This window comes from Quercus lobata, chromosome 2, assembly GCF_001633185.2.
Source record: "Quercus lobata isolate SW786 chromosome 2, ValleyOak3.0 Primary Assembly, whole genome shotgun sequence".
Lineage (NCBI taxonomy): Eukaryota > Viridiplantae > Streptophyta > Magnoliopsida > Fagales > Fagaceae > Quercus > Quercus lobata.
Genome location: NC_044905.1, coordinates 100,595,706 through 100,656,653, shown reverse-complemented (window position 1 = coordinate 100,656,653; position 60,948 = coordinate 100,595,706). Strand labels below are relative to the sequence as shown.

The following is a 60,948-nucleotide window of genomic DNA, read 5'->3' as shown; positions in this document are numbered from 1 at the left end:
TGGGCGAAATGGACAAATGCCCATTTTGGCCGATCTTATTATAATAAGGGTGCAAAAGGGGGATTTTAGAAAGAATTAAACATTTGCTTCTTTATCACATTATTATAATGAAATCTCTCTGGATTTGATTTTTCATAGATTTGCTCTAACATTCCCTTGTTTCATTCTCTTTGTCTTGATTATGGCTTGATAACTCAAAGTTTGTTTCACTATTCATTTTCGCTGTTAGTCAACAGTATAGTTGCAGGCCTTGCCGACCTCGGCGTTCGCCTTGGGGCTGATTTGAGTCATGATTGATGCTTCCCATGATAGTAAAATGAATTCTCAAAAGAAAACAAACGTAAGATTATGCAATAAGTATAAGGATATTATGTTTTTCACAACTATTAACATGTTATAATTAGTGTATAAAAAAAATTACTGACATGTTATAATTAGTGTATAAAAAAAATTAGTAATTAATAGACCCTAGGTTTTTTTTTTGAGAGAGAGAGAGAGAGAGAGAGAGAGGGGTCCAACTTATAACATCCGCTCCTGATGATAACTCTTTATCATCAGACCAACATATCAGTTGGTTTTTGGTGTAGACGGGGATTGAAACCCTAGATCTCCAATTGAGCTAACTTGAATTCACAAACCCTAGGTAAAAGTTTTGTTGCTCTAACTATTATAAGTTAGCAATGATGAGAAAAGTTGTGTCTATAGAATTACTCATTATAATATTGCATAAGAGTTTAAAAAGCTTTTTACCTCATAAACAAATGAAAGAAAAACTTGTCCAAATCTAAAAGGGTATATACCTTGAAAATTGTTTGTATCTTAAAACTTTTGTGAATCTGTCCAAGTTCTGTTTGAATAGATTCTTTCTATAACCATTTGAGGGGAAAAAAAATCTTTTGGGCTGTATTGTTAAATTAAAATACATATGATAAAAAAGAGAGAAAAAAACAATAATTGAGTATTTGATAAGTGATGTTTTTTTAGTGAACCCCAGCCAAAGCAAAAGGTTGGTTCAGAGAGAGACCTCATCACTTTTTTTCTCATGTAACAGTTATGGTGCTTTGGACTGATAAGTAACTTACAAAAGTGGTGTAGTACTGAGCATGGAAGTGCCCCAAAATCCAAAGGAAGAAAATAGTAAAGGGCAGCATGATTTGGAGCTTTATTTTTTTGTGTGTGATTCCAATGAGAGCTACTTGACACTGCTATATTCAAGACTAGGGAGGAGTGCTTCCATTTTTTGTGTCTGCAGTCTACGTCGCTTTGCTGAGTAGTTTGTGCACACTTTAATCAAGGGGCTAAGTACTTCATCCTTATTGCAAAGAGTGAAACACTCACTTTTCTATATTAAAGGTGTCACTTTTGGCATAGTAAATGCATGGTGAATTGGTGGTGGTAGACTGATAGTACACTTAGTTCCCATGATTAATCTCTACACTTGGTAGACTGATATATAGTACACTTATGTTTGAGTTCCCATGATTAATATCTTCACAGAAATAGGCGTTTAGGTTGAACTTTTTGTTACATTTTCTGTAACTTTTTGTTAATGTCACTTTATTCAATAATTTTTTTTTATTGAATTAATATTTGAAATTTCATTATTGGATTACATGTTGTTTATATGCTCTTAACATATATATCAAATTTTGTTTTAACTAGATGTTATTTTCTATGTAATCTATAAACCCATGTTTTGTATATAGTTTTGAAATTCAAAAAACTATTTTGTTTACAATTTTGAGTTTTAAAAAACTATAAATTTTAACATCATATAGATTAGATAGTTAGAGATTTTTTATCATCTTGATATTATTTAAGCATGTAAGTACAAGGAGATAATGTAATTCTATAGTGGAATTGTAAATACAATATCTATATGTAATAGAAAGTTATTGAGTGATGAAACATGATAAGTATTTTAAGAGAAAGTCCGTCATATAAGGCTAAAATTTGTATGTCATTTACTTCATATATTTTTGGTAGTTAAGAACATGGGTGAGAAAGTCCATCAGATAAGACTGAAATTTGTGTCATTAAATGTAGTTTTTGGTAGTTAAGAACATGGGAGAAAGAAAGTCCATAAAATTTATCAAGAGTGCCTTAAAGGTTAGAATGTGTGAGGTTCCAAGTTCTTAGGATTACCAATCTGCTCCTTAATGTGAGACAAATTAGATATCCTTAAAAGTTCACACTCTTCTTAAAAAGCCAACATTAGATTCATTCTTTAACAATGTAGAACATACCTAATACTCATTTTCAAGGCATGAGTTCCAAGCCTGTTTCAAGACTATAGAATGCTTTGAATCCATGTAAAGCTAACATCAAACGCACTCCTTAATAATGAGAGAGAATACTCACAAAGTATGTAAGTTTTTGTGTGTGTGTGTACTAACTAATTGAGTGAAGGAGGAAATGGATGAAGCCTTATTCATAATTGTGGTGGGGGCAAGCTGAAGTTGCTTTACTTAGGAACCAATTTAGGTTCCCACTTCTCTCCTCCTCTTTTTTCTTTTCCTTTTATATATAATACCCTTTCTTTTTTCAGTTTTTGGTCTTATCTTTATTAACGGGTGCATGAGAATAAGGAACATAGCCACCTTCCAAAGATGCTACCTTTGGCCTTTAAGTAAACATAAGGCAGCCATCTTTTGATTATTGAAGGAAAGCTCTTTGGGGCATTTACCAAAGGTTTTCAAACTTCAAAGGATTCAAGCGTGAATGCCTTGTATTTGTGTGGCGCCCATATATGATTTATAATGTGGGTGCCTTTCTAGCTGGGCTCCTGCTTGGCTTTCATACCTAGTCAAAGAATCATAATGTTCTTTTCATCCCCATATGGACTTCATTTGAGATATGATAATTATGTTGTCTGGTACCCTTAATTAGATTAGGGTGGCGCCCATTTATGTGAGTGCCTTTCCTTTTTTATATTTTAGTTTAGACCATTTTAATTAACGATTATTTTATATTCACAGTTTTGTCATCCTTTTACCAATATAAAACATGCAAATTGACTAGGTATATAAAGTAGCATAAGTAATTGATTTTTGATGAGTTGAATTCAACTTGTTCTTGGCCTCTTCAAGCATAGCTGAATGAATTTCAATTTTGAGTACTTTCGGCTTGATTAATTTTTAAGAGTATATTGAGGTTCTATCTCAGGTTTTCTTTTGAGAAGAAAGTTTAATTTATTGTGCCCATTAGTATTAAGTTGTTATTCGATGCAATAGATTTACCACAAGTTTTTCAAAAAAAAATAAAAAAGCAATGAGCTTTGAAATTCAAGATTTTCAGCTGAGTGCCGGTTGATTTTCCTTTTTTACTTTTCATTATACCAATGATATGGACATGATGGTAAAAGATATTAAGCTCCAATTCTATATGCAATTTATTCTATATAAAAAATCTATATGCAATTAATAAAAGAATTTTCTAAAGAATTACAAGAGTAAAATCCCGCCATAGTTCTTTGTCATTTAATCACTAAAATTAAAAGTTATTTTGCCAATAGACTTTTATATGTTTCTTCACAAATTATTGGAAGGACCAGATTTTTAGCAAGTTGCCATGTTAACCAATAAAGATAAGTTTTTGTTGTGATTTGGGACTAGTAGAACTGCAAAGTATATTCATGCAAATAAAAAATTAGAGAAAAATATTACAAGGCGATAACATTTAAGGTAGTTCGGCTAACTCCAAGCTTATGTCAATGAAAAATACCAACCAAAATCTACTATCAATGATATGGATTACAAATGTAGCTAATCAAACCTCACAAAAAAATTTACACACTTACATAAACATCAATAAAGAAAGAAAGTATGGAACACTGATGTTATAAAGAAAGAAAGTCTAAAACACCGATGTGATGTGTAGCCACCGATACTCTGAAACCCTCTTTAGGGAATGAATGAAATCGCTAAAGTTTGTTCCTTTTCCTGCTAACCTTTTTTTAAGGTTGTAATGCCCATTACTTTATCAAGTCCGGTACGGGAAGCTACATTGATAAGTGCTTATTAATGGTTTGTAATCGTTGGCATTTGACCTAGATGTTATGCATTAATTACTTGCTTAACTGACGATGGACACATGGGTGTGTTATTTATTTGTTGAGTACTTGTGTTATATAGCTCAAACAACAACCCAAACTCTCAAAGGATTCATAACTATGGGTTCTAAAAGTCATCTTGCAAGCATCATAATTTAGGTGCTCTTTGGCAGTTCTTTTGAAAGCTAACTACTAAGCACCAAAGCTAATGCAACAAAAATACTACCAAACAATATACCCCAAGTTGTATTTGTAGTGACAAAATGCTACAAATAATTGTCACATAGAAGATCCATTTGTCTCCAATATGTAGTCAGAGAATCTCCATAGGCACAATGAAGAGTTTGGACCCCGCTGACTTGTATAGTTGTAATGCACATCCTTCACTATGAATTGAGCGTCGCCCCCACGCGCCATGCATTTCTCATGCATGTGTGGTATTTTATGTTTAGAGCTTATGATATTTATCATTTTGTAAGTGGAAACTTCTTGAATGGATAGTATAGTACAAAAAAAGACTGGCTGACAATCTTGTACCACATGCATATATATATATATATATATATGAAAGTTCAAAAATGTGTACAAAACACCTTTGAACGTTTAGACCCCCAAATTACAACTTAACCAATTCAAGCAATATGTCAAACAACTAGTGTGCGGAAACTTAACATATGCTATAATATGAAATTGGTTAAAAACTATCTAAGCCATAACAAAATAAAACCACAGCAGATAATGAAAAGGCAAAGATAGAGAGGAAGGAAGATGCAAACACAAAGACAACACGCGATGTGTTATCGAAGAGGAAACCGAAGCCCTCGGCGTAAAACCTCTCCGCCGCGCTCCAAGCGGTAAACAATCCACTAGAAAATACAGTTGGAATACAAGGACAACAATAGACCCTCCAAGCCTAATCTACCCAGTGCACTTAAGCCCTCCAAGCTTCTTGCTCCAACGAGGTTGCGCCGAACCTTTTTCTTTTCTAGCTTCCCAGATTCCGCTACTAGACCGTAGCATCAACCAATGAAGATTGGTTCCTTCCTAACTGCTTCCCAGAAATCCAAACAGCAGTCTCACAATGATGATGATGGTGAGAACCTGGTTTGGTATAATGCCTCTCAAGGATTTGACAATGGAAAGGAAGAAAGTTGAGGAATTTGAAGAGTCTCTAAGGTATAGATTGTGTGTGAATCAATTTTGTTTTTCTTTAGGGTTTCTCTCTCAAAATTCTCTCTGGAAGCTCTCTTTCAATCGTGGGTAATAGGGGTATTTATACTGGAGTGGGAGAGGAATGTGAAATGTCAGGTTTTACAAAACAGGTGTGGCTCGCGGCTTGACCTCGCGGCTTGACTAAGTCGTGAGATCCAGTCGCGAGATAACCGTATGGCCAGTTGTCCTGTTTTGTCCTGTAGTGCTCCAGTTAGCATAACTGTTCATCTTCTAGCATGCTTGGCACGTGTGCTGCTTCTGGCGGCTTGCAGCCGCGAGTCACCCGCGAGTCCCAACTGCGAGTCTCTGTTTTCTTGCACACTCTTGAGCAAACTTCACTCTATCTCACTCACTACCCTTACATCAAACCCACCTAAATACAGGGTTACTAAATGTGAATTACAAGCAAATTTGGCACGGAATAAAGCCAATTAGATGGTTGAATAAATTCAACCTTACAATCTCCCCCTTTGGCTATTCCGTGACAAAACCCTAAAACAGACTCTAGACTTAACATGTGAGTTGGGAACAGTTGAACAAAACTCACTCACACCTAACTCTAGAAGCTGTGAAGCACTTGAATCATATGAACACAATACTCCTGAAACACAACAATACACCATGATCATTGTAAGCAGAAAATTATAAATGCATATGAAACAGGCAATATGTGATCAAGCAAAGATGGAGTTAAGAAACAAACCATGGCTTGATCAACCAAGTGAACACCACAAGGTAGTGATCACAGTGCTCATTCACACTTGGAATGAACACAAGGACATACAAGTTAACAAGCACAAGGCAAGACACTTGTATGCTCAACACTCAACCAATGCATATCACACAAGGCATATGCATCTAGGAACAATCCTACAAGGGCACAAGAGTGACAGTACATAAACCAAAATGCATAACATTTAGATTAAAGTACTGATTTTAACATAGCATAAAGGCTGCACTAAGCAAGGTACAAACCATAAAGCCTACAAACTATGCATAAAACATTAACCCTAAAAGCTTACAAAAGCACATGGGTACGAATCACAAAACATCCTGAATAACATCATCAAAATATATTAAAGTTTAAACCAAGAGTATAAGTTAAGAGTTAGAAACAATACACATAGTGTATCAAACCCATAAAAACACTAAGAGTACTCAAAACATAAATATATATAAACAAAGTCTTAGAGTTTGACATGACTCCCCCTCAACACATTACTCCCCCTTAAGAGCTGCTTTTCTGCTTCTCAATCAATCATCAATGTCATTATCAACAGAAACATCTCCCCCTTTTTGACAGGAATGGCCAAAGGGTCAGTGTTCAGGCTGAGTGGTGAAGCTGTCAAGTTTTGCAGACAAAACATCAATCTGATCCTACATAGCTCTCATCCTCTCAGAGTGCTCAGTCTGGACTTCTCTGATCCCATCAAGTCTTTCCAGAATGATTTGGAAAGCATCTGGAGGTGTATCTGAAGAAGTTGATGCTCTGGGTCTTTTGCCACTCAACCTGGGTGTTGAGGTTGATGCATGCCCTGCTGCCTCTGCTTCAGTCTCCATTGGGACACCTTCTCCTTCATCACCTTCATCTTCTTCTCCTGGAAGCCTAACACTTATCCTTTTGCAGGTAAGCTTGTTAATTGCAGAAGGTGTGGACATGGGACTGATGTCTTGTGGGATAGGAACACCCTTCCTTCTAAAAATCCTCATTAGCAAACTGGGAAAGATCAATTTTGGCCTAGAGGTTGTTTTTGTCTCATCCACAATGGTGTCATATATGTGGGAACTTATGTCTATGAAGTTCTTTTCTTTGAGATCCATCAGAAAGATTGCTCTAGCACAATTGATTGTCGTCAACTTCTTAATGGGATAGAGGTTAAACATCATGATGATTGTTAGACACCTCATGTCCACTGGAAAGGCAGTGGTATTCAAACATTTTCCTTCTCTCTGCCCACCTATCCTTTGTTGAACTGTTTCAATAGAGACACTCCTATCCTTGTAGTTGATAAATTCCTCATCTTCTAATCCTTCAAGTCCTAATGCATCATCTATGACATGAGCATCCAAAATGAATTCTTTACCTATAACCCAGCAACTTAACTCATTCTCCTTTATCACAGCATTTGAGTAAAATTCCCTAATCAGAGGTTCACACACTACAGGGAAATCACTCAGAAGTTTTTCCCATCCTCTTCCTTCAAAACAGCTGGGGATAAAGGTTTGTCTCAAATCCTCCAAATCTACAAATCTTTCTTGAATAATTCCTGCACTCATGAAGTTATCCCTGTATCTCTCAAAATGATGAACTGACCTAAATAGTTTAGAATCCATTTTCAATCTTTTGTCAGCCTTCTTTGCAGGAGTTTTCTTCTTAGGAGGTGAGGGAGCCATCTGTGAACAATCAGAAGAGGCCACAACAGTATAGAGCAATATATGTGTAGAACTAGTCAGTCCCATGTAATTAACAAAGAGATTTCATCCATACAAATGAACTTGGAACATTTAAACACAAGCTATTTAGATCAATCACATGGATAAACAAGGCTAAGATAGGAAACACATATAAAAGCATCAGATATAGAAACTATCCCAAAGGCAGTTATAAGTCAATGAGACAGATAATGGAAAATGATATGTCTCATAAACAGCATTGTGAGGCTCACATATGCTCCCAAAAGATTTACACAATAGAGCATGCATATTTAGCACAGTAAAACACACAGCCTCAAAAGGAACAATTTGAAACAACTCAACAGCTCAAAGTTCAGATAAAATCAAAGAATCTCTTAGCTAAGCACAGGATGAAGAACAATAAGGGAACAACTAAGATCAAATCATATTCTAGCAGCAGCAATCGCAAGTGAGGCATGAACAAGGAGCAAAAAAAAAACCGAAACACAAACCCATTTCTAAATCACAAGCATATGCGAAAAATCAAAGGGAAAAGCACAAAATCAAGTAGAAAATAGTGCAAAACTGAAAACCCATACCTGTGATTTGAAGATTTTGAGCTACAAGTATGCAACAATGGAGATTGAAGATGAGAGCACAGAGTGTATGGGAGGGAGATAGTTTAGAGAGAAGATGAACAGTCACAAATATTCGAGGGAAAATTGAAAAAGATTTAAAAACTGCTCTTATTTCTGTAAAACACGCGTTTTTCGCGACTTGATTAAGTCGCCACACAGTCGCTAGCTCTAGCCGCCAAAGCACTCAAGAACAAAAATTTGAAAAATTTTCTAAGTGGTTTTCGCGACTGGAAGGTCTACCCGCGAGTGAGTTGCGAGCTGAGCCGCGAAAATCTCTGAGTGAACCTCGCGACTGGACCTTCCACTCGCGAACAAGTCGCCAAAAATGACCAGTGAAGATGCGACTGAGGCTCGCGACTTGACATACCCGCGACTGAGCCGCCAAAACAGGGCAAAATAGGATTTTTGAAATTTTCAGATTTTTCAAACAAAATACTTTCCAAAAACACCTAAAATACTCAAAAATCTTTTTGTGCTTGAATTAACACAGATTGAGCATGTGAAAACATATTTCATCAAGTACAATCACACAAATGAATATGGCATTTATTGAACATAAACTTGTGTGTTGTGTGTGGATATCAACAATGAGATAGTCCTTCGTCTAATGTGAAGCTTCAATGATCAATTCAACCAAGGCATACACAATTAGCACTAGATCATGTGACCCATCTCAATTATAGAAATATGTATATATGACTTCCCACAAAACTTGATAACATGATTTGGAGCTTTACATTTGACTCCACTTTCAATCATAACATTTGATATTTTTGATCTTTTGAGTCAATCACCTCTCATTGTGAGAGTGATATTTGACATTTCACTTTAATGAACAAGCCTTTGACTTTTTGAATAAACATTTTCTTTAATATAAAGTCGCTTACCCTTTTTCCTAGTCAAATACTAGAATGTGCGATAGGCTTTTGCAGCTCAATATCTCTTTTCATTTGGAGATTTACATTTGGTGAGCTCTTTTTAGCAAAACAAAAATAAAGAGTGGGAAGATATATAGACACAAGTCTATGCAAGTCTCAAGATCAACATAACCATTCACTAATCATTCATGACAAGTTTGAAGATCTATTTACAACAATCACATAGATTTCAAGATTTTTCCCACAGTGATATAAGTGCATGAAAACAAGCAATGCTCAAAAATGCACAAAGCCATTAGCACAAAGGTACAAGGCAAAACAAGTTTTGAGACAAAAAACTCAACAAAGTCAATCAAGCTTTTTGATTTTCTAATTTTTTTATGTGATTTTTGGATTTTTGACACAAGAAACAAAAAGATTGATAAGACAAAATAAAGATATGTACAAGTAGACAAACAAACAACCAACATCAAAAACAGCAAGCAAACCAAACAAACATTGTCACAAAGCATAGGAAGTATTAATGCATGGACATGTTTTAATGCTTATGCATGAGTACCCTTATTCACCCATATGTCACTTGCGTTTGGGGTGATTTCCTTATAGGATTGGGTACGGGAGTTAGGGCTTTCAAACCTTCGTGAGAAGCTTTCCAAGCAGTTGGTGAATACACCAATCATCTTCATCACGTTCATCATTCCGGGATCACCATTTTGATCTCCAGATTGATCTCCAGCCCAAATTCTTCTATCATTTCTAGGTCCTCCTGACCTTTGAGGAGTTGCACTATTCTTTGCTCTCAGCTTTTGGCAATTTGGTCGAGTATGCCCTTGAAGTCCGCAATAGTGGCACACATAAGTTCCTCTAGGACCTCTTTGTGGTCGTGGACGTGACTTGGCACGAGATTCAAACCTGCCCACAGACTGATTACGAGGATTTAACATCCGTTGGTTCACCAAATTCTTCTTCTCCTCCACCTCGAGCTTCTCACCAGTAAGGTTAGCTACAACTGGATCTTTGGCCTTTACAAACTTCACTTCTTTAGTGACATTTCCAGATGAACTACCTCCTCCGGTATATCCCAATCCGGATTTGTCTGAAAAGCTCTTTTGAGATGAGATAACATCATCTAGCTTCTTGGTGGTGACCCTCTCTACTTTAGCATTTGCTTGCACAACCTCACTCTCAAGAAATCTTACTTTTGTGTAAGTTTCGGACAACTCACCATTCAGTGTTTCTATCTCACATTTGGCCTCCCTATATCGGATTAGGAGACTTTTGTAGTCCTCCTCAGCCTTCTTCATTTTTCTCACAGCAGCCTTGACCACCCTTGTGTAGTCCCCCGACTTCTCCAAGAGTGAGTTATAATTCTCCTGAAGATTTGCTGTGCTTCCATCTTCTTCAGCATCCGATTCTTCAACAATTCCTAGTGATTCATCATCACTATGTTCTCCAAGGTCTCGTACAAGTAGATTCAACTCATCTGAAGACTCAACATGAGCAATAGTCATAAAAGCCGAATAGTTCCCCTTTCCATCACAGCTCTCTTCAGATTCTAAGTCAGACGAATCCGAGTCACTCAAGGTCGTGGCATACACTTTACCTTTTGATTTCAAATAATTCGGACATTCCTTCTTAAAGTGTCCATGCCCGTTACATTCGAAACAAGTGACACTTTGTGTAGGTTGGGATTCTTTTCCATCTTTCCTTTTGAATTCCCTTTTCTCCCTTCCAGAACTTTGGAATTTTCTTTTATCATCAAATTTGCCATTATTTTTGAATTTCAAAAACTTTTTGAAATTTTTGACAAGGTATGCAACATCTTTGTCAACCACATCTTCTCCCGATGAGTCTTGATCTTCCACCTTCTCATTAATGGTCTTTAGAGCAAGAGATTTACTCTTCCGTTGATTGGGCAGCGACATCTCATAAGTCTGCAGAGAACCAACCAGCTCCTGCACTTTGATGTCATCGAGGTCCTTGCTCTCTTCAATTGCTGTCACTTTAGCTCGAAAACTTTCCGGCAATGATCGAAGGATCTTCCTTACAATCTTTGAGTCCTCCGTTTTCTCCCCCAAGTTGAACTTGCTGACAACCACTTCATTTAACTTCCCATAGAAAGAGTCAAAAGACTCATCCTCACTCATTTTGAGCTCCTCAAACCGAGTGGTCAGCATTTGTAACTTGGTGTCTTTCACTTTCTTCGTGCCTTCATAGGTAGTTTCCAAAATCTCCCATGCTTCTTTGGCCACGGTAATATGAGAAATCCTGTGAAATTCATCTGGAGACACACCACAGAAAATAGCATTGAGTGCTTTACTGTTAGCATTAGATGCAGCAAGTGCTGCCTTATCCCATGTGGATTTGGCTGCCTCTGGTTTGGTCCAACCAATCTCAACAGCATCCCAAACGGATTCATCAATAGAACACAGAAAAGCTCTCATGCGAACCTTCCAAAAAGCATAATTACTACCATCAAAATATGGAAGTGCATTTAGGGATTGAGACCTATCCATCTCAAAAGGGAGTCAAGGATCACACAATGGTAATGAAACCAATAGCAGTGTACCCGCTCTGATACCAATTGAAAGTTCAAAAACGTGTACAAAACACCTTTGAACGTTTAGACCCCCAAATTACAACTTAACCAATTCAAGCAATATGTCAAACAACTAGTGTGCGGAAACTTAACATATGCTATAATATGAAATTGGTTAAAAACTATCTAAGCCATAACAAAATAAAACCACATCAGATAATGAAAAGGCAAAGATAGAAAGGAAGGAAGATGCAAACACAAAGACAACACGCGATGTGTTATCGAAGAGGAAACCGAAGCCCTCGGCGTAAAACCTCTCCGCCGTCCTCCAAGCGGTAAACAATCCACTAGAAAATACAGTTGGGATACAAGGACAGCAATAGACCCTCCAAGCCTAATCTACCCAGTGCACCTAAGCCCTCCAAGCTTCTTGCTCCAATGGGGTTGCGCCGAACCTTTTTCTTTTCTAGCTTCCCGGATTTCGCTACTAGACCGTAGCATCAACCAATGAAGATTGGTTCCTTCCTAGCTGCTTCCCAGAAATCCAAACAGCAGTCTCACAATGATGATGATGGTGAGAACCTGGTTTGGTATAATGCCTCTCAAGGATTTGACAATGGAGAGGAAGAGAGTTGAGGAATTTGAAGAGTCTCTAAGGTATAAATTGTGTGTGAATCAATCTTGTTTTTCTTTAGGGTTTCTCTCTCAAAATTCTCTCTGGAAGCTCTCTTTCAATCGTGGGTAATAGGGGTATTTATACTGGAGTGGGAGAGGAATGTGAAACGTCAGGTTTTACAAAACAGGGGTGGCTCGCGGCTTGACCTCGCGGTTTGACTAAGTCGCGAGATCCAGTCGCGAGATAACCGTATAGCCAGTTGTCCTGTTTTGTCCTATAGTGCTCCAGCTAGCACACTCTTGAGCAAACTTCACTCTATCTCACTCACTACCCTTACATCAAACCCACTTAAATACAGGGTTACTAAATGCTGAATTACAAGCAAATTTGGCACGGAACAAAGCCAATTAGATGGTTGAATAAATTCAACCTTACAATATATATATATATATATCCATCTGATGAAAGGGCAAATCTTATTCAGTAAACTTTTATTTACTTCTATGTCTTTGAAGATGACAGTAGCAGCTCTTTTCTGGCCACATTTCGTTAAGTATAATACAGTGGGCTTAGAGAGCTTATTAGATTTGTACACTAACATATTGGTTAGTTCAATTTCAGTAATGTTAGGGACAATAATTTTTAACAATCTTTTTCACAACTGTTGATGTGACAATTGTAATTGGAGTAATGCTATCCCTTTATTAGCATCAATCATAAATATCACAACCTTAGCTGTTGAGAACAAAATTGTGAAGATTGTTGTGTGAATAGACTAATTGTTTAAAAAAACATAAGTAGTCTTTCTATACTTTTCCAATGGCAAGTATACTGCCTGGCTCCCATGCAGTCAAATCAATTTCACCATGTTAGCATATAACTATTATGGGAAATTTATTAAACTTTGAACAAAAATAGGAAGCTGGGAAAAAGGAAAAGGTTAGACTTAATTATATTTAGTATACTTTGATTACTTTCACCAAATATTCGGCGGAAATGGTTGAATTCCCTGCTTTTTAAATCGAAAAAGGTGTAATCTTGATTTAATAGTTCTGAAGTCAGAAAAATGGGAAGAGGAAATGTATATTCTTTCACCTTTGATCAATAATACCATGTCAAGGAAAGAATGGCACAGCTTGTGCATGACATTGACATCCAAAGCTGCTTTAACAATTTAATTCCTCAAGAAAGAAAGATAATGAATCTGGTTCTCTCTTTTTGCACACTATGGTGTTAGTGCAATAGAAAGTCAGCAATTGTTCTTCTTCTTCTTCTTTTTAATTTTTTACATAATTTCTTCCCCACCATCCTTGTATAATCTTCTTAATTGGATAATATGATCTTTTGATCTGGAATCAAAGGGGGTGGTTGCTTTGATGGAAGTCAATTTAGATACCAAGTGCTGCTTTCACAGAGCACAGGCTATTTTGGTTACTTTCCTATTTCAATAATTAATGCAGAATATTTCAGACCATTTAAGTTCTTAATAGTTTTTCTCAGTATTCCCAAGTTTTCAATGACTATAATTACTGACTTTCTTATCATGATTTTTTTGAATTGCAAAGCTCTTCGAATTGGGGTTAAAGATTGCTTACTAATCACTTCTCTTTGGCCTCGCAAAAATGGAACTTTTGTGCACTAGATATGACCTTTAAAAGCTATTTGGATTATCTATCATAAAGCCTTTCTTACCTTGCATCAGGCTTTGAAATTTCAGAATGGAAACTCAGCAAAAAGAAAATTTATTTGAAAGGATAAATAAATATAATAAAAAAACCTCCTAGCAGATATACACTATTGTTTACAATATATTATCTCTATTTCTTTGGCCAGAATTAAAAGTATATCTAATACCATATTTTCACCACAATATGATGCTAGCAATATGACAATGGACCCGTGGTTTTTTGGATTATTATGCAGTCAGCACTTTTTTAACAAAAACCAACAAAATGCAAGACGTTTGTGACAACAATGTATGTCTTTTCTTTTCATATGCAAATCTTAGGATTACCAATCAATGCACCCTCTTTTTGAGCTTACTTATCCTTGATATTTTAAATAAAAGTTTAATAATACATTACTACAAAGTAGTGTAAGGTGACTTGGTCTGATGGGGCATGAAAGATTTAGACAAAAGTGAAATTGAGATGTTCCCTCTTGGATTTTACCTGTAACGTACATATGACTCCCTAGTATGGCATTACTGAGCTAAACATAATGTGATCACATTTAGGGGTTTTCAGCGCATGATAAAGCCAAGCCAATAGACAGTGACCCTTCATAAGGGCAGGCCTGCTCATCAATATCACAGATAGAGACACCTCAAAAGAGCACCCCTAGCCTAAATCACTTGCCATGAGAGCATCGAAAATATGTGGAGCCAACCATTATTCTATGACAAAGCCCACTTGAGAGAGAGACGGGTGTTCAAGTTAATGCAAGAGCACTCTTTCCTATGAAGAAGGTATAGATTTTTCTTTTGAGTGAGAGAGAGAGGTTATGAATGAATTCAAGTTAATACAAGAGCACTCTTTTCCATGTGAGGAAGAGGGGTCATGGATTTTTCTTTTGCTTTTCTTTTAAAGTGGAAGATCAAAAGCAAATTATCTCTGCTTTTACTTTTCAGCCCTCCCTTTAAGACTATTCCATCTTCTAATAAAGCTCTCAAATATCACATTACATAGAGACTTGGTCCCATCACTGTAGGGCAAGGAAGGAGAAGGAATAAAGTTCAAGAAAGAAAGCTTCCACTAGTTCCTTCTTCCATGCAACCTATTCATCCAACATAATTATTTATTGGTTTTTGAACAACATGGTAATGATATATTAATAATCATCATCTTTTACTTCTTACAACATCTGTTTGTTGCAGGCACATGTTTCCAACTCAGTATTTGTTTAAAATAACCCTTCTTATGATCTTTTGGTTTCTTAGTATGGAAAAATTTACATGTGAATATGAACTATATACCTCAAAATCAATAAGTCTAATGACACAATAAATTTTACAACTTTTTCATAAGGATTGAGGTGGCATATTCTGATTGGTGTACAATAAAAAGTGATATATGTGGTGGTTCTATGCAAAAGTGATATTGCACTAATCACAATTTATCAATTCACTAAGTTATAAAAACTTGTGAAATTTGTTGTGTTTGTAGTGTTGTTGCATCAAAATACAAAATCGTATGTCTTCAAATAAACTGACTAGTTGATGAACGACACGTATGATTCAAATAGTGTGTCATGACCACAGACGATAGTCATAAAGCTTTTTATGGGTCCACCAGGTCCACCATGCATAATCAAGGTGCTCATATGCTTTTCATGCATATTAGAGTTTTTTAATGTCATGGCAAAGAGTACATATGTTAGCTGTTCTGTTACTTATGCAAAATCTTCTCTTCAATATGACGTGTAATTATTCTACTAAAGTTATCTAATCAATTTACCATGATTCTTAAGTTCTCTTGGATGATAATGTATACGCAGAGTGGGAAATATAACAAGCAAGCCATCTTGCAAACTCTATTTCAGACTATAAGAAGAATAATTCTCTTGTCATTGAAACCATGCTCTGCTTCAAATTCATTGTCTCAAATATAAAGTGGGTACTGTAGCTTCTGTATTAGCAGAAGAATACAAGAGAAGAGTTGCAAGCATGCTTTATATTGATAAGATTTTGCCATGATAGAGAAAACAACTCTATTGGTTAAGGTGTCCAATTTTTTGCACCATACATTTAGCAGAAAAAAGGCTTCCACACATAAATTTTCAACAAGAGAACCAATACCCAATATAAAATTTGAGATTTGAGTCACATTCTAGAGCAATAAACATAACTACATTATAATAGTGGCAACATTGATTGCTTTTATTTCTCTTTCTCAATTCTGCATCATTTATTGATTGGAAAATAAGGATTGTATGATAGTCATTCCACCAAAGCACCAGGACAATTGAGCCATTTTGAATGATTGAAAGGTGCAATTTCATTACCTCTCTCATTCAAAGCAATAAAGAGCATCCTTTTATTAAAGCTAAAGGGCATTTTTGTCATATGAATAAAGAAAGACAGCATCAAGCTTTACTTTTTCTCCCTCTAATCTAAACTTTAAATTTCTGTTATCCAACGGCTTTTTTATTTTATTCTTTTTTTATTTCAAAAGAAATTTTCAACAAACCTTCTCTCCCTTTCTTTTTCTTTAGCTTTGCCTAAAGAAGCTTAACAAAGAGAAATACAGATAACAAGCACATACCATTTCTAGCAGAATTTCAATCTTCTTCTCTCAAAGAAAGGTAAAGGAAAAGAAAAGAGAAGAAAGAAAAGGAGAGGCTTAGCTTCTTCCTTGTATTTGAAGACTCTTTCTGTGAAGATGTTTGATTCCTTAAGCCCATGCTCACTTGAAGCTTCTCAGATTCCTCTCTCTTTCCCTTCCTTTTCAATAAAATCCATTATTGCCCAAGTGCTTAAAACCTCTCCTCTTTGCTTCAAATACTTCCAAACTCAATTTTCTTGAACATATTCTCAGAAAACAAACATGGTCCCTTTCATTGTTTTGACACTTTTCTCTCTTCTTAGTATCTCTTCTTCTTCTTCTTCTGCTTCTTCTTTAGTTAGTGATTTCCATGTCTTAGTCAAACTTAGAAAGGGTTTTGAATTCTCTGACTCCATTCTAAGTACTTGGAATTCTTCAAGTCCTAGCTCAGTTTGTTCTTGGGCTGGAATTCAATGCTCAAGTGGACGTGTTGTCTCAGTGGACTTAACAGATTTGAATCTGTATGGTTTTGTGTCACCTCAAATTTCCAAACTTGACAGGCTTACCAACCTCTCTCTTGCTGGAAATAACTTCACAGGTATCATTGAGATTGCAAATTTGAGCAATCTTCAATGGCTAAACATCTCAAACAACCGTTTCAGTGGTGACTTGCATTGGAACTACTTGAGCATCGCCAACTTGGAAGTGTTGGATGCCTATAACAACAACTTCACTGCCTTTCTTCCACTTGGGATTTTGAGCTTGAAGAAGCTCAGATACTTGGATCTTGGTGGCAATTATTTCTATGGTAAAATCCCAGAAAGCTATGGAAATCTAGTCAGCTTGGAGTATCTTTCTCTAGCTGGAAATGAACTTCATGGAAAAATCCCTGGTCAGTTGGGCAATCTCACTAACTTGAGAGAGATTTACTTGGGCTATTACAATGTTTTTGAAGGTGGCATTCCTGTGGAGTTTGGAAAGTTGGTAAATCTAGTTCACATGGATATTTCTAACTGTGAATTAGATGGACCAATTCCAAGTGATTTGGGGAACTTGAAGGCTCTTGACACTCTCTACTTGTATGGCAATCTGCTTTTGGGTTCAATTCCAAAGCAATTAGGCAACTTGACAAACCTGGTGAACCTTGATCTTTCCAACAATGCACTCACTGGTGAAATCCCATCTGAGTTCATCAATCTCAAACAGCTCAAGCTCTTGAACCTCTTCATGAACAACTTACACGGCTCTATACCGGACTACATTGCTGACTTTCCCAATTTGGAAACTCTTTGCTTGTGGAGGAACAACTTCACTGGTGTGATTCCCGAGAATCTTGGCCAAAATGGAAAGCTTCAAGAGCTGGATTTGTCCACAAATAAGCTCACTGGTACAATCCCTTGGAACCTTTGTTTGTCAAATCAACTTACAATACTAATTCTCTTGCAAAACTTCCTCTTTGGTCCTATTCCTCAAGGATTTGGAACATGTTCAAGTCTTATTAGAGTTAGGTTGGCACACAATTACTTGAATGGTAGCATCCCAAATGGCTTCCTATACTTGCCTCAACTAAACTTAGTAGAGTTGCAAAACAATTACCTATCAGGAACATTGTCAGAGAATACCAATACTTCTTCAAAACCAATCAAGTTAGGCCAACTTGATTTATCAAACAATCTCCTATCTGGTCCTTTACCTTGTTCATTTTCAAATTTCTCTTCCATCCAAATCCTTTCCCTTAGTGGCAACCAATTCTCTGGTCCAATCCCTCCTTCTATAGGAGAACTCACTCAAGTAGTAAAACTTGATTTGAGTCAAAATTCACTCTCCGGTCCAATCCCACCCGTAATTGGAAACTGTTACCATTTGACATACCTTGACATGAGCCAGAACAACCTCTCTGCCTCAATCCCACCAGAAATTTCCAATATGCCTATACTCAATTACTTGAACTTATCCAGAAACCACTTGAACCAAACAATTCCAAGATTCATTGGAACCATGAAAAGCCTCACAAATGCCGATTTCTCCTTCAATGATTTCTCCGGTAAGCTACCTGAATCTGGTCAATTTGCTTTCTTTAATGCCTCATCTTTCGCGGGTAATCCTCAACTTTGTGGTCCTCTACTTAACAATCCTTGCAATTTCACCACAATCACAACCACACCCAGAAAATCCTCTGCATATTTCAAGCTAGTCTTCGCTCTTGGCCTTTTGATTTGTTCTCTAATGTTTGCTGTTGCTGCCATAATCAAGGCCAAGTCATTCAAAAGAAATGGCCCAGATTCATGGAAAATGACCGCTTTCCAAAAGCTTGAGTTCAAGGTCTTTGACATCCTTGAATGTGTGAAAGATGGCAATGTTATTGGAAGAGGTGGAGCTGGTGTTGTTTACCATGGAAAAATGCCAAATGGGGTTGAAATTGCGGTCAAAAAGCTTCTTCGATTTGGCACAAATAGCCATGACCGTGGCTTTCGAGCTGAAATTCAAACATTGGGCAACATTAGGCATCGAAACATTGTGAGGCTGCTCGCATTCTGTTCTAATAAGGAGACCAATCTCCTCGTTTATGAGTACATGAGAAATGGTAGCCTTGGCGAAGCACTGCACGGGAAAAAGGGTGCATTCTTGAGTTGGAATTTGAGGTACAAAATTGCCATTGAATCAGCTAAAGGCCTATGCTACCTTCACCATGATTGTTCACCACTGATTCTTCACCGAGATGTGAAATCCAACAACATCTTGTTGGATTCCAATTTTGAAGCACATGTTGCTGATTTTGGGCTAGCCAAGTTCTTGGTTGACGGTGGTGTATCAGAATGCATGTCAACAATTGCAGGGTCTTATGGCTACATTGCTCCTGGTATGTGCCCTCTACTTTGTTAAAACATGTTCTGTTTTTGTGTAGTATTGTAGTACTATAGAGTTTGGTTGGTAGTTTCTTTGTTAGTTAAGTTAGTTAAATGGCCATGTTATTAGTCACTGCCATTGGGTTGTCCTGGTATGGTCATTCACAGCCATCTATTGTTGAAGACTGTAGATTGTAGGTTACTAGTACTCTCACTGGCTTATAAATTTCCTGATGTTAGAGCTAGCACATGGTACTAGGGTATCCCTGGAATATGCACATAGGCAGAGTTGTATAAAAAACTATTTTTGTACATGTTTTCCTTTTTCTTTCCCACCTCCCCCCCCGCCCCCTTTTGTTTGGGCCTCACCAGTCATCATGATTGTGGACAATAATGTCGATGTAATCATGGCATTCTGTGTAGAGCTTAGTGAGATCTAAAGTTTTCATTTAACTAAACTTTGCCTCAATTTTCGTTTTCTGTGTTTTTTTTTTTATTTTTTTATTTTTTTTTTATTTTATTTTTTTAAGAAAAAAGAGTTATTGCTCTTGTTACCTAATTTAGACCAATACTTATCTTATTTATCTTATGCATCGAATATATTCATTCTTCTTTTTGTAAAACGAGAGTTTCATAATCACATACAGTAAGAAAAAATACATATTTAATGCGTGAAATACTTTCTCATTTTAAACACAGTCATAGTATTCTGATTTCCTTACTTAAGAATAAATTTTATAACATACTTGACCTATAGCCACAAAACTTGGAAATAGCATTATGTCTTGCATGAGATCAAAATTGCTGCTAAGCAAAACAAAATCTTATAGGAGTAATAATAACAACTAGGTACACAACCTACAAAGAGTTTATAGTTTATAGTTTCTAACTCTAATGATGTTTTGTATGACATTCCCAGTATCAAATGATCCCCTACATCCAACGGTCTTCTTGAATCCTTAGAAAACCAATGGTGAATGGTGATAAAGCCAATCTAGACTCTAGCTTTATGATCTAGGCTAAAGTAACAGGTCAAAAACTTAAACAACCCGAGTTTTAAGCTACAAAGAGAGACAATCAAGGAAGATTCATAGAATTTTTTCGGTAACCACAATTTTCAACAACACACTCACTGTGCCCCTTTTACTTTTAGACTGTACAAACAAGAGAGGATTGTGGAGGCCCACATAGTTTTCTGTGTCGATATCTGAATTCGGACATATCAATCTCTGACACAAAAACACATACACACACATTCAAAAACACACACCCCAACGACAACAACAATTTGAGAGGAGTGGCAGCGGCTGCTGTGTTGAGTTTCTGACAGTGATGTTTAACGTAACAGGGCGTTGAGTGGCGTGAAAGCTAACCGACATCATGCACGTTTATTTTTACACGCCTAGCCCACACACACATATTTACACGCATATATAATAAACAATTTTTTTTTTTTTTTTTTAGATTTTGTAGTAAGCAAAGTGGTTTTGGTGCTTTTGGACCTTTTGGTCTCTTTTGCTTCTCTTTGAACAAGTTGAATCTCTTTTTGTCTTAACCTAATCTTTTTTATTTATTACCATTCACAATTGCGATATTCTTTGTCTTGTATGTTTATTTTGTATGTAATTAAAATTTATATGGTTTGTATTGTATAATGCAGAGTATGCATACACATTGAGAGTTGACGAGAAGAGTGATGTTTATAGTTTTGGAGTTGTTCTCCTCGAACTTCTCACGGGCCGTCGTCCGGTTGGTGATTTTGGAGAAGGTGTGGATATAGTACAATGGGCCAGAAGGGTAACCAACTGTCGCAAGGAAGAGGTTGTGTGCATTGTTGATCCTAGGCTAACAATGGTGCCCAAAGATGAGGCAATGCACTTGTTCTTCATTGCAATGCTATGTATCCAAGAAAAAAGTGTTGAACGCCCAACAATGAGAGAAGTAGTTCAAATGCTCTCAGAGTTCCCTCGCCACTCACCAGATTACCAATCATCATCATCTTCAATTGTTCAACAACAACAAACAAAGAATCTTGAAAAAGAGTGGAGTTGCCCTAAATTGAAGCAAGATCTTTTGGTTTAAGTGACTTTTTTTTTTCTTTTTTCTTTTTGAGGTTTAATGGTGCCTTAAATTGGTTTTTATTTTGTTATAGCCTTACTATCAGCAAAGTGAATCTTTTTTTTTTTTTTCCTTAGATTTAGGCATAGGGATTTGGTGGCCGCAAATAGAGTTAGGAATAACTAATGGGTGCACTTTTAGGTAGATAGCGTGCTATGTTAAGAGGATCATGCACGCTCTTTGTAGGTTTTTTTTTTTTTTTTTTTTTTTTTTTTTTTTTTTTTTTTTTTTTTTGGGAACTCTTTGTAGTTTGTATCATACTATCTCATATTATATATATACATCTTATATTCGATTGCTGAAGAATTTTTCTGTACCTAGTTTTTTTTTTTTAATCTTATACCTATATACCATATTTATCTAACTTTTTTACGTTCATTTATTTAATATGATTATATATTAAATAAGACTATTGTTTATTGACTGGTTAAGATTATGTAAATACTCAGCGACCAATATATATTTGACGTCACTTCAATTATGCCATATATATATATATATATATATATATATGAGTGTGTTTGTGCTTGTATGAAGGAAAGAAAAGAGAAGAGAAAGAGAGGGGTGTGATTGTGTGACTAGCCAAGAGAGGGGGAGAACGATATTTGTGATTATGTGGTGGGGATCACGTGGGTCTAAAAATATGACTTTTTTAAAAAGAAAAAAAAGGGTTGGGGCGTTACTGTCACTATATATCTCTCATATTGCTTTAGGTAACGAAAATAGGTTTCGTAACTATACGTGCTCCTAGTAGCAATCTATGGTAACGAAATTAGATTTCGTCATTATATATGTTTGTGGGGTCATGGGCCCAAATCATACAATTGGGTTTTGGGCTTTGGCCGAGAGCGTGAGAAGTCCGAATCCGAGGAGGAATATCTCATCGGATAAGCTAAACGCAGATTGGGTATAGATCCTAATGATCAAAGTGACTTTCCAAGAAGCTCTAGTGATGGGACGTGTACCATAAACGTACAAGAAAGATGGGAACCCAAAAATATCTAGGGGAAAATTGTTACCATAGCATTGAATGCTCTGTAATTAATTCTCTAACCGCATTAATAAGGAAGTGACCTCTGAACAGTACTTTTCTAGCCTTATAACCATCCTCCAAAGACTTCTAGAGGAGGCTGATGGGACAAGTATCAGCCTAAGCCATCAACTATCCACATGTAGGGTAAAGGTGAAGGAAGAGATGTAGTATAAACGAGAATAGAGACCTTAGAGAAAAGGGATCGGAAAACAGAGAAAGAACACTATAGCAATCACAATTGCACTTGTACTCTGTTTACTTGATTTATATGAGCACTTGCCTCCTCGGACATTAACACTTGCCTCCTCGAACAAGGAGTTCATCCATATTAGCCATTGTCCAATTCACTAAAGCCTAGTTCTTTGACCTACTCTCTACAAATTTATTGTACTGGGCTCACTAGGTCAAGATCCCATACATTTTGGGCTTGGGCTGCAAATCGTGTCCCTACAATGTTTATTTTAAATGTTTAGCGGCATCAAATTTTTCCTTTTGCGCTCAACATTTTGGATTGCCATTTTACTTTTTTGGGATTTATAGGTGACGAAAAAGCATTTCATCACCAATGATAATAAATATTTTATATTGGGTGACGAAATTAGTGTTTCATCACCTATTGTTAATATTTGGTGACGAATATTTTTGTCACCCTAGGTCCCACTTTGCTTGTTGAAATATTTTGTCACCATAGACATTTGCCCCTAAAAATTTCATTGGTGCTAGCGTTTTCCACGACCTGTAGTAACAAAAGGAAGTTTTGTCACCAATTGTAATATTTTCAATGATGAAAACATGATTTCATCACCATTTTTATGTATTTTTTTAAATTTGGTGACGAATATTTTATTTTCTCACTAAATGTTGCTATTTGGTGACAAAATTTGTTTTCCTTACTAAATTTCGTCACCATAGGCCAAATTTTTGTAGTGATATAATATTGTACCTAATACTACTATACTTTTTTTTTTTTTTGGTATTAGCACTTGATGTTATAAATTTATTTTGGTGTAGTGAAGAAAAAACAAAGTAAAAAGGGAAAATTGAGGCAGTTGCATTATTTTTCACGTGTAAAACTTAACAAAGGCATTGTAGGGAAGTTTAATGAACCACAAAACCTCTAGTTAGAGGGAAATTTTGATATAGGAGTAGTGGTTGAGAAATCGCTAATGTGTGAGAACTATGCATAGTCAAAACAGAAGATAAGCCATCACTCCACATTTTGTTGAAGAAATATTGGAACTCTTAAGAGATAGTAAAGTTCGAAGAATTGGACTTTGGGAAATGGAAATAATCAAGAAAACAACAGTAATGCAAAACTTAAATAACAATGTAAATGTTGCTAAAATGTTTGATATTGTCATATGGGTCTATCCATGTTGTAAAGTGGTGGGCTGTGCTAATAGTGTTGGGCTGCTTTCTGATGAACTAGGGCGAAGTTTTCTAGATAAGGGAGTTGGGACCGGTCCAGTGCAAAGTGGTGGGCTGTGCTAGTAGTGTTGGGCTGCTTCCTGCAACACTAGGCCCAAGTTTTCTGGATAAGGGAGTTGGGACCGGTCCAACTGCAATTCAATTTGGTCTGGCTTGTGCGCAAACTAAGCCTAGTTTGCCAGAAACGTGCTTGCGGCAAGCAGAGCTGTCTCAGACAAGTTGTGGCAGATAGACATAATAATAAATAAATAATTAAAATATCTAGCTACTTAGTAGGAAATGACCAAATGAACCCCAAACACAATCACAGTAATAATAATCACTTTTACAGAAAGAAAAGAACAGAACGAAAGGGAACAGATAGTAATATGTATGGGTCAATCAAAAGATGAAGAAATCAACTAAAATTTGGTCCGTAGGAACAAAACCAGAGAGGAAAGAACGTTCCTTCTCAACGCAATTAATCTCTCAGGAAAAATCCTACCATGGAGATTAACTGCCCTGAATGATTGATGCACAAAGGCCTCTTTTGGTTTTAACAGAGAGCAGGATTTCATGAGCAAGAGAGGGAATCAATCTACTAGTGCATGTCTGCCGTTCTAATTCTCACTTTACTTTCTTTCTGGTTGTTTTCCTTCTTTCCCTCCCACTCGTTTCTTTTCTATTTTCTGGTCTCTGTTTTTGAATTCCTATTTCTTAGTTATGATTTCTGTTCTTGCTCTTTATTTTTCTGTTCATGGCTAGGTTCTCTTTTTATAGTGCCCGTTGAGACTGGATTTTACTATTTTAGCCCTTAACCTCTTTTGTCTGGTTTGGGTGTATTGGCCAACCACCATTGGTCCGTCTGTGGACCACCCCCTCATCACCAGACAAAGAAGGGTATTTCGTTTGTTTATCTGCCGTGGCACCCTTTCTTGTTACGGCCTGGGTTCTTTCTCTCTCCCTATCTTTCATGGCATGCACCTAATGGTTCCAACTCAACTTGCTTCTTTTGGGTAGTAAGTCATCCCAGCAGGACACTTCCTCGAAAAAACCTGAGCCGGAACCTCAAAAATAGATTTTTCTCCTCTCCCCACCACCAAACCATGCCCTCTAAATCTCTAACCCTCGACCTCACCATGCCCTGTAATGGCTGGGTACAGGCTGGTGGTGCCTGGGCCTTGCGTATGCCTTCCTTCCATATGTATCCAAAATCTGTCTGCTGCTCATTCATATGCCGTGGTCTGGAGACTTGCCTGTATAGCCTACCGTTCGTTTTCTTTAACCTTTTATGTGGGCTGCTTTTCGATTTCCTGCTCCTCTTAGGAGATAGGCCTTATTTGATAATGGGCCTTTATATTTCTTTGGCCCACTTCTTGATTACCCTCATTTTCTACCATATTATTCTGTTATTCCTGCTGTAATGACTCAATCCTACTGGGCCTCTTTAGGCCAGCCGTTTACTCTTTCCCCCAGTGGCTTGGTATGACCATTAGGTTTTCCTACTTATGGGCTCTTGTGTCCCTTTTGTCTTTCTCTTGGGCATCCTTGGCCCACTTACTTTCTTTGGGCTTTCTTGACTCTTTTACTAACTCTGCATTCCCATGTGCTTTTAATAACTTCATTGTGCTTCCTTGGCCCAATTACCTTATTCTCATCCTTAGGCTTCATGGGCCTGCCATTAACCCCTTACTTTCTTTCTTTGTATTACTTTGGGCCTGCAGCGGCCCTTTCTCACTTTTCTACATTATATACTACCCATGGGTATGTTATTTATCTCTTTCCGGGCTTCTTTAAGCCCACTTGCCTCATCAAGACCAATTTGTTTATTTCATTGGCCTGTGATTCATTATTCCTGCCGCTTAGGCCTAATGATTTTGCCATCTACTTGCCAAATCTTTGCTACCTTTGTTGTTGGGCTTTTCTTCTTTCTATTTGGATTCTCACAAATGACCCTTAACATCCAGCTATAACTCAATTTGGTTCGGCTTGTGCGCAAACTATGCTTGGTTTGCCAGGAACGTGCTTGCGACAGACAGAACTATTTCAGACAAGTTGTGGCAAACATAATAATAATAATAATAATAATAATAATAATAATAATAATAATAATAATAATAATAATAATAATAATAATAATATATCTGGCTACTTAGTAGGAAATGACCAAATGATCCCTAAGCACAATCACAGTAATAATAATCACTTTTACAGAAAGAAAAGAACAGAACAAAAGGGAGCAAATAGTAATATGTATGGGTTACTCAGAAGATGAAGAAATCAACTTAAATCTGGTCTGCAGGAGCAAAACCAAAGAGGAAAAAATGTTCCTTCTCAACGCAATTAATCTCTTAGGAAAAGTCCTACCATGGAGATTAACTACCCTGAGGGAAACGAACCTGAACGGTTGATGCATAGAGGCCCCTTTTGGTTTTAACAGAGAGCAGGATTTCGTGAGGGAGAGAGGGAATCAATCTACTGGTGCATGCCTGTCGTTCTAATTCTCACTTTATTTTTCTTTCTGGTTGTTTTCTTTCTTTTCCTCCCACTCGTTTCTTTTCTATTTTCTGGTCTCTCTTTTCGAATTCCTATTTCTTAGTTATGGTTCCCATTATTACTCTGTTTTTTGATCAAGGCAAGGTTCTCTTTTTATAGTGCCTGCCGTGACCAGATTTTACTGTTTTATCCCTTAACCTCCTTTGTCTAGTCTGGGTGTACTAGCCGACCACCACTGGTCTGTCTGTGTGCCACCCCCTCATCACCAAACAAAAAAGGGTATTTTGTTTGTTTGTTTGCCGTGGCACCCTTTTCTGCTATGGTCTAGGTTCTTTCTCTCTCCCTATCCCTCATGGCATGCACCTAGTGGTTCCAACTCAGCTTACTTCTTTTGGGTAGTAAGTCATCCCAGCAGGACACTTCCCCGAAAGAACCTGAGCCGGAACCTCAAAAATAAATTTTTCCCCTCTCCCTACCACCAAATCATGCCCTCTAAATCTCTGACCCACAACCTCACCATGCATTGTATTGGCTGGGTACAGGCTGGTGGTATTTGGGCCTTGCGCGTGCCTTCCTTCCATATGTGTCCAAAATCTGCCTGTTGCTCATTTGTCTGCCGTGGTCTGGAGGCTTACCTGCATAGCCTGCCATCCGTTTTCTTTGACCTTTTATGTGGGCTGCTTTTCGATTTCTTGCTCCTCTTAGGAGCTGGGCCTTATTTGATAATGGGCTTTATATTTCTTTGGTCCACTTCTTGATTGCCCTCATTTCCTACCATATTACTCTGTTATTCCTGCTGGGCCTCTTTAGGCCAGCTGTTTACTCTTTCCCCCAGTCGCTTGGTATGGCCATTGGTTTTCCTTCTTATGGGCTCCTGTGTCCCTTTTGTCTTTCTCTTAAGCATCCTTGGCCCACTTGCTTTCTTTGGGCTTCCTTGGCCCTTTTACTAACTCTGCATTCTCATGGGTTTTTACTAACTTTGTTGGGCTTCCCTGACCCAATTACCTTATTCTCATCCTTGGGGTTCATGGGTTTACCATTAACCCCTTACTTTCTTTGTTTGCATTACTTTGGGCCCGCGGTGGCCCTTTCTCACTTTTCTACATCATATACTGCCCATGAGTATGCTATGTCTCTTTTTCCGAGCTTCTTTAAGCCCACTTGCCTTTTCAAGGCCCAATTGTTTATTTCATGGGCCTGTGATCTATTATTCTTGCCATTTGGATCTAATGGTTTTGCCATCTATTTGCCAATTCTTTGCTGCCCTTGTCATTGGGTTTTCTTCTTTCTACTTGGATTCTCACAAATGACCCTCAACATTTATCCCCCTGAACATATGAAGCGTTCCTGCAGTTCATATGTGAATAAAAGACCTTTCTGTCCTTTCTTCCTCTCTTCTTTCTTTTCCTTCGCAGGCCTTTTTAAATAGTGGACTATTTTTTTTTCCTACCACGAATAGTGTTGTCTCTTCGAATTTCCCAGTTTGGCAATTTTTTTTAAGCATAGCCGCCATTTCATTAATTTCATCCCTTTCTGATGGCTGACATGTCGCCTTCCTTCATGCTGTTATTAATGACCTGGGTATTTAAAGAGGAGTCCCTCTGCACTTTAAACATAAACTTCTTCTTTTCCAAGAACACATTCTCTCCGTCTCCCTTTCTTCACCGTCTTTTTCTTCTCAAACACTCTTTTTCTTCTCAAACACTCACACCCATCTACTCCGATCAAGCCCTTCTACTATGGCACCGGTGAAAAGCTAAGGCTTTTCCTGCCGTAAAGGGAAAGAAGTCGCTTCCGACCCTCCCGCTGTACCTGACGTAGGCGAGGAGGCAGAGTATTCTGAGTCAGAGCACTCCTTTAGGGAAGAGACACAACGCGACCCCGATAATGAATGCGCCCCTCTAATCAATCCATGGTACGAAGTCCACCCTCATTTCCCAAAGATTCCCGGCGACTATGCTCCGCCACCGCCAGGTCGCGTGTGGCTCGCCCTTTGCCGGCGAAACCCCGATGTCTCTTGGGTCCTGTTGGCTTCCTTGATCCCCAATCTAGCCATTCGCCAGGGCATTTCACTTCCCGTGCCCATCCATTTCAAATTTAGGTCAAGTATTGCCTTGGGTTGGAGAGAATGGGTAGATAATGAGTTATCTGATGTGGGTTTCATGGGGTTGTTGCAACGAGTCGGTGTTCTGAAAGCCATCGTTTCATCTCGCTGCCTGTCCAACTTCCGAGACCTCTACAACCTTCGCCACTTGGTCTGACGGTGGTGTACCACCACCCATACTTTCTTTTTCTCCTGCGACGAACTCACCGTTACCCTTGCAGATGTGGCCAATCAGTTACTCCTACCTATCCTTGGCGATGCCGATCTTGCCATTCTAGAATTTTTTCCGGAAGAAAAGGCGATTGAGACCGAATTGAAGAAAAGGATGGCCGAGAATGCCAAACTATCATATTGGGTTAGTTCTTCTTCTAAATTTTCTGTAGCTGTCGCCGCGCGGCTTTTGTTGCGTTTTGGCTTTGTAAATTTATTTTTGGGTCCTACCCCCACTATGCCATAAATCACTTATACTTTCTTTTAGCCATCAAAATATCTACCGGGGTGAGCCTGCCGTTGGCCTCTATATTCTTGGGGCATCTATATGTCCAGTTAGACATCCTACAGAGTGACAAGAGTCAGGCGAGATCCTGTCACATAGTTACCTCCTCCGTCCACTGTACTATTCTGCAACAGTTGTTATTCAAGCATTGTGCCCAATATTTGGCAAAGTGTAAACCTGTTCGCTTTGCTAGAGAGAAGTACCACTCATGTCCGAGGGTAATTACTGATTTCTACGGTAGATTTGAGTTTGATTTTCTACTAGCTTTCGGTTGGTCTGGCTTGAAGCCTATTGGTTATTTTTTTGTTGAGTCTTTTGATGAAGGTGTTGGTTTTTCTTGGAGGGCTAATAGAAATTTGGGTGCAAATTATACATGCATAGATTCTGCCATGAGTTTGTTTGTCGATACTGTTGGGACTACTACTCCCTTGGCTGGTTTTGACGAGACAAGGATCACTTATTTGGCGGCCACTAATGCTGGATGGTTGCCTTACTTAGCTGATGAAGGCATCAGGTTCGTTCATTATCTTGCTAACCGAGTAAGAAGATAGTTTGGGTTAGATCAGGACATTCCTGATGACATTTCCTTCTTTATGAAGTCTCCTACTTCGATTCGTCCCTTTCTATGGCATATTGCCTTTGAATTCTGGAGGCAGCGTTTCAATGCAGTTGCAGTTCCTGGTTCACTAAGGGAGGGCTTTTGCACTCCTCCCATGCACGAGTATTGGCAAGCGATGATGACTTCATTCGAGAAAGAGCTGGTGGGTGGCCGCAGTTTCTCTCTTATTCCCCCTGATGGGCTCAGTATGGTTATTTCGATTAACCCTTGATTGCTCCTGCCTTCTAAGTCTGTGTTGGCATATGCCAGGAAACAGAACCGATCAGCCATCTTCGAATGGGATGAGGAGAAAGAATGGTGGTTTTGGCACGCTAGCGATTATCCTCCCGGTTGGGAGAAAAAGGTTAAAGTGATAAACATTTCTACACTAAGTAAGAAAGCTCCTGCCAAGCTTAAATCTGCCAGTAAATCCAAGTCTGCTACTCCACTGCCACCCACAGGTGCTCCCCTTACCAGCAAAACTCAAGGTAGCAAAAGGAAGACAACTCCTCATCCTACGTTTGCCGCTGAGCGGAGAGTAAGTTATCTTTAAAATACCTTTTGGCTTTCTTCTGGCTAACCTTGCTGACTCCCTTTTTTTTTTTTTTTAGTCTAAGCACAAGGAGGACTCGTCAATCACACGTCCCATTCTACTTGATGAGCCCGAGTCTGAGATACATCTTTTTTCTTCTCTTCTTTTTCTTTTCTTCACACGTGCTTCCTCTGCCACATGTCTTTTGCTTGCTTCATGTAGTTAACAGTTCCTTTGGTCTTCACATACATTTTTTTATATGTATATATATATATATATATATATTTAGGAGGAGCCTAAACCACTCTCCGTATATCGTCCTACTGCCGAGGAGATCTTTGCCTCCATGGGTGTACCTATGGAGGGCTTTTTCGATTGGGTTGATATAGCATTTACAACACCTACTACTTCTACCGCTGCGCATGAAGTTCCTGCCAAAACTCCTACCCCTCCCACCGAGCCGGTACCCAGAGAAGAGGGTACTCATACTGAGGGGGTTGGTGAGACCACACCTCTTTTTGCCAAGACACCTGCTCCTCCAGAGAGAGCCATTTCTCCTGCTGCCGTTCAGACCGAGACCGCTTCCCTTGTTCTGCCACTTGTCATTTCCACCAGTGACCCCTTCGCGGCTCTCTCCCAAGCTCCGAAGGACGGTTCTTCTCTAGTTGTTACTCCTTCCTCCTTTCCCTGTTCCACTACACGTGGTCCTGACACAGACTTATCCTCTGAAGGACCCAATGATATTCTTGAGGATCCTGATGATATTCTTGAGGATCCTAATGATATTCTTGAGGAGTGTGCTCCACCCAAGCCTGAGTTTATGGGTATGTGTCTTCCCTTCTTTTTTGCTAAGTTCACTTTTTCTTTTTTCTTTTTTTTCTTCTTATATGTATTTGCATTGCTCGTTGCTCCCTTTCATCTGTATGTCTATCTCCTCGTTTGCAGAGACTTTTGAGGGGCTAGGAATTGCAGCAGACATAGAGATGCCCACTCCTACCATACCCGTAGCATCCATTCCTGCCGTACCTTCTGCACCTATTTCTACCGTACCCACAATGCTTGTTTCTGCCGTACCTACAGCCCCCATTCCTGCTGGCCCTGGTAAGTTTCCTTTCCCCTTTACCTTCTCCTTCATTTTTCTTTATGAGTCTTTTCTTCCTAGATCATGGCTTCTCATTTTGCCTTATATTTTCTTAATAGGTCCACTTCCCACTGCCCCTTCCCAGTTTGAGGTGGGCAGCAGTTCTGCCACCATCCCAGACCCTACGAATGAAGCTACAGCCTTCTTCGCCCGCTTTGATCAGCTTGAGGTTAATGACCTTGGCCCTGCAGACTTCTGGTCTTCTGGGCCTCCTTACATGGATTTTCATGGCTTTCGAGTCTCCGAGGATTGTGTTTCCCACTTGGTGATGGTCTACAGTAGCCGTGGTGATTTTATGCAGGGATTCCGTCTTGGCCATTCTGCTAGGGAGCACTTCTTGAAGATGTTAGGGAGCGTGATGAACGACATTGAGCATAGCTTCGTTGACACCGTCTCCACTGAGAGGATCCTACAATGGAGAGCCGTGATTTAAGAGCTTATCAGTGTGGGTTTCACTATGGGGTTTGTTCTAGATCATCTTCGTGAGGTTTCCCAAGCCTTTTTTACGAGGAGAGTTCAGCCAGCTGTTGATGTTATTGATGCCTGGATCGAGATTCTGAAGAAGGAGGTGGCAGACTTGGAAGGTCGTCGCAAGCGCCTTCTTTCTAGCAGTGGTGGGCCTAGCCGTTTTGGAGATCAGACTCTCATTTCCGGACTCCATTGATGATGATGCAGTTCCTTTCTTTCTCTCTTCATTTTTTTTTTTTTTTTTTGGTTTTCCTTCTCTTATTACTTTATCTAGAACACTTATATATTTCCTATAGCACTTATTTGGCGTGTGTTTGCCATAGTTTGGGTTTCTAATTATGATACTACACTTTACTACTACTTTTTGCTATTGCTACGACATAGAGTGCTAATACTTCGTACTTTTTCATTACATATTCATGAAAGCACGTTACAATTTTGTCTTGTGACATAATCACTTGAAGGAAAGAAAAAGGTAAAGGAAACATAAAAGCAAGACAAAAGAAAAGGACAGCCACATAACTTTTTTCCTTACGCATAATAACGTTTCAGCCACTTCCCATTGATGGGATCCATTAAGTCTCTGCCATCCATTTGAGTCAGATGGTAATATCCACTTTGATGCGCTTCCCTTATCACAAGGGGTCCTTCCCACTTCGGTACAAACTTAGATGGTCCTGCCATGCCTCGCCTGACATAGTCTGCTACCTTTAATACAAGTTGTCCTTCTACGAACACTCTCTCCTTGGTCGTCCTGCCATAGGCTTCAGTCATCTTTTGTCTGTATCTGAGGCTACGCTCCTGGGATTTTTCTCTCTTTTCATCAAGTCCTTCTAAATCTTCACACCTTTCTGTCGCAAAGACTTCTCCTTCCTTTTCTTTTTCTTGCATCTGCATGACTCTCAAGGACGGAGTCATTATTTCTGCTAGGCTTACTACCTCAGTTCCGTAGACTAAGGAAAAAGGTGAAAAGCCTGTGGCTGATTTTGGTGAATTTCTATAAGCCTAAAGAGCGTCTGGCTGGTGCGTCGCCCATCCTCCCATAAATTCTTGGCTCATCTTAATGATAATCTTTATGAGAGTTTTATTTGTTACTTCTGCTTGCCCATTCCCTTTAAGGGTAATAAGGCGATTACCAGTGGTGCTTGACTTGGTAGAACTCTAGCATCTTCCTTACATCACTGTTGACAAATGATGTGCCATTGTCACTAATGATCCTGTGGGGCACCCCAAACCTTACAATTATATTTTCCTTGATGAAATTTGCTACTGCTCCTCTTGTGGCCTTACGTAGTGGCACTGCCTCTGCCTACTTAATAAAATATTCTATAGCCACTAATATCCATATGTATCCATGTGATGTTGGCTTAACCGATCCCACTAAATCTAGCCCCCAAGTGTGGAAGGGCCATGGGGTGACCATGCTATGTAAATTCTGCGGATGGGTGTGAATCAAGTTGGCTTGTACTTGACAACTATGGCACTTTTTCACAAATTCTGCCGTATTTCTTTTCATGGTAGGCCAGTAGTAGCCCATCTGTAGCAAGCATCTGTAGAGCTTTTTCTTCCCCTGGTCTTACCAGTCTTTTAGTATTTTTAATTCTACGGCATCTTCTCTCCTCATCAAGACTTCCCTTATGGGGATCCGCCAATCCCTTTCACACTGTTCCTCCCGAAACCTTTCTTTCAACACCTCAATGATGAATTCTTCCCTTTTGCTGACTTCTATCCTGGTGTTATCCCCCTCAAAAATTATTTGTGACCCCAGTATGGCTAATGCGCCCGTAAACTGGTTTTCGTTCCTTGGAGCATGCTCTATTTCAAAGGTTGAAAATTTTTCTTCCATCGTCTAGGCCATTGCTCTGTATGGGGCTAGGCTGGGCTCTTTTAAGGAGAAGCTTCCCTTGGTTTGGCAGACGACTAGGTTCGAATCTCCCAATACTCTCAAATGTTTGACTCCCATTTCGAGAGCCGTGGCTAACCTAGTTAGGTAGGCTTCGTATTCTATCGTATTGTTTGAATAGGGGAATTCTAGTTTGAACGATAGCGCCACTACCTTGTCTTCTCCATGGTACAAAACTACTCCCACCCCTCTAGACTGGGTAGTAGAAGACCCATCAAATTTCATTACCCATTGTTTTCTGACCTCTTCTGCCATGGCTACTTCCCCTGGAACTTCATCATCCAGCGGAAATTCTTCTTCTCTTGGAAATTGTGCCAATAGATCCGCTATAGCCTGGCTTTTCACTGCCCTAGGTGTCCTCATTCTCAAGTCGTACTACGACAGTTGTAACAACCACTAGCAGAATATCCCAGAGAGGATCGGTTGTTGTAACAAAGCTTTGATAGCATGGGACTTGGTCATCAACCATACTTCGTAGGCTAAGAAATAATGACGCAACCTCTGCAAAGCATACACAATGGCCAAGCATGCCCTCTCCGCCTTTGGATAACGAGTTTCTGTATCTTTTAATGCGCAGCTGATGTAGTACACTGGCTGCTCAATGCCACCTCCATCCTTTTGGGCGATTAATGTACCAATGGCATACGAGTTGGTGGTCAAGTAAAGTAGCAATGGTTTTTTGTGGATAGGGGCCTGCACTGTGGGGAGGTTCATCATTATCTGCTATAGCCTCTTGAAGGCCGTCTGCTGCGCTTCCCCTCACTCAAAACTTTACTCCTTCTTGAGCAACTTAGTGAAAGCAAAAGTGATTGATGCCAACCCAGGGATGAATCTCCGGATATATGAGACTTTTCCTAAGAAACTCTTTAACTTTTTTACCGTGATCGGAGGTCTCATAGTTGCTATAGACGTGACTTTAGCCGGGTCCACATCTATCCCCCTACTGTGAACCAGGAAACCCAAGAATTTCCTAGAGGACATCCCAAATATGCACCTGAGGGGGTTCATTCTTAACTTAAAGGCTCTGCGTCTTTCGAATACCTTTTTCAACATGTAAAAGTGCTCTTCACTCCTCTTTGATTTAACCACAATGTCATCCACATAGTCCTCTAGATCTTGGTGCATCATGTTGTGAAATATGGCCGTCATTGCTCGTTGATAAGTTGCGCCTGCATTTTTTAACCCGAAAGGTATCACAGTGTAGTAGAAATTGCCCATAGGTGTTCTGAAAGCAGTTTTCTCCGCATCTTTTGGTGCCATCCTAATCTGATTGTATCCGCTGAACCCATCCATGAACGAAAACATGGCGCTTCCTACCGCAAAATCTATTAGTAAATCCATGTTTGGCAATGGGAACTCGTCCTTTGGGCAGGCTTTGTTGAGATTTCTGAAATCTACACAACATCTTATCTGGTCGTTCTTCTTCTTTACTGGCACTATGTTGGATAGCCAGCGAGGATGTTGAATAGGCTTGATGAATCCTGCGGCTAACAATTTATGTACTTCTTTGACTATCTGCCCTTCTATTCTTGTGTGAAATATCCTGGCAGGCTGGGCCACTGGCTTGGCCTCTGGGTCTACATTTAATGTATGTGCAACTAGCCCAAGGTCTAATCTTGGCATTTCACTGTAGCCCCATGCGACAATGTCTTTGAACTCTTTCAACAGTAGTATCAGTTCTGACTTCTCATTTTCTGTCAAACTTGCACTAATTGAGAAAGACCTTGGTTCTTGTGAACCAGACCCTAGGTCAACTTCTTCCAATTCTTCTTCTGCCACAACTTGTACATCTTTTTCTACCACAACTTCCCCATCCTTTTCTTCTTCTTTTCCCAAACTTTCTTGAGCGACACAACACGCCAAACTCCTGTGCTGCCATTCTTGGGTGGGACCCGCTTGCATCTCACTTGTGGGCCCCACGCGCCTTCATAACTTATACACAATCCTGCCATCAAGGCCTTGGACCCTGATGCATTGGGGTGTGTTATCTGATTCTGCGGCAAGCGCTTCTTTTGTTTTCTTCTTTCGTGTTAGCAACTCTCTTAGATCATGTTTTGGGTCACTTTGGACGTCTTCCCACTTAGGTACGAAGGTACCTTGTGGCTTTGAAATTGAGCTTTCCCCAGATGGAGCCCATTGGTCGTAAAACATGGTTTTCACTAGGTGAGCTTCTGCTTGCTCGAATGGCGAGGGATTTACAGCTATACATATCATCCTGCCATTCAATCTCCCTTTCACACACTGGTGATAAGTAGACAGGACTAATCGATGTTTGTGTAACCAGGGTCTTCCCAAAAGCACATGATATGATACTTTCATTCTAACCACATGGAAACAAGCTAAAGAAGCTATAAGGCCTACTTTCAACCACAGCTAGATGTGGCCTGCGGTGTACTCGCCCCTTCTGCTGAATCCTATTACTTCCATTGGACATCCTTGGATCTTTCTTTCTGAAATTCCTACCGCTTGCAAGGTGCTCAACGGAATGAGGTTTACGGAAGCACCTGTATCTACCAAGGCCCTTTTGATGGGGATTTGGTTTATAGATGCTACCAAACAGAGAAGCCTCCTGTGATCTGGGTGTCCCACCTCCATATCCTTATTGCTAAAAGTGATCTCGGTTGATTCCTATAAGAGGGCTTTGTCATCTGGGATTTCTGTTGATAAACATTCTACTCCTGCCCCGAAGGTGATACTTACCAAAGCCTCTGTGGCTACCTTTCTTTCCTTTGCTGTGAGTCCCAACTAGTCAAACAAATTTTTGAATCTAGCGCTTTGCTGTAGGGTGGTAATTGCTGCAGCAAGCAAGGCTGGGTTCTCCTCCTCATCCTCCCCCGGATCTGCGCATATTACCACTACTACTACACCCTTCCCCTTGTGATTCGGGAGTGGATTTCTTTGGACCTCCTGCTGGGTTAACTCCAGTGTCCCTTCTTTAATCTTGCGGTGCACCAGTCTGTGGAGCGCCTAGCAATCTGCGGTGGGATGTTGTACACAGTTGTGCAAGCAGCAGAAGTGAGGGTCTCTTCTTTCTTCCTCCGTGGGCTCTCTGGAAACTTGGTTGGGTTTAAAGATTCTGTCTGCTATCCATTTATCTAGCAGCACATCTAGTTCCTTAGGAGTACATGGTATGGGTAGGGGTGTATCATATTCCCTTCCTTCGGTTTTCCTTCTCTGCTCTCCAGTGGACACCGCCATAGTCTGTGGGGCATTTTTTTTGTCTGAGCTTGGTTTTACGAACTGGGCCGTCTTCCTGGCTTTCTGCAACAGTTGTGCAAACTGGGAAATTTCTAAATTCTCCAAGATTGCTCTGAATTCCCAAATCATGTTAGTCATACACATTCCTATTCCTTTTCTTGGTCGCTTGCAGAGTTGCAAGCGTTACTGTTTCCTCTCCGTGGAAGTACTTAGTGCAAAATACATCCACCATGTCATCCCAAGTTGGGATGGATCCTAGTTGTTTGCGAGGGGTTCTATTTTTTCACCCCTATCTGTTTCCCAACTCCCCAGTGGAGTTGCCAATTGTAAAGCAGTGGGCTATGCTAGTAGTGTTGGGCTGCTTCCTACTGCACTAAGCCTAAGTTTTTTGGATAAGGGAATTGGGACCGGTCCAGCTGCAACTCAATTTGGTCCGGCTTGTATGCAAACTATACCTGGTTCGCCAGGAACGTGCTTGCGGCAAGCAGAGCTGTTTCAGACAAGTTGTGGCAGACAGACATAATAATAAAAAAAATAAAATAAAATAAAATAAAATATCTAGCTACTTAGTAGGAAATGACCAAATGATCCCCAAGCACAATCACAGTAATAATAATCACTTTTACAAAAAGAAAAGAACAGAACAAAAGGAAGCAAATAGTAATATGTATGGGTTAATCAGAAGATGAAAAAATCAACTTAAATCTTGTCTGCAGGAGCAAAACCAGAGAGGAAAGAACGTTCCTTCTCAACGCAATTATCTCTCAGGAAAAGTCCTACCGTGGAGATTAACTACCCTGAGGGAAACGAACCTGAATGGTTGATGCACAGAGGCCCCTTTTGGTTTTAACAGAGAGCAAGATTTCGTGAGGGAGAGAGGGAATCAATCTACCGGTGCATGTCTGCCGTTCTAATTCTCACTTTATTTTTCTTTCTGGTTGTTTTCTTTCTTTTCCTCCCACTCGTTTCTTTTCTATTCTTTGGTCTCTCTTTTCAAATTCCTATTTCTTAGTTATGGTTCCCGTTGTTACTCTGTTTTTTGTTCACAGCAAGATTCTCTTTTTATAGTGTGTGCCGTGACCGAATTTTACTGTTTTACCCCTTAACCTCCTTTGTCTGGTCTGAGTGTACTGGTCGACCACCACTGGTCCGTCTGTGTGCCACCCCCTCATCACCAGACAAAGAAGGGTATTTTGTTTGTTTGTTTGCCGTGACACCCTTTCTTACTACGGTCTGGGTTCTTTCTCTCTCCCTATCCCTCATGGCATGCACCTAGTGGTTCCAACTCAGCTTGCTTCTTTTATGTAGTAAGTCATCCCAATAGGACACTTCCCCGAAAGAACCTGAGCCGGAACCTCAAAAATAGATTTTTCCTCTCTCCCCACCACCAAACCATGTCTTCTGAATCTCTGACCCACGACCTCACCATGCCCTGTATTGGCTGGGTACAGGCTAGTGGTATCTAGGCCTTGCGAGTGCCTTCCTTCCATATGTGTCCAAAATCTGTCTACTATTCATTTGTCTACCGTGGTCTAGAGGCTTGCCCACATAGTCTGCCGTCCATTTTCTTTGACCTTTTATGTGGGCTGCTTTTTGATTTCCCGCTCCTCTTAGGAGCTAGGCCTTATTTGATAATGGGCTTTATATTTCTTTGGCCCACTTCTTGATTGCCCTCATTTCCTGCTATATTACTCTGTTATTCCTGCTGGGCCTCTTTAGGCCAGCCGTTTACTCTTTCCCCCAGTGGCTTGGTATGGCCATTGGTTTTCCTTCTTATGGGCTCCTGTGTCCCTTTTGTCTTTCTCTTGGACATCCTTGGCCCACTTGCTTTCTTTGGGATTTCTTGGCCCTTTTACTAACTCTGCATTCCCATGGGTTTTTACTAACTTCATTGGTCTTCCCTTGTCCAATTACCTTATTCTCATCCTTGGGGTTCATGGGCCTGCCATTAACCCCTTACTTTCTTTGTTTGCATTACTTTGGGCCTGCGGTGGCCCTTTCTCACTTTTCTACATCATATACTTCCCATGGGTATGCTATTTCTCTCTTTCCGGGCTTCTTTAAGCCCACTTGCCTCTTCAAGGCCCACTTGCCTCTTCCTGCCGCTTGGGCCTAATGGATTTGCCATCTGTTTGCTAATTCTTTGCTACCCTTATTGTTGGGCTTTCTTCTTTCTACTTGGATTCTCACAAATGAACCTCAACACATGTATCAAAGGAATGGAATTTAGAAAAGTTGCAACGTGTAATTATACATCAGCTAAAAATGAATATGGAATGCATCATTAACCTTGATGAAATTTCCTAGAGAATATCTAAGGAGTTGAAATGCAAAAGGTATTTACCTGTTTTGGATGAAGTTTGGGATATTCTTGATCCATAACAACCCAAAGGATAGTAAGGTGGTGTTGGCGACTAGATTTCGTGACATTTGTTTTGATATGGAAAGTGATGGGTTGATTAAATTGAAACAAATGTCTGATGCATGGAAAAAGTCGGCAGAAATGTAAATCTTCCAAGAATTTAACCAATAGCCAAGCTAGTTGTTCATGAGTGTGCGGTTTGCCACTCTTGATAAACCGGGTAGCAAGCACCTTTAGAAGAAAAGATAACATCCATATATGGAGTGATGGATTACGGAGTTTGCAGAGATGTCCTAATGTCAAAGTCCAAGGCATGGATGAATTGATTGAGTTTTTAAAGTTTTGTTATGAAGATTTAGATTGTGATGATAAAAAAATAAAAAAATAAAAAAATTATGTACAGTGCATTATATCTTGAAAACTATGAGATTTATATAGATTATTTGTTGGAATGTTGGAGAGTTAAAGATTACATGACATTATCAACATGTATTTGCTTGAGAGGAGTGTGGGAAAATGAATCATGTAAGGATGAACGAAGTGTTGTAGAATATAGCCTTTAAAATTTGTAATAGGTTTGTGCAACAAAATTTTCATTTCAATAAACTGTAGATATTTTGATGACAATTTTGATAAAATGATATATTTTTTGTTGCAATAAATAGTCTATTGCTTTGAATATCTAGTAGCAATGGACTATTAATTCACACATCTTATTGCAATAAATTTCAAATAATTGACAAAAATTGATGAAGTGTAAACTCGTCAGTCGTAGTAGGCAGATGGAACTCCCTGTCAGCACCAATGTATCCTTTGAAAGGGGTCACCGGTGTGGTGCCTGCCACAACGCCTCCGATGCCAAAGTTGGAACAATAAAGCAATTTGCCAAACTAGAAAGTAATAGGTATTTTCTTAGAGTATCAGTATGTGTGTACCTTATGCTGCCAATGTTAGGGCTTTATATATGTGGTCTTGATTGCTAGCCGTTGGGGTGTTAATGCCTCTCTTTAGTAACGCCTCCAACCCAATTATGGGGCTTTTATTAGGCTCCAATGGTCTGTTTGGTTGGTTTCGTAACTGTCCAGGCTTTCTGCTGGCATCATTGAATGACTTTCCTTCCCTCGTCAGTGATGGCTGCTCGTCGCCAGGGATTACCTCGTCATTACCTTGACTTCATCAAGGTAACGCGTTCTCGTCACTCCCATCAGTTGCCCCCCGGGTTCTGTGGTCGTCAGTGACGTGTCACGAGGGCCACAGAAGGTGAAAGGTTTTTTTCCTGAGTTGTTTGTGATGCTTGGGGTTTTGTTTCGAATTTAATGCATGATAGCGGCACGGTATGCAACGTGGCCATGTGGCACGTGCTGATTGAAGGCATTGATGGCATGACCTTTGGGTTTCCCGCTATTTTTCAGTTTCCTTGGATTTTTGGTTTCAAAAACTTTTCTTTTTCCTTCACTTTGATTTTTCGTCTTTTTCTTTTTCTTCTGCTTTGAGTGTTTGTCTCTCTTGCTTGTTTCTGCGACCATTCCAATTCTGCTCCGGCGACTTCGACCTTGCTCCGGCGACAAATTTTTCCGGCCTTGACCGTTCCGCTTTTCAAGGTACGCTACTCCTTTGATTTCTTTCAGATCCTTTTCCTTAATAGTCCTCTTATAAATTCCTGATTTTTCCTTTGTCTTTTGCTTTTGTTGTTTTTGTGTTTGATATGTGGGCATTTAGGATTGGGTACCCCTTTTCATGGTTAGTTCTTCTAAGGTTTGGGTAGCTTGCCCCTCGGTTTCTTTCTTTTTTGCTCGCTTAGGGGCGGCTTTGAGTGTTTCCGGGGACTTTTTTCCTTTGATTGGGGACTATCTTTTTGAAGGTAGTGGGTTGAGTGTAGTTCTAGGGGAACTATCTCCAATTTTAGGCCAGTCACTGGCTTGGTTTGAGGGAGAGACGAGGAGGATATCGGAGGTGAGATCCAGTGAACTAGACACTGGGTTGTCGTCTAGTGGCGGCCCGGTTGAGGGTGATATAGCCGTTTCCACCCCTCGTCAGGTTAGGGCTTTTTACGCTATTAATGAGGAGTGTGGGCTGGACGCTGACATCGTGGCTAGGTTTAAGGATAGGTTCCAGTTTCCTGCGCAAGTCCGCATTCGTCGGCCTGGTCCTGAAGATCGGACCTGCCACTTCTTTCCTGGTGAAGTATGCTTCAACGAAGCTGCTTTCACTTCTGGACTTAGGCTACCCGTCCATCCTTTGGTGATGGAGCTCCTGGATCACTTTGGCATTGCCCCCGGGCAACTCATGCCTAACTCCTGGAGGATAGTTATCAACTGTATGGAGATTTGGCTGGCTGCCAACGAAGATATGATCAAAGTGAGTGAGCTCGTCCACATTTACCATTTAAAGGAATCGAAAGAGTATGGGTATTATGAACTAGTCCCTTAGACGAGGGGGACTAGAATCATTAAGGGTTTAGCCTCGTCATTCAGGTACTGGAAGTCACGTTTCATTTTCGTGTCCGGGGATGACTTTGAGACCCCTTCTAGCGAGGCTTGGGGTGATATCCCAAGATTACTTCGTCGGTGGGGAACCCCAAACTTAGGTGCGTCCATGTTTCTCCTTGTCTGTTTATTTTCGTCTTGCATGTTTGGTCGTCACTAACCACTTGTTCACTTTCTTTTGCAGTTAAGAAACGCCCCAAACTGAAGAGCAAATACCAGGGTCGTGTTCAGAAGGCAATCGAATACGCAAAGTCAATTGAGAGTTGGGACGATCTCCTTGACCCACGGACGCTTGCTTTCTACTGCTTAGGCCCGGACCCATCTCCTTACGTTTTGCGCAGCATTAACATCGAGGAGAAGAAGAGTAAGTGTTTACTTCGTCAGTACTGACCTTCACTTGTGTACTTTGGATTTCTTAGTCTTTTTTTTTTTTTTTTTTTTTTTAAGAGATGACGACCAGGTTCAACAAAGATATGTACGCCAAGATGAGGTCCAAGAAGGACGAACCCTTGGCTAATATTGGCAAAAAGGGAGTTCGCATTACGGGGAAGGGCCCGTCCGTCCTCCCCTCTACAGATGCCACTCCCATCGTCTCGGGAGTTGAGAGTCTACGAGTGGCTTCGCCGGCCACTTCAGTTGAGGAGATCCCCACCCTGTCATCAAAAAGGCAGAGACTGTCAGCCAAAGATAAGGAGAAGGAGAGAGAGGGCTCGTCCGTCTGGGACGACGAAAGTGTGGCCGTGGAGCAGGCACATAACGTTGTGAAGGCTGAAGACCTTAAGGTCTTTTCTGGAGTGCCTCTTAATGTGGTTTCAAGTCAGCATGTTCATAAGATCGTGCAGGTAAGGTTGTTTATGTATTTTCCTTGGTTTCTTTTCACATCAATTTCCCCATCCTTTTTTACTGACGCACTTAATTTACTTTGTCAGGTGTTGGGGGAGAGCCTTCACCTTGCTTCTGAGTGTCTCACTCAAGAGGCTAAGGTGGCTTCTTTGGCGTCCAGGATGGAGGCTCTGGAGAAGGAGAACTCCACGCTAAAAAAGGACCTCATAGAATCGATGGACGAGGCTACCACATTGAAGGAGAAAGTCAAGACTTTGAATTCCGACCTCAGGGTCGAGCATCAACTGAACCTGGAAAAGGACGACCAGCTACAGGCGGCAAAGGAGAAGCTAAAGATGATCGCTGCTAGGTCCGTCGAGGCCTTCCAGCAAACTGAGGAGTATTCCACAGTACTCTTCAGCTGGTACTTCAAGGGTTTCGAGCTCCTTCGTAGGTACCTCGTCAAGCATCCTGTAGGGGTTGATCTACCGAATTTGGATCTAGAAGTGGTAGATCAAGAGATGGCTGCTGACGAGGCTGCCCAGTCATCTGCACCTGAAGGTGACGCCCCTGTTGCTGATGATGCCCCTATTGCTGATGATGCTCCCGCTGCTGCAGACGATCCTATTACTAACGCTCCAGACACTCGAACCTGATACTTAGGAAAATTTATCTGTTATATATGCCCGTTGTGTTTTGGGCTTTTTGGTGATGTATATATATATGTTTTGTTTTTTTTTTTTTATTTTTTTTTTTTATCTATTTTCAGAACAATGTCTCTTGGCCCTCTGTTTCATGGGTCTGTAGGAAGAACAAGGATAATTGCCCGATGTTTTTGGGCTTTTTATGATTTTGTACTTACCCATTTTTATGGCTATGCTTGTGCTTGTGACTATGCATGTGTTTGTGATTTAGCATAACTTTCTTAGCATACCTTGTACTTAGCTTGTACTTAGCGTAAATTTCTTAACTGTGATTTGCTCGTCACTCTTTATCCTTAATGAGGGTTCTTGTCCTTCTTTTTCTCCTTATCCTTTCTCTTGCGGATTCGTCAGTATTCTGAGTTCGTCCAGCGGGACTTTGCCATTTGCGTAGGCTTTAAGGATTGTGTCTTCGTCACCTAGCTCGTTCTGGGGACATTTACTTCTTTTATGTCTTCGTTAGTGACCTACATCCGTCAAAGCGGAATCTTATCACTTGGCCACTTTTCGGTGACTTACATCCATTTGAGGAATCTCGTCACTTTAGGATTTGTCAGTGATTTACATCCGTCTTGGCAGAATCTTATCACTTGGCCATTTTTTGGTGACTTACATCCACTTAAGGAATCTCATCACTTCAAGTTTCGTCAGTGATTTACATCCGTCTTGGCAGAATTTTATCACTTAGCTTTTATGTACTTTGTACCCGTTATGAGTGTCGTCAGTAACTTACATCCGTCAAGGCGGAATCTTGTTACTTTAGTTTGCCTTATACCCGTTGGGATTGTCGTCAGTAACTTACATCCGTCAAGGCGGAATCTTGTTACTTTAGTTTGCCTTATAATTGGCTAGACCTGTTTGCACGAAGACATCAAAGGAAAAAAAAATTTTAAATTCAAGAATGATTGCACTTGTTTATTACATCTACTGGTGGTACTTTTCTAGATGCTCAATGTTCCATGGTCGAGGGAGCCTTTGTCCGTCCATAGTTTCCAGGTGGTAACTTCCTTGTCTTGAGTAATGAATGACTCGGTAAGGTCCTTCCCACATAGGACCTAGTTTTCCCTGGGTAGGGTCTTTAGTTGCTGTGGTGGTCTTGCGTAGGACGAGGTCTCCTATGTCCAGTCGTCTGAGTTTAACCCTCTTATTGTAGTACTCGGCCATCTTTTTCTGATACTTCGTCATCTTGCTGGATGCGTTGTCTCTTACTTCGTCCAGACAATCCAGGTTGAGTCGTAGTTTGTCGTCATTGATCCCTTCGTTGAATGTTCCTCGTCTGATGCTCGTTATCCCCACTTCGACTGGGATTACTGCTTCTGTGCCATAAGTAAGCCTGAAGGGGGTTTCTCCTGTTGGGGTCCTGGCTGTGGTTCTGTAAGCCCATAGGACATTTGGTAATTCTTCTGGCCAGGCACCCTTCGCATCGTCCAGCCTGGTTTTGATAATCTTGAGCAACGTCCGGTTCATCACTTCCGTCTGCCCGTTTGCCTGAGGATGCCCTGGGGACGAGAACTTGATTCTTGATCCCCAGGCTTGAACAGAATTCTCTGAAGCCTTGGCTGTCGAACTGCCTCCCATTATCCGATATGATCGTTGAGGGAATCCCGAACCTGCAGATTATATTCTTCCATACAAAGCTCTGAATTCGAGCCTCAATGATTGTTGCTAGAGCCTCTGCTTCAACCCATTTCGTGCAACAAGTAGGAATTTTACTTGATCCTTTACCTTGAGGTAGCGGGCCGACGAATGTCAATTCCCTACTGTGCAAATGGCCATGGGGAAGCTATAGTCGTCAGTCTCTCTGCTGGAAGCCGTTGCACATTCCCATATCGCTGGCATTTGTCGCACCTCTTGACGATCTCAGCAGCGTCTACCTGCATGGTTGGCCAAAAATATCCTGCTCGTACTACCTTCTTCACCAGGGATCTGGAGCTGGCATGGTCACCGCAAATTCCTCCGTGGATTTCTTCCAGGATGTATCTAGCCTCTTCCTTGTCGACACACTTCAAGTAAGGCATAGAGAAACCTCTTTTGTATAAGGCGTCATTAAGGATCGTGAACCTGGCCGCCCTCTTCCTGATCTTTTTAGCTTCTTCTGTGTTCTGAGGGAGGCGCCTATCCTGGAGGTAGGACATTAGGGGTGTCATCTAGCTGTCTGTGCTCTGGATGGTGAATGTTGCAATTTCTTCAATACTAGGGTGTTTCTGGACCTCCATCGCCAGATCTGTGCTAATCTCCCTCTCTTCTGATGATGCTAGCTTCGATACTTCGTCAGCTCCTATATACTGACTTCTTGGGATCTGCACGAACTCCACTATATCGAACTCCTAAGTTAGATGTTTCGTCAGCTTGAGGTATTTCTGCATCCTTTCTTCCCTTGCTTCGTACTCTCCCCTAATCTGCCCGATCACTAACTTTGAATCACTTTGGATCAACAAGTTTTTAGCACCAAGTGCCTTTCCAAGCCTCAGTCCCGTCAGTATCCCCTCGTTTTCGGCTTCGTTGTTGGTGGCTGGGAATTTTAATTGGACCCCATATTTTAGCACTTCTCCGTTAGGGGTGGTTATGACGACCCCTACTCCCCCCTTCCTCTAGGCTGACGAACCATCAGTTTGTATTGTCCATCTATCTACTTCTTCGGTAATCCTATCTTTGTCTGGAAGAGTGAACTCTGCGATGAAGTCCACTAGAGCTTGCGCCTTGATCGCTGTTCTGGGATGGTACTCGATGTCAAATTGACTAAGTTCAATTGTCCACTGGACCATTCTTCCTTCTGCTTCAGGCTTGTTCATTGATTTCTTGATTGGTTGGTCTGTCATTACAAGAATGGGATTTGCCTGGAAATATTGCCTTAGCTTGAGCGAGGCTACTATTAACACAAACGCGATCTTTTCGATCCTTGGGTACCTGGACTCAGCTCCTTGGAAGGCTTGGCTGATGTAGTAAACCGGGAGCTGCTTCTTACCCTCTTCTCTAATCAGGGCTGCACTTACTGCCGAGGCTGACACTACCAGGTATAAGTATAGGTTTTCCCTTTCTTTGGACGGGTTTAGGAGAGGTGGGCTGCTCAGGTAATGCTTTAGTTCTTAGAAGGCCGCTTCGCACTCGTCGGTCCAGACAAAAGCTTGCTTCAAAGTCTTGAAAAAGGGGAGGCATTTGTCTGTAGCCCTGGAGACGAACCTGTTTAAAACCGCTATCCTTCCTGTGAGTTTTTGAACATCCTTGACGGTTTTGGGTGAGGCCATGTCGATGATGGCTCGCACTTTCTCTGGGTTTGCTTCTATTCCTCTCTGGGACACCATGAATCCCAAGAACTTTCCCGAGGCTACCCCAAAAACACACTTACTTGGATTTAACCTCATCTGGTGTTTTTTGAGGGTTACAAACGTTTCCTTCAGGTCGTCCAGATGTGTGAACTCTTCCTTACTCTTGACGAGCATATCATCCACGTACACTTCCATGTTCCTGCCAATCTGTTGGCTGAACATTTTGTTCACCAACCTCTGATACGTAGCTCTAGCATTTTTCAGCCCAAAAGGCATTACCTTGTAACAGTAGAGTCCTTGACTTGTGATGAAGGCAGTCTTCTCCTGGTCTTCCTTAGCCATCTTTATCTGGTTGTACCCTAAGAAGGCGTCCATGAATGTCAGTAACTTGTGCCCGGCTGTGGAGTCCACGAGTTGGTCTATTCTTGGTAGAGGGAAGCTGTCCATTGGGCATGCCTTGTTCAGGTCGGTGAAGTCTACACACATCCTTCATTTCCCGTTTGCTTTCTTCACCAGAATGACGTTTGCGAGTCATTCAGGATAATACACCTCCCAGATGAATCCAGCCGTCAGAAGTTTGGTAACTTCCTCTACAACTACCTAATCTCATTCTGGGGCGAAGGTTTTTCGTCGTTGCTGGACGGGTTTCCGTTCTGGGTCCACATTCAGCTTATGCTGGATGACTTCTGGAGATATGTCCGGCATGTCCTCGTGGCTCCATGCGAAGATGTCTAGATTCTCTTTAAGGAACCTTATGAGTCTTGTTTGTATATCGGAGCTCAACGTCGTTCCTATCTTGGTCGTCTTGTTCGCTTCTCCTTCTACCAATTTCACCGTCTCCAGGGCCTCTGTCCTGTCTTCTTCCTTTTCTTCAATCATCCATGTGTGGTTCTCCTTCCCAGCAAGGACGGCTTGATAGCATTCTCTTGCCAGGACTTGATCTCCTTTCACTTCACCGACGCCATCATCTGTTGGGAATTTCACCTTCAAACAGTTGGTTGACGTCGCCGCCTTCCACCTGTTGAGGGTGGGCCTCCCAATGATGACATTGTAGGATGAGGGATAATCTACCACCAGAAAGTCTACTTGTCGGGTCAATTGTACTGGGTAGGCCCCTGCCGTCATCGTCAATATCACTATGCCCCTGGGGTAGACCTTGCCTCCGTTGAAGCTGACGAGTGGAGAGTCAAAAAGGCATAGCCTTTTTGGGTCTAGTCTCAGCTGCTGGAAGGCTGGGAAGTAGATTATGTCCGCGGAGCTTCTGTTATCAACGAGGATCCTCTTGGTATTGAACCCTTCTATATTCAGCATTATGACCAAGGGATCGTTGTGGGGCTGTTTCACTCCTATGGCGTCTCCTTCACTGAAGGACATGTCCTGGTATGTTCGTCTGTGCTTGGACGGAGGTATGGCGTGGACGCTGTTCACCTATCTCTGGTATGCCTTTTTGAGTGACTTAAACAATCCTCCTGAAAACAGTCCTCCTGTAATCGTGTTTATCTCCCGGGAGAAGGATTCATGCTGGATTTTATTGTCGTCCCTGAACTTGCTATATTCTCTTTTCTTCACATATTTCTGTAACTTCCCTTTCCATATTAACTCCTCTATTTTCTCCTTTAGGTCACTGCAATCCTCCGTGTGGTGGCCGTGATCTTTGTGGAACCGACAATACTTGTTCTTGTCACGGACATTAGGGGATGAGTGCAATGGTCTGGGCCACTTGAGATAATGCTCGTCCTTGATCTACGTGAAAATTTTGTCAACAGGCATAACCAAAGGTGTAAATCTTACCGTCCGAGGATTTTTATCATCTTTCCTCCTATTCCCGTCATTGTTCCGACAGTCTAGTTGATCTCTCTTCTACCCCCTACAGTCGTCCTCCCTCTTGGCCTTGTCTTCTAGCTTCTCGGCATCCTTTATGGCAGTTAAAGCATCTTCAGCATTCATGTACTTCTGTGCCTTCAGGAGCATTTCCGCCATCATCTTTGGGGGGTTCTTTGCGAGGGAGGCCACAAGGCCTCTGGACCTTAACCCCGCCTTGAAGGTCGTCAGCTGCACCTTGTCATCAGCTTCGTCCACCTCCAGAGTCTCCCTGGTGAATCGTTTGACATACGACCTTAGAGTTTCCTTCTCTCCCTGTCTTATGGTGAGTAAGTAGTCTACCGGCCTCTTTGGACGTTGCCCCCTATGAAATGGCGTAAGAAGGCACTACTTAATTGATCGGAGTTGTCTATGGACGAGTTTGGCAACTTCGTAAACCATTCTCTTGCAGCTCCTTTGAGAGTCGTTGGGAAGGAACGACATAGTATCTCGTCAGGTGGTTGTTAAAGACCTAGAGTTGTCTTAAAGGTATTAAGATGATCCTGAGGGCCCTTTAGTCCGTCGAATGGCTCAAGTTGAGGTAAGCGAAACTTTGACGGTACAGGGCATTCGAGCACCGCGGCGGTGAAAGGTGAATCCGTAGCCCTTACCATTTTGTCTACGCTTCGGTTCGTCTTCTCCTTAATGGCGCTCCTCAGTTCGTCCATTTCCTTCCTCATTTCTCGAAGGAGATCTGAGTTCTGCTCGTCTGGAGTAGTTGGCCTCTGAAGGGTTCCTCTCCGGTGGCTATCCCCTTCTCCCTCCAAGTTACCCTTGGACCGGTTCTCTTCCTGTTGAGCCTGTTGGACCTGCTGGAGCCGTAGCTTCATTTCCTGATTCTGTTTGGTGAGTTCTTCAATGGTGGCTGCAAGGGCTTGGACTTGCTGGGCCAAGGCTGCTGAATCTGGGTTAGATTCCATCTGATTGTAGAGGGTTGATGGAAACTACGTTTTCAAATATGAATTTGAGAATGTCGTTCCCCACAGACGACGCCAAACTAATGAAGTGTAAACTCGTCAGTCGCAGTAGGCAGATGGAACTCCCTATCAGCACCAATGTATCCTCTGAAAGGGGTCACTGATGTGGTGCCTGCCACAACGCCTCTGATGCCAAAGTTAGAACAGTAAAGCAATTTGCCAAACTAGAAAGTAATAGGTATTTTCTTAGAGTATCAGTATGTGTGTACCTTATGCTGCCAATGTTAGGGCTTTATATATGTGGTCTTGATTGCTAGCCGTTGGGGTGTTAATGCCTCTCTTTAGTAACGCTTCCAGCCCAATTATGGGGCTTTTATTAGGCTCCAACAGTCTGTTTGGCTGGTTTCGTAAATGTCCAGGCTTTCTGCTGGCATCATTGAATGACTTTCCTTCCCTCGTCAGTGATGGCTGCTCGTCGCTAGGGATTACCTCGTCATTACCTTGACTTCGTCAAGGAAACGCATTCTCGTCACTCCCATCAAAAATCATACAGGTCAAGTTATTGCAATGATAACTTGGTTATAATAGATAATTATTTCATGTTTGTCAGTGTACTAGATTGTAATATAATTGATATAAGATTATCGCAATGATATCTTCGTTGCAATTTCATGTTTGTCATTATAATAAATTGTAAAATAATTTATATTTAGTTATTACAACAATATATTCTTTGTCACTTTGGAGATGTTGGTAGCAAGATGAGTAGTTGAATTCACCCTTGATACAGGTTTCCACCATTCTTCCTTCAAAGGAGATTCAAAGACTATTATTAATTCTCTACGTAGTGGTGGTATGGATCAATCCCATGTTGGTGACCTTGTAAAATACACTGTCTTATGCAATCTCTTTACAAAACTTTTCTTTCTCTCATATTGTTAAGCAATGTAATGCAGTTGCACATGCCTTAGCCTAGAAAGCAAGGATTTCTTTCCCTTTAGAAGTCTAGATGGAGTCTATACTACCAGATTTACTCTTCAATTTTGACTAATTTACCAGTCTATGAATAATAAGCCGTGCATTTTTTCTTCTTAAAAAAAATTTAAAAAACTTTTTAAGTAAAAGAGTGAGCTTTTCAAATTATTTCAATTCACGTCTTCATAGTTTTTTTTTTTTTTTTTTTTTGGATACAACGTCTTCATAGTTAATAGGATAAAGAAGAGAGAAAACATGAGAGTTTATGACTTTACATGGTTTGGCTTTATAATCTACATCCATGGGACAAGAGCTTAAAGGCTACATTTTTTCATACAATTTTCTTGATAGTACATTACAATAGAATTCATATTTATAATAGAATTTTTAGTGCGGGTGCAATTGTCCAGAGTGTTTTGATAGAAACAAGGCAACTGGAGCAAGCTGAAGTTTCCTATACCAAAAGGCAAGCAAATAAGGTATCTCATACTAGTAAATTCTTAAGTACTCCTAGACCATGGATAAATGGTACTCTCTCCTCTCACATTCATGGTGGAGTCTACTTATTAAATTTAAGGTGGGATCCACCACGAATATAAGAGGAGGTAGCACCATTCTTTATGCTTCGAGAGTACCTAAAAATTACTCTCCCATGCTATTGCCCAATATGCTTATATTGAAGATAGGGTGCTATGGCATGATGAAGACTCACCTAGTGCTCGTACTAAATTGCTGGTTGATAGATTGATTCTGGGCTAATATCTCTTGCTTTTTTTCTAGCTTGTTTTTACTCTGCGTTTCTTGCTTGTATATGATAATTCTGATTTTTATACAGTAATGAAAGCAGCAATTCCTTTTATTAAAAAAAAAAAAAAAGGAAAAGTAAATGATGTTTTAAATTTGAATTGGATATTGATTGTCTCAATCCTATAATTTTCTCTAATAATCAATCCCTTGATTTATTGATCGATCTCATGATCTTCTTATCAATGTCTTGATTTGGTCTTCACTTTAATGGAAAGTAAATTATACTTTTCCAACAATTCTTTTATCAAAACTCTATCACTAAAATTTCATGAAATTTAAAAACTTACTCGACTAAAACTCTATTATATCCCATAAAAAAATGTTTAAAAAAAAAACTCTATTATAAAAAGTTTTATGAAATTTGAAAGAAGTATCACTATTTATTTTAAATAATTTTTATCTTTTATTATAATCATTAACTAGCCTCTGAATACGCGCATAGAGTGTGTTCAGAAGCTCTCCCTTTTTTTTTCAACAAAAAAATTGTATTTCTCTAGAATAATATTAAATGAAATGTACCTTTCTCAAATGGGAGATATTGTGTCACCATCCCCAAAGAATTTTGGTAAAATTTTTGTGGAGATGTTAAGGGGATCAAGGGAGAGAAATGAGAGTAGCAAGGATTGGGGAGGAAGGGAAAACATAAATAAATAAAAACATATACAATTGTGGGATTTGAATCTGGAGTCTATCTCCCAAAAAAATAAAAATAAAAAGATATTGTTTTAAAATTTTGAATGAAAATGTGTAGACTAATCATTAGGGACGATATTGGAAATAAGGAAAAGTGGAAATCAATCATCTAAAAAAAATGTATTAAATGATACTCACCATATGAAAATGCAGTACATGTCTCCCATTTATTCGTGGGTAAAAATGATACCACGCCGTATAAAAGTTCAATACATATCTGTTGGAAATAAAGAAGAGATAATACCTGAATTTTCCTTGGAAATTACACAATTTGATTTTATCAAAAGAGGTGGTGGAGATGAGGTGTGGACCAAGTTACTGTCTTGAGACAAATTGTGTCGTCTACGGTATATCTAATGTAGTTAGACAAATAGTTTCTGCACTTTGTCCCCAAGATACAACAGCCCAGCCACTTTTGCTGATTATCCTTGCAAGCCTACACTACTCGTAGGATATAAGCTCCCTATAGTACTTTCTTTTCCCAGAAAATTTTGTAAAAGATAGAATATTTTTGTGAGTAGTAAGAAGCAATAGATGGTAAGTGTTTAGGACCAAAAAAAAAAATTATTTTTGAAAAGTCTGTAGCTTTCTAATTCAAAAATAAAAATGTGTTTCTTTAAATTTTTATTTCTTTCCATATATATATATATATAGAGCAGGACCTATAACTTGTCCTTAGCCAAAGAATCAAAAGGGTTTGATATCAATTAAATAGTCATAAAGTTGTTGAAATTAATATATATAATCAATAGCTTTCTTTATATATATATATATATATATATATATATATAATATAGACCGGATATCAAGACTCCAGCCTCCAGGGTTGTCTTTGCCAAACTTTTGTACGTTGAGAACAAAAAGAAAGGGCATAATGCTATGAATTTAATGGCCCATTATTACTGTGGGGCCCAAACAATTTATGGGCCAGGCCCATTTACCCGTAGGGAGTCCAAAGGCTCAAGCCGAGGAGGGCTATGGCCTAAGTTTGATAATTTAAAACACAAAATGGCCTCGGGTTACAGCCGAGGACAGTTCAGTCCTCGGCAGACCCAAAGTCTCACCGGAGAGAGGGGCAAAAACGGTATAGAACTAAACTTGAAAGAAAATCTAAAATATCCAGGGAAAGCTGCCCTTACTGCCATTCAATACTCTGCACCTGACAGAGCCGTATTCTTCAGCTTTTACAACCACCCCCAACGACTTTGGGTATGGGCTGATGGGACAAGTATCAATCTTGGAAAGTTTGACCCTATACGTGGACGAAGGACAGTGAACGCAGGCAAGCATAAAAGGAAAAATGAGTAATCTAGAAGAGGGGCTGGGAAAAATGGCCAAAAACCAGAGCCTCCTAGCCCCCCTCCAGGGGTGAAGTAAGCTTAACCATGTATGAACACCACGAAAGACCCACCGTCTGGTGACCAAGGCCGAGCCTTTCAAACCCACGCTCTACAAATGATATTGTTTGGGCCCTTTTACGTGCGAACCCAACACTGTTACGGTCCGCCACGAATCGTGTCCTTACAATTACAAAACCTTTTTGAAAGTTTTTGAATATATATTACAAAAATTGCTAGCTATGTTGACCACTTTCCATTAAACCAAATGGTATATACTTGTGTATATATGGTAACATAAAATAATTAAGCAATAGTTGTACATTTAAGTGCTGAAAAATCTTCCATGTATGACGTTATTATGTTATATTCAAATAAGAACGTTTGAATACAAAACATTTAGAATGGAAAGTATATATATGTAATAAAACCAAATATGCTGGCAATTATGGTATTAATATCAGGTTAATGTTCATAAATTTCCTGATTAAAACCATTGACAAAAGCTATTCAAATTTTGAATTATATTTGAATTTCAAAATTTAGCAATCAACATATCTAACAATAAGGGATAATTGATACACATAAATGAATATTAAAATAAATATAATATTTTTTATAAATATATCCAACAATATCTCTCATTTATTTAGGGGTAATTATCTTTATACACATGTCTCTCATTTATTAGATTTCTAGTTCAATTTTTTTTTCTTTAAATTAATTTTTATTTTTGTTAAACCTGATATGGACTCGCATTGAGCTAATATTTTATCACCGACATGGAGCTAATATTTAGGAAAACCAAATACCTTAAGATGCCATAGTCCGCATAGAATAAGTAATCCAATTTTAAATAGAACTCGTAAAGAGAAGCCTTAAAAAGCCATAGTTGTGTTGATTTATATAAGATTGAAGACCCTGATCTCTCAGTCTCTCTCCTAGGTGTGAATTTTTCTTGAAGCTTTAACTAGGTCCTTTCAAGATGAGTAATGAGTTTAGTAACTGTGATGAAGACTGTACTAGTAATTGTGATTGTAGTTGTGACGGTGGCTCATGTGATTGTTGTTGTTGTTGTTGTTGTGGTGATCAAGGGAATTGTTGTGGCGAAAACTCGGTAAGTATTTGTGCTTCTATTTATTATTTGTATACATAATTTACATTGATCACTAACCTTATTTTTGAAAACAAAGCACACATGTGAAATCACTACAGTTTGAGTTTTTTTTTTTTTAATAGAACTTAAATTTGAGGAGATCTTTAGTGATTTGGCAAAATAGTGTAAATATAGCATATTAAAATTCTGGATTTATAAAACATGAACAATAAATTGTAGAAACTTTCTTAAAAGTTTCAAAATTTTCCTTTAAACTTAAAAATTGATTTCAATCTTAAAGAACTCCTTAAAGCTCTTTAGCGAAATTGTCAAAAGAGCCCTTAAAGTACAAGAGTGTTAACCCTTAAAGTACTTTCAGAGCCCTTTAAAAACAAATTATAGTGAATAATGTTTTAAAGTTTTAATTTGGATTTATAAAACTTGAACAATAAATTACTTATCGCTTTTCTTTAAAGCTCCAAAATTTCAACTTTAACCTTAAAAAAGTTTTCAATTTAAAGGCTTAAATTTTTTTATTATTGAAATTGACAATATCAACTTAAAGAGTTTTTAATCCCCTCAAAGTACTTTTGGACCCCTTAAAATAAATAAATAAATAAATAAAAACCCAAATCAATTTTGCATGGAGCTCGATCAAGTAATGCCTCTCCAACCATGTTAATCTAATCTCTTTTATACCACCAATGTCCTTTGTTTGATTGGTTCACCATATGCTACTGTTGGTTTTGTGCAGAATAGTGTCAACAGCAACAACGAGAACGATAATAGCGGTCAGTCTGACTCTTGGTTTTTTTTCTTTTTTTGGAGAAACAAACATGATGATGGTAAACCATCAAAATCATTTGAGCCTTCATTCAATTCATCAAAACAAAAGAAAGAAGAATTTGAGCCCAAAACCAAGGACAAAAAATGGCAGGAAGGAGAGAAGGCAGCACAACAGGGAAAGCAAGCATCAAAAAAAGAAATTTGTTGCTCATGTAATGGGCCAAACTCGTCCAAATATAAATGCACAGAGTGTTATTTGAAAGCTAAAGCCAATATGTTACCTCCAATGCCACAAGAATTTTCGCCCCTGGATAAAGAGAAATATTTACGCTATGGAATGTATTGAACATATTTCAATTTGGTTTTCTTCTCAAAGAAAAAATATTTCAATTTGGTTTTCAATTTAAAAAATAAAATAAAATAAAATTCAGGTTTGATTCTATCTTATACTTTTGATCAGATTTATATATAAATGGATTACAATTTGTCAGGTTAGGTGCATGTTTTCCGTCTCTCACTTTTTTTTAAATATTTTTTAATGAAGGTGATTTTTTTTTTGTTGAAAGGGAGATAGTTTTTTTATATGTATTAATTAAAAAAGAGATTTATTTATTTATAAATACATATAGTAGTGTCCACTGGGAGTTCCTTAGAGTTTAGACTACCCATGCCATATGGTCCCATACAAAATAAGAGATACAAAAATGGCTTCACCCAGTCTCTCCCATGAGGCTGCACTGTAATCACATTAACACACTATAGACTAAACCAAAAGCTAAGGAAAGACATGGCCACAACCCAATTTCAACCTAAATCAAACCCCAAAATCAATATCAAAATATTTAAGGTTAAAATTGATATAATTTAAAATTTTAGGATTTAGTTTGAAAGCAACGAGACCATAAATCTATAAGGTCAAAATTTGTAACAGTTTTAAATCGAAACTTTTGAATTTATATGTTTAAATTTGAAATCGCCTGTAAAGTATATTATTTAAAATGAAATTTACCAACACAAAAAAAAAAAAAAAAAAAAAAAAAAAAAAAAAAAAAAAAAAAAAAAAAAAAAAAAAAAAATCATTGTTATAAGGACCGACCCGACCCGACCCAAAGGGCCTTGGGCGGGTTGAATGGATGCTTGGGCCGGTTTGGGTCCAATATTCGGGTCTTCCTTGGGTTCGGGTTGGTTTCGTTCCGACCCGACCCGACCTATCTTAAAAAAAAAACACACACTGTCCCTCTTTCGTCTGTGAATCTGTGCCTTTTTTTTTTAAATTTTTTTTTTTTTAATTCTAGCATAATTTTCTAATGACAATACTTTCCATCCAAATGAAGGTTAAAATGATAATAAAATAATTGGAATTTACAAAAAAGGAATAACTCTAACAATAATATTTTCCATAGTGAAAGTCAAATTTTTGTTTAAAAAAGATTTTATTTCGGTCCTAATTATATCAAGGATCTTGTTTCTTATTGGAAAGTATATTTCCAAACTAAGCCTAGTGCTGATGTAAACAAAAATGGTAAATTTTATTTCTCATTCAATGAGGAACTCAAATCCGGGCTCAGATATTGCTGAGCTTCAGCAGGCATCAGAGGGAAGCCCTCTATTAGGTATAATTACTCAATGCATGTGTTATATTAATCTTTGGTGCTCTTTGTTATGTTTGTCAATGTCTTGGCTTCATGTTCCTTCGAATATTTGAAAAAGGAATTCAATAGTTTTGAGACTACTAAGTTGGGTGAATTGATGATAGATATTGTTAGAAGTAATTAAAAAGGCATGTGATGTTGTTATAGCTTTCCCATAATCCAGTTACTGGAAAAATGTTTCCCTCATCAAGCACTAATATATATATTTTTATTTTGATTAGATCAGGGAATCATTCAAAACATGAACAGAAGCTTCTTGTTTTTTTCCGTTTAATAAATTTTTTGGGTTTCCTATAATTGGACTCACTATTTTTGTTGCCTAATCAAGAAATCACAACCATTAAGCCTATACGACAATAAATAAATTATTGAATTTAATTTTTCACATTAATGTAAATCACTAAATTAGTAAAATAATTTCAATAAAATATTGCCTAAACAGGCATGCATTAACTTGATAAAGAAAAAGGAATTAACATTTATTATCACAAAAAGTGGAGATCCATCAAACATGGAAGTTTAAAAATAAAAATAAAAACATGACAACTTTTAAATGGCAAGTTTGAGTAATAGAGTAAGTAATTTTTTCCCCATTAATAGCTCATTAAAGTGGTGGCTATTTCAAACACAATTTGAAAAAAAAAAAAAAGAAAAAAAAAAAAAAGGACAAACCTGACCCAATACCCGACCCAAGACTCGTACTTTTCGGGTTGGGTCAGGTTTCTCCCTGATAAACTCGATTTTTATCTGGTCAGGTTGCAGGTGGCAGTAAAACCGACCCAACCCGACTTGATATCAGTCCTAGTTATAGAAGAGTTGATAGAGGTTTAAGAAGACCTTTAAACCACAAGTAATGTTAAGGACACATAAAAATGCATAATTTTGTGCCACAACTTGCCACATGGCAAGTTGCGATTGGTGGATATGAGATAGTGGGTCATGTGGAAACACACTTCCACTACTCACAACTCTCCACATAACAACCAAAAAAAAAAAGTTGATAAAGGTTTAAGAAGACCTTTAAACCACAAGTAATGCTAGGAACATATAAAAATGCACAACTTTGTGCCACAACTCACCATGTGGCGAGTTATGATTGGTGGATGTGTGATGGTGGGCCATATGAGGATACACTTCCACTACTCATAACTCGCCATGTGACAAGTTGTAGTATAAAGTTGTACTTTTTTTATTTGTCACTAATATTACTTTAAAATCACGGTTGAATCCTTAGACAAATGACAAGGCCCAAATCCTAAGTGAACATTGAGTGTTGACTACATGGGCCATTCTAAAATTTCCTTCCGGTTATGTTTTAGGAAAGGCCCATGTGCCAGTTGAACGCATTGAACAATAATTGCCTTTTGCTTGCCCACTTTAATACTTTGTGCCCAATTTAGGCCATATCATATTAATTCTTTTGGCCCAAATTTCTACTGACTGACTTGAAATCTTATCAATTTGAATTTGTCACGGGTATTTGTGAATAAATAAACTATTCCATCGCAAAGAGTCTAGAGGATACGATTGAGAAGAAATTATTAGGTCCACCAAAAGGACTGATGAAGTGGTCCTCTCTAATCTCTCAACCAATAAAATACTGATATATAGACAAATGTGACATCATATAGTAATCTTTATTTTTTATTCCTTGTGCTGATTAAGAAGTTCACACATATATTTGCATAAATGACATCATTTCATTAGTCAGGGAGGACCATATCAGCAGTCCTCCCAGTGTAAATTGAGGGGTTGGTGTGCACATTATTATGAGTTGTGTAACAATATTCAATCAAGATGAATTAGGAAGGTTTCCATAATAAAGAAAGAAAAAAAATTGGAAGTATATTATGATATTATCTTCAATAAGAAGTGATTTTCGCACCGTCTGTAAATACATGCAAGCTAAAATCGTGTTTTCAAAACATCATGGCTGAGAGGCCGAGGGAAATTAAGTAAGGATGATCAACATTATGGGAAGTGGTTGCGGGCGGAACAAGTTCGCCAAAGCAAGAAAACCATGGCTATAATTTCAGGCAGGAAGTGCAACCAGCCACCTTGGTGGAGGAAAGGCCAACCGGGTCAAGGGAATGAGTCCTCAACTCCACGCCTAGGCGAGGAGAATTATGGCTCTCATTTGGCGATGGAAGCTAAACACTATATGGACAATTTTGGCACAGTCGGGTTGGCGCCTAAGCAGGTGGTTGGTGATCAGGGTGATGCTCAGAGCAGTGCTTTCATCGGAGAGCAAGTTTTGAAACAAAGAAAGTTGGTCCAAGTGGAGAGGTTGGACGAACAGGTTGTTGGGCTATCTCTTCAAGAACATGATACTCCATCTTGCAGAGCTAGGCCCATTGATTCTCCATGGCAGTCCCAAGTGCAATCCAGGCCGGTTCTTAACCCTATCCCACTCCCAGATTGCACTAACACAACCACTAAGTCAAACTCCCATGCATCAGTCAGAACTTGGAAGAAGTTAGCCCACGAACCAGGTATTACAGTTCCAAACTCTTCCTCTATGGTTGTTGATAGAAGGCCTAGTATTGATGTAGTAGATATGAGGGAGGGGAAAAAAGTTTGCATGGTTGGTGGTAGTTCTCATGACAAAGAAAATATGAAGGTGGTGGCTGGTTCCCAACACCACTAAACCCAATGAGTTGTCTTAGCTGGAACTGTTGTGAGCTTGGGAACCCACAGACAGAAGAGGAGTTAGTTATGTTGGTACGTAACAAAGGTCCCATGCTAATTTTCTTAATGGAAACGAAGGTTGAGAAATCAATTTTAGTCAGAATTGGTAGAAAGATGCAATATAATAATTGTTTTGAGGTTTCTCACCATAATACTGGGGGTGGTTTAGCTTTATTTTGGGCTGCTGATTCTAATGTAGATGTTTAGTCTTTTTCAGATAATCACATTGATGCCATTATTGACCATGGAGTTGATGACACTTGGCGGTTCACAGGTTTCTACGGAGACCCTGAGACTGCCAACTGGGAAAACTCCTAGTCCATGCTTAGAAGATTGAGTACACGGTTCACTCTCCCTTGGGTGTGTATTGGTGATTTTAACGAAATCATGTATGCAGATGAGAAACAAGGTTGGTTGGATAGACTAGAAAGACAAATGCTGGGCTTTTCGTGATGCACTTGATTTTTGCAGGTTGAAAGACTTGGGCTATAATGGCTATCCATTTACCTAGTGTAACCGACGTCCTAGTAATCAAAATGTGTGGATCCGACTAGACAGAAGGGTAGCTACTGTTGACTGGATTCTGAAATTCCCGTCTTCCAGAATACATCATCTGGATGCTTTCCACTCTGATCACAAACCTATTCTTCTAAGCCCCAACTCAGAAGTTAACAGGTTTTATAAAAAAGGGGCGCCCATTCCGGTTTGAAACCATTGGTTGAGGGATAGATCATGTGAAGAGGTCATCCGTGATTCCTGGGGAGTTGAAATGACATAACCCACGGCTTGGGGTTTCAATAGCAAAGTTTTGGCTTGTCAGTCAAATCTTAGAGAGTGGAACAAAAAAATCTTTGGCCATATGAGAAATTCTTTGAAGCAAAAACTAGCAGAGTTGAAATCTGAAGAGGAAAGTGGGGGTTACAGAAATAATCCTTTAAGAATCCAGGTGTGAAGAGATGAGATTCAGAAGTTACAAGCCAAGGAAGAGTGTATGTGGAAGCAAAGATCCAAAAACAGATGGCTTAAAGAAGGGGACCGGAACACAAGTTACTTCCATTGTAGGGCTAATCAAAGAAACTGGAGAAATTTGATTACAGGACTAGAAGATGACAATGGCACTTGGATTGAGGATGAGGCCGGTTTGGGGAAAGTGGTGGAGGGGTATTTTGAGCAAATTTTCACTAGCTCAAGTCCGAGTGGTTTTGATCATATTCTGAGTGGAATTCAAAGTATTGGTGAGGTAGATTTGATTGAGCAGTTAGAAGGAGATTTCCAAGCAAGTGAGGTTAAAGAAGCTCTCAACCAAATGGCCCCTCTTATTGCTCTAGGCTCGAATGGTATATCCCCTATTTTCTATAAGTCTTTCTGGCATATTGTGGGGGAAGATGTGACTGCTGTTGCTCTTCCTGCATTGAACTCAGGTATTGTCCCAGATTCCATAAATACTACCTTCATCACCCTCATACCAAAAATAAAAAATCCCATGAAAGTTTCTGACTTCAGACCCATAAGCTTATGTAATGTTATTTACAAACTTATTGCTAAAGTTGTGGCTAACCGGTTGAAAAAG

General features: G+C 39.4%; 1 protein-coding gene across 1 annotated transcript; it reads left to right on the top strand.

Annotated features, from left to right (window-relative positions):
- The first annotated feature begins 16,505 nt into the window (after window positions 1–16,505).
- On the top strand, window positions 16,506–21,847 carry LOC115977560 (leucine-rich repeat receptor-like serine/threonine-protein kinase BAM3). The gene is made up of 2 exons (XM_031099476.1): window positions 16,506–19,450; window positions 21,097–21,847. Exons 1-2 carry the CDS (start codon window positions 16,873–16,875, stop codon window positions 21,516–21,518), a joined length of 3,000 nt encoding a protein of 999 aa, XP_030955336.1. The 5' UTR covers window positions 16,506–16,872; the 3' UTR covers window positions 21,519–21,847.
- Window positions 21,848–60,948: the final 39,101 nt, after the last annotated feature.

What these genes read in the sequence shown, in the direction of transcription:
- LOC115977560 (XM_031099476.1), top strand. Translation starts at nt 16,873, where the DNA reads ATGGTCCCTTTCATTGTTTTGACACTTTTCTCTCTTCTTAGTATCTCT. An exon ending in TTATGGCTACATTGCTCCTG is followed by an intron (nt 19,451 to 21,096) that starts GTATGTGCCCTC and finishes TGTATAATGCAG; the next exon opens with AGTATGCATACACATTGAGA.